The sequence below is a fragment of the Homo sapiens genome, chromosome 3, assembly GCF_000001405.40.
Source record: "Homo sapiens chromosome 3, GRCh38.p14 Primary Assembly".
Lineage (NCBI taxonomy): Eukaryota > Metazoa > Chordata > Mammalia > Primates > Hominidae > Homo > Homo sapiens.
Genome location: NC_000003.12, coordinates 144,740,107 through 144,812,195, shown reverse-complemented (window position 1 = coordinate 144,812,195; position 72,089 = coordinate 144,740,107).

The following is a 72,089-nucleotide window of genomic DNA, read 5'->3' as shown; positions in this document are numbered from 1 at the left end:
ACATAAAACAAACTTTACTTTCATTTGTTCTTTATATTTTTATTGAATTCATACTATGTACAAGGCACTAGATTATCTCTTATGAGCGATACAGAGAAAAATGAGACAGTTCTTCCTCGAAGGAATGAGAAATCTAGTACAGATATAAAATAGGAAGAGATACTGTAATTCAAGTGAGAAAGTGACAACTGGCATTAGAGATTTGCTGCAGCAGTGTTTCTAAAACTTTTTGCTTCAACTCACAGTAATAAATTCATCTTACACTGTGTGAATATATATAAAAAAAGTAACAGAACCAGATTTTACCTTTACTATATGTAATACACTTAAATATTTTCCATTCTATTATATCCTTTTTATGTTTAACATTGGATATTCACTCATTAAGCTACTTTCACAGCACAATAAAAATCAACATACAGTTAAAAAACACTGAGCTCTTTGGAGAATCACCTTCTTCAGTGAGATGGTATTTATGTCAAATGTTGAATAAAAGACTGTATAATAGGTATACATGTAAATTTGAGGAAAAGGTATCATTTCAGACAGAAGGAACTACATAAATAATAGTATTTAGAAAACATGAGAGGGATGAACAAATAAGACCAAGTAGTTCAGTTTGGCTGCTGTGGTAGACAGAAATTTTAAGATGATCTTCCAAGGTTCCTACATCTCGATATATACACTACATGTAATATGCAATCCTTGAGTGTGGCCGCACCTGTGAATATGCGAATATCATTTTGACAATTTTGTTACTTTCACTGGCAAAAAAGGATTTTTGTAGATGTAACTAAGTCTCTAATACATTGTGTTAGTCGAAAGGAAATTGTCTTGGGTAGGCCTGATCTAATCAGGTGACTTCTTAAAAGGGAGATTCAGAGATACCCTTTCTTGCTGGATATGCAGATTCAGGCTTTAAGAGCTCTATAGCTTCAGGGAAATGAATCCTGCTAACAACACGTGAGCTTGGAAGAGGACACTGAGCCACCCAGCAACATCTTGGGATTGCCGAGCATAGAACACAGCACAGCCCACCAGACTTCTGACCAACAGAAAGATGAGATTATAGATGTATATTGTCTTAATCATTGCTTGTTATGTTACCCAGTAATAGAAAACAGCTGTAGTACGGGTGCACAAAGAAAAGTAGTGTAAGGCATTTCTGCAAAGGTAACTGAAATTCCAATTATAAAGTGCCATGAGAGCTTGGAGAACTGTTATATTAATTATAATTTTTAAAATCTAACCTAATTTTTATAATAAGTTGATAAAGGAGGACATATAGTTAATACCATATGTGACTTTTTTACACCAGGATTTCTAATAACTTCTGTATTAGTACTAATTTTTTAGATTTTGATTATTAAAAAAGTTAGTATAGCAAAGTGTCTGTCTTTTTTTCAAAAGGCAAAAATTCATTCGTGTAAGTTTCTTCCACTAATAATTTACTGCTTTCTTTGACATAAGGACATGGCATTCATAATTCATCTTTTTCATGTAAATAATATTCACCAGTCCACCATAAGAATATGACATTTTGATAATTACTAAATAACTGAATTTGACAGTCTTGTACTATAAGAGCCCTCAGATTTGAGAAAGCCAGGGGGGCACTGGAATGGCCAAACAGTCACCTCCATGCATCCATTTTCTGGTCCCTTTATGCCCTAGTGACATATGCATCTTATTATTTTCTCTGTGTCCTATGATGTGGAATGCTTAGGAAACCCTGCCTTAGGGACTATTTTGCCTTTAGAAATACAATTATAGTTCCCATATCCCTCAGTGAACAGCTTAGAGCAGGTGGTATTTTCAGAGTTCTGTCAATCAGGAAACTAGTACACCAACTATGTGACTCATTCTTTCACTGTGTGCACTGAGCCAAAAGAGTTCCTAAAATGCAGAGAATGACTTTAAAAGCAAACGCTTCTCCAGGTATACTAATATGTTGCATCTCACTCTTTTGAGAAGATTTGCAGACTTCTTGATGATTTCTGCTTTAGCATGTAAATCTTATTAATTTAAAATAGATAATTTACCTCTGAACTACATAAAAAGAAATGATTACATAAGTATTCCACAACATTAGATGGTGTTAGAACCATAATTAAAATGCACAGATTTGGTTAGAATGCAACCAAATTACATTGTTCACAAGTGCAGTGAACTGAAATGTAACATTAGTTAAAACGCAAATACATAATTCTCCCCGTCACACACAATTATTCAGATTTTCTTACAATGAGAAATAGCACCATATAGGAAAAAAGGAAGCATATCTTAGGGTGTTTTTTTTTATTTCTCTGAGATCTGAAAAAGATGTCATTTTTATATTTGCCCCTCTTCAATGACACAGAACTAGCTTCAGTAGCTAGAGAAAGAAAGCAAAAGAATCAACCAAATGATGGTTCCTGCCATCATTTATAAAATTTATAGCATAAACACTCTGAACTTTTCAAATAGATTGTATTAGTGACTTAAGTACCTCCTTCAGAATACCTTCTTAAATTTGCTAATTTAGAACAGCAAAATTAAATCTCCCTTCTCTTTCTAAGTGTCATAGGGACACTTCCCCTTTGTTAACCACATGCAAGTTTTGCAATGGGTCAAGGATTCTATATATATAAATGAAATCCTATAATTTTTGCCTGTTGAGAAACTAGGGTTTGGGGGTTGCAAAGCATGTGAGATGGTGAGCATGCCCTTTTTCCCTTTATGCAACGCAATGCTCAGTAAATGGCTTAATACATTTTAAATTTTGAGTATGTGATCTTAATAGCATATATATTCCCATTGCCTATAATCATGTTTAAAGCATGGTCAATTTCAAATGAATTAATGTGATATAAAATATAAGATTAAAATTGTAGAAGACTTCCATAAAACCTTAAGGGGGCAAAGCTAGACGTAATTTGTGTAATTTTACAAATTCAATACAATTGAAAAGTTTTCAATACTCTTGTTTGATATGTTGAAAATATCAGCTATATAATATCTCTAATGTTGCTATTAATAGCATATCTTATGTGTCTTACTTACGAACAGCAATCTCAATCAGCCAAGAAAATATTTTGTTTACATTTTACTTTGTGGATCAAAATCCACTCCCTAATCCAAACCAGAGTAATGAAGTTTTTTTGGGGGGTGCAGAATTGTATACAAGACATTTCAGATTCTAAAACAGAAATTTTGTAACCATCTTTCACTGTTCCTTATTTTATTGTATGTATTCAATCTGTCACTAAGCCTTGTTGATTCTTTCTTTGAAATTTTTCTCAAATCTCTATTTTTACTTCATTTCTCCTGTTGAGCACCCTAACTCAAGCTGTTGTCTCCTAAATATCTGGATGACTGCAACAGTTCTTTAGCTGAATTGACTAGTAGGCTTCCTTGGTCATAGTCATGACTAATCTAAAATATTGCTTGTACCAACACGTAAGAACCAATGTGGCAAATCACATAATAATTTACATTGCCCATGATTGCAAATATCGAATTTATAATCCAGGTTTTCACAATCTCTATGCTATGAACACCTTACTTACTAAGTTCTTTATACCAGTACTCCTAAAAATGAACTCCAATCCTGTCAGGCTGAATTCTTTATAGCTATGATTCCTATATGTATATACCTATAAGGATGTTTTAAATAATCAGTGAAAGACTGCTGCTAATGAAATTAAAGCATTACAGTTTGAGATAGAACACAGGCTCAGATTATTAAATCAAACTCAAAAGAACAGATACATCTCTTAGTCCCAAACTTTACTAACACTTCAGATGATATAAATACTAGGAAGAAAGAGGTAAAGCACAGAGAAATCTGAAACTATCAACATAAACCGTGATATGTTTCCTCACCACATTAGGACTGACTTTTGCCCCTACGTAGAATGTGAGTTCAAAATGATACATTTGAAACATCACTTGCACAAAGGGAACTACTTCAGTCATGAAACATCTCTGTTTTACACTCCAATAAAAGTGTATCAAAGATATGATGTTTTCTATCAGGTCATGTCCCATAAATGCATAAATTCTAGATATATTTACTATGAGCAAGCTATGTAGCCCTGCCATATCTGTTAAATGTATTCTATAAATGAGAACTATTTATTATCCTTATTATACCAAATATAATCAGATATTTGACTTGGCCATTTTTTCTTTTACTTCCCGGGTATATTAATCCCCTGAACAGTAGGTTAGGTTGCAGTCAGCTGCTAAAACTTTGGGTTCCAATTTGCAAATTATTTTGCTGGATTGTTTAGCTCATCCTGATACTTCAGCACAGTCTTTTAGGTGGAAGAGAAAGAAGCAATGTTGAAGGATGAACACCTGGGAATTTTAAGTTTAAATTCAACCATTATGTCTATGTGCAAATCCTTTCACATAATCTACTGGATGTTTGTGGCCCTCAGGGAGAAAAAATAAAACACAACTGACAATTAATAGTTCTTTAAAAGTGTGCAGATTTTCATGTGTTCAGAAACTATGCATTTACTGAAATATATGAAATTCACAAACGTAAGGTAATGGGGACTGGTGAGGTATGAGATTCACTGGACAGTTAATGCTGTATCTATAAGCAGCCATTTTTTAAATGTTTAATTTATCTGCAGGCTGCCCAATACATTTAGGTATAATATTTTATTATCGAGTCAATAAATTAATTACCATTCCAACAAAAGAACACTTTTTTTCTTGACTATAGCCTTCATTAATTAAAAAATGATTTATCAGGGGAGGGGCCAAGATGGCCGAACAGAAGCAGCTCCAGTCTGCAGCTCCCAGCAAGACCAACACAGAAGGCAGGTGACTTCTGCGTTTCCAACTGAGGTACCCAATTCGTTTCACTGGGACTGGTTAGGCAGTAGACACGATCGACAGAGAGCGAACAGAAGCAGGGTGGGCCATCGTTTGACCCAGGAACTGCAAGGAGTTGGGGGACCTCTGTCCCCCAGCCAAGGGAAGTGATGAGGGATTGTGCTACCCACCCTGGGTACTATGCTTTTCCTATGGATTTTTGCAATCTGCAGATCAGGAGATTCCCTCATGAGCCTACATCAACAGGGTCCTGGGTTTTAAGCACGAAACTGGGCGGCTGATTGGGCAGGCACTGAGCTAGCTACAGGAGTTTTTTCCCAGCATTGCCTGGAACCCCAATTACACAGGAGAACAGTCCACTCACCTGGAAAGGGGGCTACAGCCAGGGAGCCAAGTGGTCGTTCAGCGGTTCCCACTCCCAAGGAGCCCAGCAAGCTAAGAATAACTGGCTTGACATTCTCATTGCCAGCACAGCAGTCTGGAATTGACCTGGGATGATCAAGCTTGGTGGGGGGAGAGGTATCTGCCATTACTGAGGCTTGAATAGGTGGTTTTCCCCTGACAGGACTAAGGAGACTAGCAGGTTTGGACTGAGCAGAATTCACCACAGCACAGCAAAACAGCTGGGGCCAGACTTCTTCTCTAGATTCCTCCTTACTGGGCAGGGCATCTGTGAAGGAAATGCAGCAGCCCCAGTCAGGGGATTACAGATAAAACTCCGATCTCCCTGAGACAGAGCACCTGGGGGGAGGAGCAGCTGCAAGTGCAGCTTCAGTGGACTTAATCGTTCCTGCCTGCCGACTCTGAAGAGAGCAGCTGATCCTGATGAGGGGGATTCTCCCAGCCCAGGGCAGTAGCTCTGCTAAGGGACAGACTGCCTCCTCAAATGGGTCCCTGACTGCCATGCCTCCTGACAGGGAAAGACATCCCAACAGGGGTCGACCGACCCCTCATACAGGAGAGGTCTGGCATCAGACCAGTGCCCCTCTGGGATGACCTTCCAGAGGAAGGAGCAGGCAGCAATCTTTTCTGATTCTGAAGCATCCACTGATGATACCCAGGCAAGAAGGATCTGGAGTGGACCTCCAGTAAACTGCAGCAGACCTGCAGAAGAGGGGCCTGACTGTTAGAAGAAAAACTAACAAACAGAAGGCAACAACACCACAACATCAATAAAAAAAGACCCCACACAAAAACCCCATCCAAACATCATCAGCTTCAAAAATCAAAGGTAGATAAATCCATGAAGATGAGGAAAAACCAGTGCAAAACCTCTGAAAATTCCAAAAACCAGAATGCCTCTTATCCCCCAAATGATCGCAACATCTCTCCAGCAAGAGTGCATAACCGCATGGAGAATGAGATTGACAGACTGACAGAAGTAGGCTTCAGAAGGTGGTTAATAACAAATTCCTCTGAACTAAAGGAGCATATTCTAACTCAATGCAAGGAAGGTAAGAACCTTGAGAAAAGGTTACAGGAACTGCTAATTAGAATAACCAGTTTAGAGAGGAGCATAAATGACCTGATGGAGCTGAAAAACACAGCAAGAGAACATTGTGAAGCATACACAGTATCAATGGCCAAATCAATCAAGCGGAAGAAAGGATACCAGAGATTGAAGACCACCTTGCTGAAATAAGGTGTGCAGACAAGATTTGAGAAAAAAGAATGGAAAAGAATGAAGAAAGCTTCCAAGAAACATGAGACTATGTGAAAAGACCAAACCTATGATTGATTGGTATACTTGAAAGTGATGAGAAGAATGGAACCAAGTTGAAAAACACACTTCAGGATATTATTAAGGAGAACTTCTTCAACCTAGCAAGACAGGCTAACATTCAATTTCAGGAGATACAGAGAACACCACTAGATATTCCACAAGAAGATAATCCCAAGACACATAATCATCAGATTCTCTAAGGTTGAAATAAAGGAAAATATGTTAAGGGCAGACAGAGATAAAGGTCAAGTGACCTACAAACAGAAGCCCATCAGACTAACAGAAGATCTCTTCTGCAGAAATCCTACAAGCCAGGAGAGAATGGGGGCCAATATTCAAGACTCGTAAAAAAAGAATTTTCAACCCAGAATTTCATATACAGCAAAACTAAGCTTCACAAGCAAAGGAGAAATAAAATCCTTTCCAGACAAGCAAATGCTGAGGGATTTTGTCACCACCAGGCCTGCCTTACAAGAGCTCCTGAAGGAAGCACTAAATATGGAAAGGAAAAACCAGTACCAGCCACTGCAAAAACACACCAAAATATAAAGACAAATGGCACTATGAAGAAACTGCATAAACTAATGTGCCAAATAACCAGCTAGCATCATGACGACAGTATCAAATTCACACATAACAATATTAAAGTTAAATGTAAATGGGCTAAATGCCCCAATTAAAAGAAACACACTGGAAAATTGGTTAAAGAGTCAAGACCCACCAATGTGCTGTATTCAGGAGACTCAACTCATGTGCAAAGACACACATACGCTCAAAATAAACAGATAGAGGAATATTTACCAAGCAAATGGAGAGGAAAACAAGCAGGGGTTGTAATCCTAGTTTCTGATAAAACAGACTTTAAAACAACAAAGATTAAAAAAAAAGACAAAGAAGGGCATTACAAAAAGGGTCAATGCAACAAGAAGAGGCAACTATCCTAAATATATATGCTCCTAATACAGGTGCTGTCAGAAAGGATCTCCCATTCAATAAATGATGCTGAGAAAACTGGCTAGCCATATGCAGAAAACTGAAACTGGATCCCTTCCTTACACCTTATACAAAAATTAACTCAGGATGGATTAAAGACTTAAATATAAAACCCCAAACTATAAAAACCCTAGAAGAAAACCTAGGCAATACCATTCAGGACATAGGCATGGGCAAAGACTTCACAACTAAAACACCAAAAGCAATTGCAACAAAAGCCAAAATTGACAGATGGGATCTAATTAAACTAAAGAGCTTCTCACAGCAAAAGAAACTGTCATCAGAGTGAACAGGCAATCTATAGAATGGGAGAAAATTTTTGCAATGTACCCGTCTGACAAAAGGCTAATATCAAGAATCTATAAGGAACGTAAATAAATTTACAAGAAGAAAACAAACAACCCCATCAAAAAGTGGGCAAAGGATATGAAGAGACGCTTCTCAAAAGAAGACATTTATACAGCCACCAAACATATATTTAAAAAGCTCATCATCACTAATCATTAGAGAAATGCAAATCAAAACCACAATGAGATACCATCTCACGCCAGTCAGAATGACAACTATTAAAATGTTAGGAAACAATAGATGCTGGCGAGGCTGTGGAGAAATAGGAATGCTTTTATACTGTTGGTGGAACTGTAAATTAGTTCAACCATTGTGGAAGACACTGTGGTGATTCCTCAAGGATATAGAACCAGAACCACCATTTGACCCAGCAATCCCATTACTGGGTATATACCCAAAGGGATTATAGATCATTCTACTATAAAGACACATGCACACCTATGTTTATTGCAGCACTATTTACAATAGCAAAGACTTGGAACCAAATCAAATGCCCATCAATGAAAGACAGGTTAAAGTAAATGTGGCACATATACATCATGGAATACTGTGCAGCCATAAAAAAGGGTGAGTTCATGTCCTTCGCAGTGACATGGATCAAACTGGAAACCATCATTCTCAGCAAAACAGAACCCAAACACCACATCTTCTCACTCATAATTGAGAGTTGAACAATGAGAACACATGGTCACAGGGAGGGGAACAGCACACATCAGTGCCTGTTGGAGGTGGGGGACAAGGTGAGGGAGAGCATTAGGACAAATACCTAATGCCTGTGGGGCTTAAAACCTGGATGATGAGTTGATAGGTGCAGCAAACTACCATGGTACATGTATACCTATGTAACAAACCTTTACATTCTGCACATGTATCCAGAACTTAAAGTAAAATAAAGAGAAAATAAAGACAAAGAAAGAAAAGAAAGAAAATGTTATCTAATAAAGATAAAATAATCACAAAAAATTTATCAGAGATTAATTAAAAATTTTTAATTTATATACTTATATTTATATAATTTATATACCCATAAAATTTTAAATTTATGTACATGATTTATATATAAAAATTAGTAAAGAGGAAGTTAAGGATGGGCACAGTGGCTCACACCTGTAATCCTAACACTTTGGAGGCCGAGGTGGGTGGATCACTTGAGCCCAGGAGTTCGAGACCAGCCCAGGCAACACAGCAAAACCTTGTCTCTACAAAAAAAAAAAAAAAAAAAATTACCCAGGCATAGTGGTACAAACCTGTGGTCCCAGTGACTTGGGAGGCTGAGGTGGGAGGATTGCTTGAGCTAAGAAGGTGAAGGTTACAGTGAGCCAAGACCACTCCACTGCACTCCAGCCTGAGTGACAGAGCCAGACCTGTCTCAAAATAATAACAATAATAATAATAGTAATAATAATAATGAAGAGGGAGCTAAGTTTCCAGAATAGATGCAGCCAGGAAGGGCTTTTCTCACTGAGAAACCAGATCATCAAGACTGGCACACTCCAAGCACATCGCTGGAAGGAAGGCATTGAGAGTGGATGGAGGGAGAATGCATGTCCTGGGCTGAAGGGGAAGAAAGCTGGGCACCCTGCATGGGGCTGCCATGCACTGTGAACTTTTCCTGGCTCTGAGCAGCTCTTGGGGCAGGGGTAAGCTAAATAGGTATGGAGTGCCCCACTCTCACAATGAACTTCCAGAATCCTAACTGCAAGAGACTCCATAACCCCTATGGACATTTGAGCTGGTGGGAAAATCTGCTTGCAGAGTGGGCAAGGACAAGGCTGCAGCCTGTGTGGACCCCAGAGGGCTTGGCATGAGAATAGCTGCAGCTGGGCATGGTTAGGAATGCCTATTTTCTACGGCTTGCCATGTTCCTCTAGGTGGCTTTGGTGTTTGTTGAATATCAGATCTGGACAGAACAAGGCTATCTTGCCCATGGGACAGGGACAGTTGGATATGAGAACCCCCTGTCTGCCAGCTTCTCCTGGGGTCCCTGCCTGGCTACATCTGCTTGCAGTGCAGCCTCAGATGCCCAACAGTAGTGTTTTCCAGAGGCCACTGCCATAGCTCTTTCACTCAAGACCCCATGTAGCTATCAGACACCTTGTGCTGACATTCCCCCCTGTGGCCTCCTCCCCACACCATTTCACTGGCAAATGCACATGCACACAGATTCCACTGCACTGCCATTGTCCTGCTGCCACCAGCATGTACATACATACCCCACTGTGCTGCCACCCAACCGCCACCAGTGTGCACATGTGAGAACAGACCCTGCTGCCTCTGTCACAAAGAAGCACTTTTGCCAGCATCTCCAGGGTGTTGTTGCCAGCAGACTGGGGACATTTCAGTTAAGTAGGTGCTTAACATAGAGGAGCCAGACAACAAAGCCCAAAGCCCTGAGCCTGGTTGCAGTCCCCCAGGGTTAGAGCATGCAGTTGAAGAGTGCTAAGCTGAGCCTTGGCCCCCTGAAATCATCCAGAAAGGAAATCGCTTGATGAAACCCAATTTATGTTACAGTGAAGTCCTCAAGGGCAAATTCTACCATATGTGTAAAGAACTGGTATCAGTCTTATTGAAATTACTCGAAAAAAATCAAGGTCACAGGATTCCTCCCTAACCCATTCTATGAAGCCAGCATCATTCTCACATCAAAACCTGACAGAAACACAACCCAAAAGAAAACTTCAGGCCAATGTCTCTGATGAAAATAGATAACAAAATATTAGCAAACTGAATCAAGCAGCACATCAAAAACTAATCTACCACGAACAAGTAGGCTTTGTACCTGGGATGCAAGATTGGTTCAACATATGCAAATCAATAAATGTGATTCATCACGTAAACAGAAATAAAAACAAAATACACATGGTTGTCTTAATAGAGGCAAAAAAAAGCTTTTGATAAAATTCAATATCCATTCATTGTAAAAACCTTCAACAAACTAGGCATCAAAGGAATATACCTCAAAATGATAATAGCCACCTATGAACCCCCAAGAGCAAACATTACAGTGAATTGGCGAAAGCTGGAAACATTCCCCTTGAGAGCTAGAACAAGACAAGGATTCCCACTCTTGCCACTCCTATTCAACATAGTTCTGGATGTCCTAGCCAGAGCAATCAGGCAAAAGAAAGAAATAAAAAGCATCCAAATAAGAGGAAAGAAAGTCAAAGTATCTCTCTTCACAGACTACATGATTCTATAACTAGAAAACCCCATTGTCTCTGCCTAAAGGCTCCTAGTTCTGATAAACAACTTCAGGGAAGTTTCAGGATACAAAACCAATGTACAAAAGTCAGTAGATAACATCTAAGCAGAGAGCCAAATCAATAATGCAATCCCATTGCAATAGCCACAAAAACAACAAAATAACTAGTAATACAGCTAACCAAATAGGTGAAAGATCTTTACAAAAAGAATTATAAAACACTGCTGAAATAAAAAAGAGATGACACAAATAACTGGAAAAACATTCCTTCCTCATGAGTAGGAAGAATCATTAATGTTAAAATGTTCATAGTTCCCAAAGCAATTTACAGATACAGTACTATTTCTATCAAACTACCAATGACATTTTTTAGAGAATTAGATATAATTATTCTATAAGTCATATGAAACAAAAAAAGTGAGAATAGCCAAAGCAATTCTAAGCAAAAAGAACAAAACTAGAAGCATCACACCAACCTACTTCAAAGTATACTACAGGTCTACAATAACCAAAACAGCATGGTACTGGTATGAATCCAGGCAGACAATTAGAACAGGTTACAGAGCCCAGAAATAAGGCCAGACACCTACAACAATTTGATCTTTGACAATTCAACAACAAGCATGGAGAAAGGACTCCCTGTTCAATAAATGGTGCTGGGATAACTGGTTAGCCATATCTAGTAGATTGAAACATACAATAATCAACTCAAGGTGGATTAAAAACTTAACTGTGAAACCTAAAGCTATAAAAACTCTGGAAGAAAACCTGGGGAATACATTCTGAACATAGGGCCTGGCAAATGTTTCACAATAAAAACTCAAAAAAAGTTGCAACAAAAACAAATTGACAAATGGAACTTAATTAAACTAAAGAGCTTCTGCACAGCAAAATAAATGATCAACAGTATAAACAGACAACCTACAGAAGGAGGGAAAACTTTTACAAACTATGCATTTGACAAAGGTCTAATATCCAAAATTGATAAGGAGCTTAAACCAATCAACAAGCAAAAAATAACCCCAATAAAAAAATGGCCAAAGGACATCATAAGACACTTTTCTTATGCCAACAAGCATAATAAAAATGCATAGCCTCACAAGTTATTTGACAAATGCAAATCAAAACCACAATCAGATATCATCTCACACCAGTCAGAATGACTACTATTAAAAAGTAAAAAAATATATATATATATGCACACACACATATATATGTGTGTATATATACATTATGTATTTGTATATATACATATATATGTGTATAATATATATACACACATACATATATATTGGGGTTATTTTTTGCTTGTTGATTGGTTTAAGCTCCGTATCAATTTTGGATATTAGACCTTTGTCAAATGCATAGTTTGTAAAAGTTTGAATGGTAGCTCTGTTCCAAGATTTTTTTTGAGAAATCTCCAGAGTGCTTTCCACAGTGGCTTCACTGATTTACATTACTACCAACATACATATATATATATATATATATATATATATATATATATATATATATATATATATATATATATATATATATATATATATATATATATATATATATATATATATATATATATATATATATATATATATATATATATATATATATATATATATATATATATATATATATATATATATATATATATATATATATATATATATATATATATATATATATATATATATATATATATATATATATATATATATATATATATATATATATATATATATATATATATATATATATATATATATATATATATATATATATATATATATATATATATATATATATATATATATATATATATATATATATATATATATATATATATATATATATATATATATATATATATATATATATATATATATATATATATATATATATATATATATATATATATATATATATATATATATATATATATATATATATATATATATATATATATATATATATATATATATATATATATATATATATATATATATATATATATATATATATATATATATATATATATATATATATATATATATATATATATATATATATATATGTTTATACACACATTATATATATACACATATGTGTGTATATCTATATCTATATCTATATATATCAGACGCTGGCGAGATTGTGAAGAATAGGGAACTCTTATACACTGCTGGTAGTAATGTAAATCAGTGCAGCCACTGTGGAAAGCACTCTGGAGATTTCTCAAAAAAAATCTTGGAACAGAGCTACCATTCAACCCAGCAACCACATTACTGGGTATCTACCCAAAGGAATATAAGCAGTTCTACAATAAATACACATGCATGTATATGTTCATTGAAGCACTGTTCACAAAAGGGAAGACAGGGAATCAACCTAGGTACCCATCAATCATGTAATGTATAAAGAAAATGTGGTACATATACACCATGGAATATCGTGCAGCCATAAGAAAGAATAAAATGTCTTTTGCAGCAGCAGCAGTGCAGCTGGAGGCCATTACTCTACATAAATTAATGGAGGAACAGCAAGCCAAATATGGCTTGTTCTTACTTTACAACTGGGAGCTCAACTTTGAGCACACATGGACACAAAGAAAGGAGCAAGAACAGTAGACACCATGGCCTACTTGAGGTTGGAGGGTAGGAGGAAGGTGAGGATCAAAAAACAACTTATTAGGTACTATGCTCAATACCTGGGTAACTGATCTGGTTTGACTATGTTCCCACTCAAATTTCATCTTGAATTGTATCTCCCATAATCCCCACATGTGTCATGGGAGGGACCCGGCTGGAGATAATTGAATCATGGGGGTGGGTTTTTCCTGTGCTGTTCTTATGATAGTGAATAAGTCTCACAAGATCTGATGGTTTTATAAAGAGCAATTCCCCTGCACATCTGCACATGCTCTCTTGCCTGCCACCATGTAAGATGTACCTTTGTTCCTCCTTTACCTTCCACCATGACTGTGAGGCCACCCTAGCCACGTGGAACTGTGAGTCCATTAAACCTCTTTCCTTTATAAACTACCTAGTCTCAGATATGTCTTTATTAGCGGCGTGAAAATGAACTAATGCAGTAACAAAATAATTTGTACACCAAACACCTGCAACATGTAATTTACCTGTGTAAGAAACCTGTATGTGTATTTCCTGAACCTAAAAAAAATAAAAGTTGGAAGGAAAATAAAATAAAATAATGGAAGGAAGGAAGGAAGCAAGCAAGCAAGCAAGGAAGGAAGGAAAACTTTTGTAAGGATTTTGTGAAAAGAGGATCATCGTATTTTCTTCATACATTGGGATCAAAAATTGTTGAATTGTTGATTATTTAACTCTTTCTGTACCTCTGCAGCCTATGCTATAATTAAAGCTTTTGAGCTGAAAAGGTAAGATTTTTGTATTAAAATAACAGGGGTCACTATGAAAAAAATGTTGATGTAAAAAATCAACTATACATTAAAAAGGAGCTCTAGAAAAATTAAGAGATTAAATTCAAATAGTCAACCTTTTCAATCAAATCAATAGAGAAATCTAACTCGAAAATTCTATTTATAAAACATCCTGTTTTCCATGTTCTGAAATATACCATCCTTGCATTGTTTTCATTCTCAGCCTTATTGGCACAGCCCAACTTATACTTCTTTACTTTAGGTTTCTTCAGTTGACCTCCAAATATATTTATTCTTTCTTCAAGATTGTCACACGAAAATAACAATCAGTTATAAAATTGTTATATCATCAGACAAATCTTTAGAAGTTTAATTTAAACTCTGCTATAGATCTGAGTAAAATCCATTAATTAAGGTACTCCTTAAACTTCAAGAAGATGAATAGAAAATTATTATAGAATTCAGGATTTTATTAGATGCGTAGTGTCCTGGACTATAAGACCTTAACCAAGTGGATCATTTAATAAATAGCACTTTTAAGGACAGAGTTTTGATGAGAGAGAGAAAAAATATTTAAAATTATTGGGGTAGAAGAGAGAAGATTTTGAACCATCTAGCTAGTTATATATATTTTTAAAAATCATTGAGAAGGGAATAATAGGTATTGCACAAGACTAAAAATTGTAAAGAAAAATAAAATGAGAAATTGACTATAAAAACTTTCAAAGAGTATTACCTTGTGTTCTAGTGTGGATTGAATGGCTGGAGTAAAGGAAACCTTAGACTCTTTTCAGAAATAAGGAACCAAAATAATAAAATCAAAATATAGACTACCGTGTCCACTTGAAAATGTAGCTGAATATTTTTAAAGAAGGCTTAGAAAGTAAGCAAGCTAAAAATAAAAAAACCTGGCACACTGGATAAAACAATTGGTTTCTAAAATAAAAACAAGAACTAAAAGTCATCTATTCTGTAACAATTGAAAGCTTATGAATAAGAACCTATGGAGACACTGCAAACAGAGGCCCATTGGAGGAAGCAAATGCTCCATGTTACATAAGAAACAAAACAATAACTATACACAATCTGCCCATTTATGTTGCTGTGAGGGCAATATTAACACTGAAAAGTTCCCTATTTTTCTTTTAAACTTCCAAGAGGTATTATTTATACGTACAGAATAGCAAAAATCCGGCTTCCTTGTTGACACTGCCATAGATCAGCAGATTTTCAGAATAATTTTTAAAGTGACTTTAATAAAAGGAAATAAGGCAAGTTAACTGGTATTGAGATTGAAAGGGGAAAAAGCAATTTTCTGGAAAATAGAAATATCTAATAGAATATGAAAGACATCATAAAGGAAAATTTCCAGGTAGAGAGTTATTGTGGAATACCTGACAGGGAAATGAACTGTTTGCCTTGGTTAACTAGAACCACTCAAATAAATGGAATTTTCAACACACTAAATCTTTACTCAAGTGCAACCTTTTACTCTATTTTGGAATTAATATCAGAAAGATACTTCTTTCATCCTGTGATATTACCCCAAAAATATAACAGGTAGGGTCTACTTTGCAAATACATCTTCTCAGTTATATACGATAGAATAATTATTTTTTAAAGGTTCTGGAAGTATTCTTAAACATAATCAGATTATTGTTGGTCTTGACATTAATACACATATACTATATATGATTTTAAAAGTAAACAAACAAAAATCCTGAGGAATCATCCATGTTCTTAGAATTCTTAAGGGAAAGGGACTCTATAGATACAAAGATAATATGTGGTGAAGTATGCATAAGAATCCAGATTGATTCTTCCAAGATTATCATAATCTTTTAATAAGTACACAAAAGATTAGGCTATTTTCTAGAGTTATTAACAGCATGAAACACATCAATGACCAGTGACATATCATAGCCCGTCTCTTGATCTAGTAAGCTAGATTTATTCTTCTTGCCTCAGATAAATTTTAATGTTGGTAAAATTAACCACAGAATGTTCAATAATTATAGTAGATAATCATTAAATCTGTTAGTACCATTCTTAGTAAAATACCTATTGTTAACTGAAACCACTCAGTATGTTTTACCTTGTTGCCTGATTATGAAAAATTGTTACTTCCTCTTCCTTATGTTATCATCCACAGGTATTACACTCTCAATCTATCATCTCTATTATTTTTAACCAAAGAAAGAGTACTTCACAATTATGTTTCTAAAACTTAAGAAGTATCAATGCACAGAATCTGATATTTTAGACTCTCTATTAACAAATTCTAAACCAATTCTTTTTGTTTTTATGTTTCACCTAATAAGTGAAAGGAGACAATGGTAGTTTGAGGATGCAATAACTTATTTTTTTCTTACTTCACAGAACAGAGTAATATTTTATAAAATCTGATCTTCAGCAGAAATTGATTGCTCCAGAAATCAAAATTGTGGCCTTTATTAAAGCATGTCAAATCACTAAAAATAAAAGTGTAGATATTTACACTGATTGTATGTTTCGGGAATAATTATCACCTTATGCTTTAATGCTACAAAATGTATCATTGTAAGAAAGGTAGAGAACCACAGTAAAAGGGATAGTATGGTATCTAGAGAAAATGCTCTAGCATCATGCTAAACAAATATCTATGACTAACGTTAAGCTATGTAAAAGAAAGTTAAAACCATAAAGAAGATCAAGGTTCTCACTTTATAGGCATAATTAGTGGCCTCGATTCTGTAAAATATTTTAAATAATCAAGTTGATAGCTTCATGAGAATAAGATGTGACAAATCCAGAATGGGTGTCTAGTAGCCAGACACAACCTCAGATTATCACTTGACTAAAAAATCCTCTATGAAATAATCTATAAGAATTGGCACAAATTGGTCATAGTATTAAGTACTGACTAGGGAATTCTTTTAGAATAGTAAAGAATGTTGTCATTTTATGCTACAACTTTACTAATGTAAAAACTGTAATGATGTGCACAGAATGGAACCATATCCTAAAGAACACTTTGAGCATCTACAAATGGAGTTTATACAACTACTTCCATCTATGAGTTAGAAAACATTTCTATTAATATATATTTATGAATGGATGAAACATTATATGGTCAAAAACCACAACACTTACAGTGCCAAAAAATGCTTTAGATATCAAAGCATTTATCAAAGATACTTACATATATATATATTACACTGTGGATACAGTATACTCTATATATACTATATATAATATATACTATACAGATACTATATATAATATATACTATATAGATACTATATATAACATATACTATATATACACTATATATAATATATGCTATATATACACTATATATAATATGTACTATATATGCTATAATATATACTATATATACTTATATATACTATATATATACTATATAATTATACATGAATCATGCAATGCCTTCTTTCTTGCTCAAGAATTTACTCTTATTACTATCAAACCCTGAAAAAATACAAGAAATGTTATCAGAAATGAAAATATGTACTATTTTATACCCTTAATAGTTGTTTTATTATACACAGAACCTCCAGAAAATGAAGGTCAACAGAACTTGCCTATTGACCCAAGATCCTTGGAACAAGTTTATAACTTCTTTAAGTAGACAGTTTCTACCTAAGACCAAAGGGACACCTGGAATTACTGATTTTCACACTCACTTTTGTTACTCTGGTCATGTATTTTCTCCTTACGTGTGGAGTGGGTGTATGTTTGTGTATAATTTACCTATATTTGAGATTTGCTAAGTAAAATCATCACTCTAAATCTATAATTCAGCTCTCCCAAAGTGTGCCTAAGACAAACAATTTAAATAATTATTGAATGTGTTTTGTAGGCCTAATAGACTATTCCAAGTGTATAGCTTCTCACCACCCTCAGTTTACTAAGTCTTTTAAAGAGAGTCCAAAGTGACAAAACTCTTCCTGGAATAATAAATATTAAGTAATCAGTGGAAACACTATTGAGAATAGTGCTGTTATCTACAGGAATTGGAAAACATCAGACAATTTTTTAAATGTGCCTTAATTTCTGTAACATGGTTGATAATTCATAACTTTGGTCCCATAATCAAATTTCAATTTTTTAGATGAATAACAAATAGCCTTATATTTTTCTTTTGCCCAATCATGGGAAATCTGCAAAATCAGCAACACTTGGTGTTGTACATGGTTTAACACTAAAGGTAACATTGAACAATCTACATCTAAGTTAAAAGAAATGCCAACCTGATTATTTAAGGTAGACTTAAGAAGCTAATAGGACTTGTTTCTTTGTTATACTTGAGTAATCTCAGATCATATTTTCATCAAGGCATCCAGTTCAGTTTTATATTTCTTTTGTTTTACAATATCCAATGGAAAGTAGTTGTCCAACGTCCATATGTAAAATTTTAAATACATCTGTACATCATCTATTGTTTATACAAATAATGCATTGAATAATGAAAAGACAAAATAGGATGAAATTAAACTGATCAATGTGATTAAGCTATTCAATTTTTATTCATAAAAGTAAAGCATACAATTAGTTCTTTATAACAACAGCAAACTCATCTTCAAAGAAAATTAACAACAATGGTTGAAATTTACATAATATTTGGTGGTTTCTCTTAAAACATGAAACTAGGAGGGGTGACATAAAAATAAATTCCTATATTTCTGGGAGAACTGATTATTTTGTAGCCATGATAGTAAGTAGCCAATAAAACCAGTTAGATACCTATTTAACCAATCAATTACAGCTCTGTAGTTACAGAAATATCAAAATTCGGTATGATTCTCTCACCAATGACAAATTTTTCTCAGTGAACACGCTTGGGAAGCCAACAAATCAGTAAGAGCATCTCATTTTTTTAAAAAAATCCACCAATCAGGAGTAGATTCACACCAAAGACTGGACTCCTAGTGCCAACGTATTAGCCACTGTCTCATCTAAGTAAGTACACTTCTACAGCTGACTTTAGTTAACTCATGCTTCTGAAAATCTATGAATCTCTGAATGTAAATCACCTCAAAAGTCATTTGGGTTACTTTACTAAACTTTGTAGAGGTAAGTTTTTTTCTCTCTCTTTTTTTTTTCTTTTTAAGAGGGAAAAGTGGCAATCATATTTGAATCAAAGCCAGTTGGATCTAGGTAGTAACTGTAAAAGAAAGATTACAATTGGGAAAGATAAGAGACAAGGAGGGGGAATTAAGAAGCTGTAGTAATAAACTGTGTGAAAGTTTACTAGAGTTTGAAGTAAAGCAGTAGAAAAGATAGAGAAGATGTGGTGCACTTTAAAAATAAGATGACAATTTGAATTGATGAATAACTTTGAGAGTTTCTTTTATTCAGATTGTATCAACAAAGCCCTAGATGGGTAAAAAATACATGAATACTGTTTCATATTTTCTGAGACCAGAACCAATTTAGGGGTATTAATGATCACTTCTTCTATAAAAAATTACTAGCCATTTCTTATTAACCGCTTATAAAAATATTTCTTCCAGGAGTGGCACTTAAACCAAATTGTGGACTTAGATTGAAAAGAGTGTCAAACTTTGGTATCAAATGAGAATGCAGAAGGTTGAAAAAATATCCATTAAAATATAACTCTACTGGTTCTATATTTTTAGGCTAAAATAATAAAATGATTTCTCATTCGTATTGTGCTTTGTATATTCATTTTTCACTTACCTTATGGTCAAATTGTAGACCGTGGGCTAAGGGAAATTCTAGAAATTCTAAAGACAGTGAAATTTGTTTTGTTGTTTCTTTTGTTTTTTCCACCTTCTATTTTTTGCTGTGTTGTAAGATTGCCATCTGATTAATTGCATACATTAGCACCAACACAGCATCTGGTTATCAGTGAAAACTTGCATTCACAATTTCCATGATGAAGGTACAAGAAATGAAATAACTCACCCTGAATAGCAAAGATTTCAACAGCCTTGCCAAGCGTGGAATTCAATCTCTTTAAAAAATTTTAATCCCTATCTTGATAACAAAAATCTCAGCTCCTACCAAGGTTCCCAAAGTAACTTAAAATGTCTGATGTTCACAGACTAGGTGGCTGGCATGATCCATGGAGAGGAAGAAAGAGCAGCGTGGTCCAGTGGCCCACCTGAGAAAGCTACACAGGGAAGCGGAGCCCCCACCCCACAGCCAAGAGCTGCGGTGAGTGAGCATGCTACCCAGCTGGGGAAACCGTGCTTTTCCCATGGAACTGTGCAACCCATGGATTGGAAATTCCCACTTCTGAACCCACGCCACTGGGGCCTAGGGTCCCAACCCCGGAGCTGTGCAGATTCTCAACAGCCTCTCAGCTAGAATCTGCTTAAGCCTTCAGAGTTCCTGCGGGGAGGGTCGACCAACACCACAGCAGTGGCTGCCTGCTGTCGAAGCAGTTTGAACTCCTTGTGGAAGAGGCAGCAGCCAGCACTGGAAGGCATAACTGCCTAACCCGCTAAGTTTCCTGGGCCGGGGAAGGGCAGCATCCCTTTCTATAGCTCCAGGCCATGCTTTTCCCCTCCTGGAGCGAGGGAGGCTGGACAGCTTGGTCTCAAGAAGTGTCCCCGACAGCCCAACATACCGGCTCTGGCAGACTGTGGCCAGAGTGCCTCTTCAGGCCTGACACTGACCCAACCTTCTCCAGTGGGTAGGGCCTCCCTGAAGGAACCCCAACAACTCCAGCCAGAGGTTCAGGGACAGAAAGAACCCTGATCTCCTGGGCCTGAGACCTTAGGGGGAGGTGTGGCTGCAGTCTCTGTGGAACAGCAGAATTAGCCTTTCCTCCTGGTAGTTCTGAGGAATCAGAGCAGCCCAGGCAAGAGGTTTCTTCACAGCAAAGCACATCCCCTCCACCAAGGAACAGTTAAAGTGCCTCATTAAATGGTTCCTGTTCCCCTGTGCCACCCAACTGGGTGAGACCCTCCAACAGGGGTTGTCAGACACCTTATACAGGAGTGATCCTACTGGCATCAGTTTAGTGACCCTCAAGGTCAGAGATCCCAGAAGAAGGACCAAGCACCCATATTTGCTGTTCCCCAGCATCCTTGAGTGACATCTCCAGGTGTGGGAGTGAACCAGATGATTAGGGCCTGAAGTAGACCCACAGCAAACCACAGCAGCCCTACAGAAGAGGAACCTGACCATTGAAAGAAAAACATACAATCAGAAGGCAACAACAACAGCATCAAAAACAAAATATGTCCCCACAAAAAACCCCATCCAAGGGTCAACAGCCTCAAAGATCAAAACTAGACAAACTCATGAAAATGAGAAATAATCAGTGAAAAAAGTGCTGAAAACCCAAAAGGTCAGAGTGCCTCTTCTCCAAATGATTGCAATGCCTCTCCACCAGGGGTGCAGAACTAGATGAAAGATGAGATGGATGAGTTGACATGAATAGGCTTCAGGAGATGGATAATAAAGAACTCCACTGAGCTAAAGGAGCATGTTCTAACCCAATGCAAAGAAGCTAAGAACATTGATATAAGATTAGAGGAGGTGATAACTAGAATAACCAGTTTAGAGAGGAGCATAAATTACCTGATGGAGCTGAAAAACACAGCACGTGAACTTTGTGAAGCATACACAAGTATCAATAGCTGAATCAACCAAGTAGAAGAAAGGATATCAGAGATTGAGGACAACCTTGCTGAAATAAAGCATGCAGACAAGATTAGACAAAAAAAAAAAAAAAAAAAAAGAATGAAAGGGAAGGAACAAAGCCTCCAAGAAATATGGGAGTACATAAAAAGACCCAGCCTACGATTGAATAGTGTACCTGAAAGTGATGGGAAGAATGAAAACAAGTTGGAAAATACACTTCAGGATGTTAACCAGGATAACTTTCCCAATCTAGCAAGACAGACTAACATGCAAATTCAGGAAATAGAGAACACCACTAAGATACCCCACAAGCAGATCAACCCTAAGACACATAATCATTAGATTATCCAAGGTCAAAATGAAGGAAAAAAATATTAAAGGCAGCCAGACAGAAAGGCCAGGTCACCTACAAAGGGAATTCCATCAGACTAACAGTGGACCTTTCAGCAGAAATCCTACAAGCCAGAAGAGACTGGGGGCCAATATTCAACATTCTTAAAGAAAATAATTTTCAACCCAGAATTTCATATGCAGCCAAACTAAGTTTCATAAGCGAAGGAGAAATAAAATCCTTTCCAGAGAAGCAAATGCTGAGGGATTTCTTCACCACCAGGCCTGCCTTGAATGACCTTCTGAAGGAAGCACTAAATGTGGAAAGGAGAAGCCAGTAACAGTCACTGAAAAAACACAAAAATATAAAGACCAATGACACTATGAAGAAATTGCATCAATGCTGGCATCATAATGACAGGATCAAATTCACACATAATGATACTACCCTTAGGTGTAAATGGGCTAAATGTCCCAATTAAAAGACACAGACTGGCAAAATGGATAAAGAGTCAAGATCCATCAGTGTGCTGTATTTGGGAGACCCATCTCACATGCAAAGACACACATAGGCTCAAAACAAAGGGATGGAGGAAAACTGACCAAGCAAAGGAAATGGAAAGCAAAAACAAAACAAAACAAAACAACAAACAAACAAAAAAAGCAGGATGTGCAATCCTAGTCTCTGATAAAACAGATTTTAACCCAACAAAGATCAAAAAAGCCAATGAAGGGCATTACATAATGGTAATGGGATCAATTCAATGAGAAGAGCTAACTATTCTAAATATATATGCGCCCAATACAGGAGCACCCAGATTCATAAAACAATTTCTTAGAGACCTACAAAGAGACTTAGATTCCCACACAATAATAGTGGGAGACTTTACCACCCCACTGTCAATATTAGACAGATCAACAAGACAGAAAATTAACAAGTAGAGTCAAGATTTGAATTCAGCTCTGGATCAAGTGTACCTAATAGACATCTATGGAACTCTCCACCCTAAATCAACAGAATATACATTTTTCTCAGTGCCACATGGCACTTATTCTAAAAATCATTCACATAATTGGAAGTAAAACACTCCTCAGCAAATGCAAAAGAATGGAAATCATAACAAACAGTCTCTCAGACCACAGTGCAATCAAATTAGAACTCAAGATTAAGAAACTCACTTAAAACCACACAATTGCATGTAAACTGAAAAATCTTCTCCTGAATGACTCCTGGGTAAATAATGAAATTAAGGCAGAAATCAAGTTCCTTGAAACCAAAGAGAGCAAAGAGACAACATAGCGGAATCTCTGGGACACAGCTAAAGCAGTGTTAAGTGGGAAGTTTATGGCACTAAATGCCCACATGAGGAAGCAGGAAAGATCTAAAATCAACACCCTAACAACACAATTAAAAGAGCTAGAGAAACAAGAGCAGACCAATCCAAAAGCTAGCAGAAGACAAAAAATAACTAAGATCAGAGCAGAATTGAAGGAGATAGAGACATGAAAAACCTTCTAAAAAATCATTGAATCCAGGAGCTGATTCTTTGAAAAAATCAACACAATAGCTGGCTAGCTATACTAATAAAGAAGAAAATAGAAAAGAATCAAATAGACACAATGAAAAATGATAATGAGGGTATCATCACTGACCCCACAGAAATGCAAACTACCATCAGAAAATACTATAAACACCTCCACGTAAATAAACTAGAAAATGTAGAAGAAATGGATAAACCATGGACACATACATCCTCCCAAGACTAAACCAGGAAGAAGTCAAATCCCTGAATAGAGCAAGAACAAGTTCTGAAACTGAGGCAGGAATTAATAGCCTACCAAATAAAAAAGCCCAGGACCAGACAGATTCACAACTGAAGTATACCAAAGGTACAAAGAGGACCTCGTACCATTCCTGATGAAACTATTCCAAATAATCGAAAAGGAGGGACTCCTCCTTCACTCCTTTTATGAAGCCAGCATCATCTTGATACCAAAACCTGGCAGAGACACAACAAAAAAAAGAATACTTCAGGCCAATATCCCTGATAACATTGATGTAAAAATTATCAATAAAATACTGGCAAACCAAATCCAGAAGCACATCAAAAAGTTTATCCACCACGATCAAGTCAGCTTTATCCCTGGGAAACAAGACTAGTAAAATATATACAAATCAATAAACATAATCTGTCACATAAATAGAACCAAAGACAAAACCACATAATTATCTCAATAGACACAGAAAAGACCTTTGATAAAATTCAACATTGCTTCATGTTAAAAACTCTAAATAAACTAGGCATTCATAGAAATTATCTCAAAATAATAAGAGCTATTTTTGACAAACCCACAGCCAATATCATATTGAATGGGCAAAAGCTGGAAGCATTCCCTTTGAAAACCAGCACAAGACAAGGATACCCTCTCTCACCACTCCTATTCAACATAATATTGAAAGTTCTGCCCAGGGCAATCGGTCAAGGAAAATAAAGGATATTCAAATAGGAAGAGAGGAAGTCCAATTGTCTGGGTTTGCAGATGACATAATTATATATTTAGAAAACCCCATCATCTCAGCCCTAAAACTGCTTAAGCTAATAAGCAACTTGGGCAAAGTCCCAGGATACAAAATCAATGTGCAAAAATCACAAGGATTCCTTTACACCAAGGACAGACACTCAGAGAGCCAAATTATGAATGAACTCCCATTCACAATTGCTACAAAGAGAATAAAATACCTAGAAATACAGTTTACAAGGGATGTGAAGGACCTCTTCAAGGAGAACTACAAACCACTGCTCAAGGAAATAGGACACAAATGAGTGGAAAAACATCCCATCCTCATGGATAGGAAGAATCAATATCGTGAAAATGGCCATATTGCCCAGAGTAATTTATAGATTCAATGCTATTCCCATCAAACTACCATTGACATTCTTCACAGAATTAGAAAAAAAACTACTTTAAATTTCATATGGAATTAAAGAAGACCCCATATAGCCAAGACAATCCTAAGCAAAAAGAACAAAGCTGGAGTCATCATGCTACCTGACTTCAAACTATACTACAAGGCTACAGTAAACAAAACAGTATGGTACTGCTTCCAAAACAGACATATAGAGCAATGGAACAGAACAGAGACCTCAGAAATAACATCACAAATCTACAACCACCTGATCTTCGGCAAACCTGACAAAAACAAGAAATGTGGGAAGGATTCCCTATTTAATAAATGGTGCTGGGAAAACTGTCTAGCCATAGGCAGAAAACAGAAACTGGACTCATTCCTTATACCTTATACAAAAATTCACTCAAGATGGATTGAAGGCTTATATGTAAAACCCAAAACCATTACAACCCTAGAAGAAAACCTAGGCAATACCATTGGATGGAGGCATGGGCAAAGACTTCATGACAAAAACGCAAAAAGCAATTGCAACAAAAGCCAAAATTGACAAATTGTATCTAATAAAACTAAAGAGCTCCTGCACAGCAAAAGAAACTAGCAACCAAGTGAACAGGCAACCTACAGAACGGGAGAAAATTTTTGCAATCTACCCATCTGACAAAGGTCTATCTACAAGGAACTTAAACAAATTTACAAGAAAAAAACAAGACCATCAAAAAGTGGGCAAAGGATATGAACGGACACTTCTCAAAAGAAGACATTTATGCGGCCAACAAACATATGAAAAAACGCTCAACATCACTGATCATTAGAGAAATGAAAATCCAAACCACAATGAGATATCATCTCACACCAGTCAGAATGGCGATTATTAAAAAGTCAAGAAATAATAGATGCTGGTGAGGCTGTGGAGAAATAGGAATGCTTTTACACTGTCGGTGGGAGTGTAAATTATTTCAACCATTGTGGTAGACAGTGTGGTGATTCCTCAAGGACCTAGAACTAGACATACCATTTGACCCAGCAATCCTATTACTGGGTATATACCCAAAGGAATACAAATCATTCTACAACAAAGGCACATGCACATGTATGTTTATTGGAGCACTATTTACAATAGCAAAGTCAAGGAACCAACCCAAATGCCCATCAATGATAGACTAGATAAAGAAAATGTAGTACATATACACCATGGAATACTATGCAGCCATAAAATATTCATGTCCTTTGCAGGGTCATGGATGATGCTAGAAGCCATCATCCTCAGCAGAGTAACACAGGAACAGGAAACCAAATACCACATGTTCTCACTCATAAGTGGGAGTTGAACAGTGAGAACACATGGACACAGGGAAGAGAACAACACACCCCGGGGCTTGTTTGGGGGTGGAGGACAAGGGGAAGGAACATAGAGGATGGGTCAATAGGTGCAGCAAACCACCATAGCACACATATTCCTATGTAACAAACCTGCATGTTCTGTACATGTATCCTGGAACTTAAAGTAAAATAAAATTTTTAAAAAAATATTTAATGTTCTACATATGAAACATAAATACCATACTGTAAGATTTAATTATTTTAATTACGATGGATTATTTAAAGAAAGCAATAATGTAAAATAATTTAGAAGATAATGCCACTTTAAATAGCTGATGAAAAAGAAGTGTCAGATGTACAATACCTATTTGGATTTTTTCTTTATTAAATAAAACCAATTCTCTATGTTCTCAATGATAGAATAGCTGTCATAAAAATAAAATAAGCACATCTGTGAAAGTCGGTGTGTTAAGCTCAAGCTCAGCATAATATAAACGCAAATCAGATGTGACTCTCAATTTAGGGAACTGATAGTCTAGTCAGAGACACAATGACATGCAAAATTCACCCTTGTACAAAAGGATAAGTGCTGTATTAAAGCTATAAAAATGCCATCAACTGAGGGAAATGGATTATTTTTTTTTCTGATTTATTCATGCTTACCTTTGCTTGGTTTGTGACTACGTTTTCTGAATCATTACTTCTCAATGCTGACTGCATAGTACAATCACTTGTGGACGATTTTTTTAAAAAGGTATATGCCCCCAATGAGAATTATAAGTCAGTTGTAAGGAATCAGCATAGGTATTTTTAAAAACTTTCCAAGTGGTTCTACCATGCAGCCAAGATTAAAACCATTGAAATGCTTACATTTATCAAGCACCAAACTGAGCGAATACATAGCAAATAACAGAGTAATAATACCAACATACGGTTTCATTTTAATATAATAATGAAGATAAAGAAATTGGTATGATCATTACTGAACAATAAAACCAAGTATTGCAAAGTATATGAAAGTGGTTAACCCTGTTTTTTATATAACCCTGTTTTTTATACAATAACATGTCTAAAGATAATGTTATTTCTAAAGGTAAAGATATTCCCTGATACAACATGTCTAAAGATAAAGATATTTCCTGATATTACTATCAGGATATTTCATTTTTCATTTGCCATAAATTTTGAGTTGACTATTTGGGGCTATTCAAAATTTGTATTAAGAATTGCACTAAAAACTAATTCAGCATGGTATGTCTGCAAGGCAGTCTAAACAAAGAGATTAAAATATAGGTGTCTGCTGGCAAGGGCTCTTCAAGGTCCATCTGTTGTTTATATCCAGGAGTCGAAGATGCACAGATTACCCTGCACTAACTGTACTCTTCCCCAAATGATTCTTCACTTACTTTTTACTTAGGCTAAACCTTTCCTCCACTAAATCCTTACCTCCATACCTTCTTCCCTTCCATCCTAGAAGTCAAGGCCCATCATGAGAAAAATCCCTTTATTCATAAACATTCATAAAAATCCCTTTATTCATTGAACATCCTTTCCTCCAATTTAAACTCTAGCATAAACCTGATTCTCATCAAATGACAGTGTTTCCTCTGAAATCACTCTCAAGAAGTGCCCATTAGTTTTTAATACTCCCTCTTCACTAGGCCTGTAGTGGGAGTGTTGTTCTTCTTTCAGTTGCTTCCTTCTCTCTTAAAAAAACCTTACAACTTTAAAGTGACTACAGCCTATCCTTGTTGCAGTCATCGAGTGATTCTTTTGGTCATTTCTCATTCCTTGAAGCCTCACTGATTCTATCTCTCCAATTCTATCTCTCTGCCATAAGTATTTATAATTTCATATCTATATAGATGATATTTTTTAATAATCCAGACTCTCCTTTATTATCTTTTCCCTCCTCCTACTTCAGCTAACCTTATACACAGTTACACTTTAGACCTTGTCATTATCAATAGCCATATACACACCTTAATCTTATTTTCAATTTTCATACTCTCTAACCAACACCTACTGTAGTTCCACGAAGCACTTTCTTATGCCATACCATAATTCCAACATTTTTTCCCACTAGAATTGAAAGTCCATTGTTCTTTCACAAGTTTCTTCTTGACTGGATTAAATTACATGTACTATCATTATCAATCTTTTCATATTTCATATAGTCTTAATTGTCTTTCCTTTTGGTCATTTTATGGTACTTATCTAGAAAAATAATTATTTTGTTTAAATTCAACTTTCTGCCTACAACTGGGCAAGTAATGGCTGAAGAAAACCATGTAACCTTACTAACTGGTTCCACCAAACGATGATTATCAATCAGAAGTGAAACCATAATGATGTTTCTATACATTTCTCAAATACATTTCGTCTCCCATAATTTAGATAACTACTATATCTTCTCATTTCTCATCAAGCCTCCAATTCCTCTCCACTTTCTCAGTCTCAGCTATTGATCCCTTTTCTAAAAACTACAAAACAAGTGCATCCAAAAGTTTCCATCACATCTTCTTATTTGTCTACACAAATACCAATTAGTTTTGCTTTCCCTTCTGATAAAATAAATAAACTCTCCGTATTTCCACTTAAAACCAATAATTCCTGCATTCGGTCATGCAATCTCTTGCAAGCTCAAATGTCTCAGCAATTGCTTTTCTATTCTAAGCAATCATTTTCCCCTCATTCATAATTCTTCTCAAAATACTCTAACACTTCCTTAGTAAAAAACATTTCCCTTGATCCTATAGCCCCTCAAGCTATCACCATATTTATTTACTCCCATTCACAAAAAAAGTTTTTGAATGATTTTTATATGCTCACATCTCCAATTTTTCTCCCCTAGTTTTCTCTTGAATGTACCTATGATTGAATGTAAGATTTTTATGCTCACTACTCCACTGAAACAATTGTCAGCATAAATCTCATCTAGCAATCAACTCTCCATCCTCATATTGCCTGATCTATAGTGCCTGTGATGGCTCAAATGTGATGGATATTTATTTTTATTCTCATAAATACTAAACTATATGTTTATGATGAGAAGCTAACTCTCTTTCCTGCGATGATGGAAGGCCACAAACTTAATCTGATGGCTCCACCTTCTTGAGCGTATGGCTTTCAGGGTCACTACAATTATTCATCTCAAATCAGTAAATTGGGGAAAAAGCACGATGATCAAACCTGGGAGATTTTTACAGGCTAGGGTTGGACATGAAATGGCTCATTTTATGTCACATTTTATTGGTTTTAACTCAGTCACATGGCCATGTCTGATGGGATAGAAAACTGAGAAATGTAGTCTTTGTCGCCAGGCAAAGAAGAAATCTACTTTGTTACAGAGTGAAACAGTCTGAAACAAAAGTCTCCAAGGCCTTACATGATCTACTTCACCCTCAATTATCTGACCTAATTTTCTACCATTCTCCCTTTTGGACTCTCAACTCTGCCACACTGGCCTCCTTTTTTCCTTAAACAGTCTGAATATATGTGTTTCATGCAATTAGGCTTGATGCTTCCTCTACCTTGACTATCCATTTCCTGTAGAGCCACATGCCACTCTCCCTCAGGTCTCTCTGCACATTGCTTAGATGTCACCTAGTCAACAAGGCCTTTTCTAATTCTCTGTTTAATATAAAATAGAAATGACAACCACTAGTACTCCCTATTATGTCTTATTATGTTTTATTCTTCTCTATAGAACTCCTATCTACTTATATATTTATTGTTTGTTCTGTTTCCTCCTGCCTCATGCACAGATGCTTAAACATATAGTAACCATTTACTAATTTTTTATTAAAATTATGAATAAAATAATGAATTAATAAATGTGTCTATTACCTGATTATGCCAACCTCAATACTTTTGTGTCTATCTCAATATTCCAGTTACTGCAAAAATCAAGATGTATCTTCAAATGGGATTTGCCTGCATATATTTATTGATCAAACTGAGAGCTTCTATTCAGTTGCTCCTACAGCAGGGAGAAGGTAAGAAGAATAGCTAAATTGTGAATCAGGCCAAAATGGCTTAGGGTTGAGGAGAGGTCAATAGATTTGCGATTAAGCATAGTAAATGTATGACTGTAGGATCAGGTCTTCATTTTAAATTAGAGCGTGCCACACAGTTTTGAGTCTATGATACATTTTGGCTGATTTCAAAGCCTATTTTCTAAAGCAAACAACCCTAGGTAATCCAAAACACGCACACAAAGCCCTCTAATATGTGATGTTTGTGTCCGTGTGTGAAAGAGTAAGCGTATTGTGGTAAGAAGGTGGATTTGTATTCTTCTAATGGTTTGTCAAATGTACACTGAAATGAAGAACTTTTTAAATCATGCAAATATATTATAATACAAATTCACATTATTTATGTCACATAGCAAAATTAATATATTGAAGGGAACATACATTTTTCAGCTCTCATTTAATTACAGATTAGTAAGTGACATTAGAGTACCAGCAAATTATGGTTTCTAACATTTAATGTAATCTGGGAGAATTCACTTCTAAAACATTACTTCTCACAATTTATATTTCCTTGCAATTGCATCTGTTCACCTGATTCCCTTATTTCTCAAACTCTCAACTTCTAGTACTTCTACTGTTATGGTAATATGTAATAATAACTGAATAATATTCCCTATTTGTCTTCACTGACAGAACCCATAAAAACATGTACAGGTACAACCTCTCATGATCTTGACCCAAAATAAGCTGTTTGAAGAGCTCTTAGCAAATTGTTTTATGTGTATTGTTAGATTTTAAATGTTTCATGTTTTACTTTATTGGTTTATTTGTTATCTCTTTATTCTTGATTGAAAATGCTTCTTAAGCAGTTGCATATGTATATGATTTGCTTGGGAAGATATAAACAAATTCTTGAAGGATCTTTATCAACTACTTTTTATTTAGTCATCAAACATTTCAAAAACTGTGACAAGGTAGTGAGAAGTCATTGAAATTTTTTTTTTTTTTTGGGACGGAGTCTCGCTCTGTCGCCCAGGCTGGAGTGCAGTGGCTCGATCTCGGCTCACTGCAAGCTCTGCCTCCCGGGTTCATGCCATTCTCCTGCCTTAGCCTCCCGAGTAGCTGGGACTACAGGCGCCCACCACCACGCCCAGCTAATTTTTTGTGTTTTTAGTAGAGACGGGGTTTCACCGTGTTAGCCAGGATGGTCTCGATCTCCTGACTTCGTGATCCGCCCGCCTTGGCCTCCCAAAGTGCTGGAATTACAGGCATGAGCCACCATGCCCAGCCGAGAAGTCATTGAAAATTTTTAAGAAAGAAGGTTCCATTTGCAGACTTGTGTTTTGGATATTTTTTTTCTTTCTGAATAAGGGTAACTGCAGGGAAGAAAGTTGAGAGGCAATTAAAACATTGTGAGTGGGGCACTGAAATAATCTAGGTTAAAAAGAATACATGAGTTTCCCAGACTATTTTCATTGCAATGGAAATTAAGAAGTGGATGAAATCATAAGCTACATAGTAGTACAGAAGAAATACTTGGTGATTAATTGGAGAAGGAAGGAAAGAAAAAATCAAGTGAGTTGTATAGTCAAGCAGAATGTTGCTCAGATCTCAGCTCTGTCATATGCTAGCTCTTTGGATTATGGAAAAGTACTTGATCTAAGTCTCAGGCTCCCCGGTCATAAAAAGAAGTTAAATACACATTAGATAAAGAAATGTATAGAAAATAAATGCCTACTACTGTATCTGGCATACAATAAATGGGATAGACTGAGGGACTCTTCAGTAGTGTTCAGTGCTCTTTTGTGTGAGGTCATAGCCCTCTGCTCCACTTTGGTCAAAGAAATGTAGGCATAAGTGATACACAACTTCAGGACGGAAGTTATGTGTCCATACATCTTGACTTTGCTCTATTTTCTCCTTTTCCAGAATGATTGGCAACATTTCACACAGAGGAAGCTCTGTTAGTCTATAATCTAGATTAAGGAAACATATAAGAACAATAGCTAACCCATGAAAAAAAAATGTAGAGTAAGTGTGACATCAGTTTTTGTTTTTAAAAGTAATTCAGATTTTCAGGTTATCAATTATTAAAGCTTAACCCAGCCCATCCTGAGACAGTATGAGGTGAATTATTAGTAAATATTTTTGTGTATTAGACGAATGGAAGTGTTTCACGAATCAGGAAGTGATCTAGAAATCAGATGAGAAGGTTACTCTTTTAAAAAAGGGATACTAGGCCAGGTGCGGTGGCTCACGCCTGGAATCCCAGCACTTCGGGAGGCCAAGGCAGGTGGATCATCTGAGGTTGGGAGTTTGAGACCAGCCTGGCCAACGTGGCAAAACCCCGTCTCTACTAAAAATACAAAAATCAGCTGCGTGTGGTAGTGGGTGCCTATAATCCCAGCTACTCGGGAGGCTGAGGCAGGAGAATTGCTTGAACCCAGGATGCAGAGGTTGCAGTGAACCAAGATTGCACCACTGCATTCCAGCCTGGGAGACAGAGCGAGATTCTGTCTAAAAAAAAAAAAAAGGATACTAAAAGTAAATAGATAAAAATGGGTGTATTTCCCCAAATCCCACATACACCATGTAGGATTTGCTTAGCAAACAAAACATGCAACTAAATCCTTCCATCAGATTAAACACTACACTGCATGCTATGATAAAGTTAATTGGGTTGAAAGCTATGGTAATCAGCTATGTTCCTTGTAAATTCGAACAGATTGATAAAAAAGATACCAATGACATTTCCAGAGTTAAGAAAGAGTTTTATGATGAAGAAGAAGGAAAAGTAGCCTCAGGGCTCTCTAAAGCCACAGTTCAGATGCCTTTTATCTGGGTTGCAAGGGATGTGACTCTATTCTAACTGCTCCTAGTTATGGTCGCTTTTTGTTCCAAAGTTTAAATTTCTGAAAGATTATCTGATGGTTCCAGCTAATATAGAAGGCTAGAGCTTAGCCCAAGCGAGAGTCCTCATTTACATTTTGATTCATTCCCAGAGAGAAAAATTGCTGGGAGCAGAACTGCAGTTCTCCATTTCCTCAGCAGGGAATGGCACATGCAGGCCACATGCCATAGAAAAATCGGGTAAATATATATCTGAAAGCACTGGTACCAAAATCTACTAAAATCATATTCCACTCTCAGAACTACTCAAAATATGTCTATGCTGTTCATCTCAGGCACAGTTTGCCCAAAGGCACAGAAAGAAAAGAAGTATTTTTCCTTATTTGTCTAAAAGTTACTTTATTTTCTATTACTCAACTGACCTTTTTCCTGGATTTGACATTGGAAACATTCCTTATCTTCAAGGAAAATGCTACCCACTCACATAAAAAGCATTGAAGTCTTGTGGTCCATGCGATAAAGATAATCAGATTAGTTGACCATATGTTTCCAAGAGTATGGATTATTAAGTCTCAACACCCCGTGTCCCACAGCAACAATCAAGTCCAAGCAGTGCTGTTCCAAGCTCAGGACAGTTGTTTTCCATTCTTTATATTGGCAAGAGATGAAAAGATACTCTAGCTTGCACAAAATCTCTATTACTACATGGTCTCCACTCTTAATCTCCTGTAACCAAATGCTTAGATGAGCATTCACAGCCACATATATAAAGAGGAAAACATAATTTTCAAGTTAAAAATGGTCTAAATCCATATGTGGAAGAGGAAAAGGGTTTTTCTATGCTTATGGTGCATAATTCTATTAAGGAAACAACAAATTCATATTCATACAGGTGAAGGCACCATAGTTTAATCTGAAGCAACTACATTTGCATTATATCTATGACTCAAATCTTGAATGAAGACTTCCATCAAATAGTGGCATTTTTGTCTTATATGGTCACATTAAATACATTATATAATGCTAAGAGTGGTTTGCCCTAAATGTAAAATACATAGCTTTCTTCTATATATTTACATATAGCTATGTATTTTATGTTTATAAGCCTGACTCCAAGAGGCAGAAAGTGCTCATTTCTTTCAAAATGCCCATTTTAAGTCCCAGTTTTCACTGAGCACCCCATTATATTTATTAAAAGATTCAGTTCATTTTCCAAAATTAAGAGCCATTGATAGAATCCATGCTACCCACCAGAGATATTCTCACTCATAAATCAAAAATTGTTTTTCGTGGTTGTATGTGTGAATCCCATTTTCCTTTTCGGCGTCCCCTCAATGAGGGCCCTTTATTTTGTTTGTTTCCTTAATATATTAATAGTTAGAAAGTCCCATTCAGTCTACTTTGCATATTTCTCAAATCAGTCTTTTTTCATTCCTGATGTCACTAGTCCAGATCATAGCTTTGTTATATTTTTTTAACAAATTATTATACTGGCCTCCTAACTAGCCTCCTTCATGACAATTTTTTAGTAGCCCGACCTATCTCTACACTGCTGCTTGAGTTATCTATGTAAAAGCAGTTGAGATCATGTCAAGTCCATGTCCTCCATACCCATTTTACAGAAGGATTTTCAGAGCCTTCACTATAGATGTAAAAGTGCCTGTTTGGTCCCAGTCAAGGTACACTGTGGATGAGTGAAGCAGCTTAGCGTCAGACAAGAGGCGGGGATAGAGACAAAGAGCGCTGAGGATCATGGACCAAAATTGCAACCATTCAAATATTTTAAAAACATTATTTGGCTTACATTAAGCAGCTATACAGACTAAGTACAGGCCATGGACCTTAAGTTTGCAATCTCTGGACTGAGAAAATATTGTTACATTTCTTTTTTCTAGCTTCTGTTGTTACCACATATTTATCACCAGGTCAGGCTTTCATGGGCCTGCTTTCTATTCGCTCTAAGTTTGACTGCCTTCATGCATTGACTCACAAAGGTTCTGCAGCCAAGAATGACCTCTTCATCCCTCTATCTCTACAGCAATCTTCTCTTCCTTTTAGATTGAGCTCAAATAAAACTCTGTCTCTGAAACTTATGATTTCAGAATTAGAATTCATTCTATATTAATGATCAGGGTTTTTTTTTCCTTTTTTTATCCTTTACTTTTTGCCCTCAATTCAATTATTTGTATTTATTTTCATTTTTTAATGTAGTCCATTTTCTCTCTACAGATAGATTGTTCCTGGCTCTCAGGTAATATATTTCATGATTTCATGTAACTCTCACTCTTTGAATATAGCAGGCCCTAAGTAAACGTTTCTGAAAGTAAATTTGTGAAAGAGAAGCCTTAAGGTGGATTAAATGCATAGCTTTTCTTTTCAAAGGAATTTGGACTTTGCAAGAGTCTGCTTATTAGCTGGATGAAACTGATCCATTATCAAAATATCCTGAGTCTCAATTTGTTCAGCTATTAAATGAAGATAATAAGGCAGCCCTCACCAAGCTGATATAAAGATTTGTCATAATCTATTACATGTAAATCTCTTGGCATGTAATATGTGGCTTTTATTACTATTATTGACCTATGCCTATGTAAAATCACTTTTCTTCTAGAGTTTTAAGTTTTGTCTCTTCAGAACTCTTCTTGATTGGATGGCTCATATCGAGTTCTTACTAATTTGACATAAATTAAGCTACTGCTGTATCAAAAATTCTTCAAATGAAGCACTCTAAGAATGGAGCATTGTATATTATTGGAAGGCTGTCTAACATTGACTATACTTGGATGAAAACCAACAGTAAAAAGAAAACAATTCCCAGCTGTGTAATAGCTAAAGATTTATGTGATAAGCCAGGGAATATTTTATGAACTTTCACTTATTTTATAATTTAAGATACTTACAGTAGCAAAAAAATTCAGCTGAGCCTGGTTTTAGTAATTAAGAAGACTTAGTAGTCTAGTGGCAGGCTAAGCTCTAAGCATGCTTTGATCAGGCACCAGATTCATTTCTTGGCAGTTTTATATGTTTTGCTATTTTCTGTTTATCAGCTTTCTATTCAAGCTGGCTTCTCTTAAGAAAGCAAAGAGCTTAAGACAGTTTTATTTTTTTATCTACAACATGGATTTTAAAAAATAAGATGAAAGCACCACCCACCACCACCACCACTATTGAATGAAGTTCCTGGGCTTTATTCTGATTGGGTCAACATAGGTGATAAGCCCATCTCCTGAACCAATCAATGAGGTTGTCTATTATCTGATTGGCTTAGGTGAACCAGTGTCAGCCCAGCAACTGGATTTGGGTCAATTATCAAAATAAATGGCTCCTACACAATGCAATGAGTAAAATGGAGGATTCTGGAGACACAATCACCACATCATAAATGTGTGTGTGTGTATGTTTCAAAACTGTCATTTAATTTTATATTAATTATCTGAGTATGGTTTAGTTGTAACTGTGAAGCAGGTTCACTGTGCAAGGGTTACCAACCTGTCTGGATCCAGTGAGACTCATTACTAAGTCGCTGAAAATGTAGTAAAATATGGTGATGGGGCGGCATGCACGGTCATCACCATGTGACTCATGTAGTTGCATGTAGTTTGGTTCAGTGGACACAACATCTGTATTTGATCTCATTCAAAAGATGGCATTCACTGGCCAGATGGTGGCACCAGTCCAAACGACCAAGTCTGCTTTTAGTTTTGTAGAGCCGTTAGTAAACCATTCTGTGTCATCAACAATTATAATTCTTTGTGCCTTCATGAAACCTACTGGTCTCTTGGGGGTCCCAGTCAGGCCCCATTGTGAATGTACCATTTCCATTTAATAATTGAGCTCTGTTGAGCCTATCCAATTTTATTGATGGGGTTGTGATTAGAAGTACAGGTGGTGCTCCAGCCATCAGATCGTCTCTACCAGTGCCCAAATAATCAAGGAGTCGCCATTTAAAAGAGATATATCTGGTAGCTGCCTCAGGCAACTGTATCGTCAAAACTCAGAGGCTGGCACACCCAAGTGGCAATTTTTTGTTACTATAGTCTCCAACCAGCATCCGTGGAGGTTGCAGACACCTGTAATTCTATCAGGTTAGCATACTCTAAAGGCTTTTAAGGCAGTGCCTGGGCCACAGCTTTTTCAATGGCCTTCAAGACTTGCTGCCTCAAAGCACTCTATTCAAAGTCAGCAGCTTTGCTAGTCATTTTGTCTCAGGAGATCAAAAAAATTATCTTTTTAGAAATTCATAATTCTAGTTTTTATAGATGTACTTTTAAAATTATTTTATTTATCGGCTGGGCGCGGTGGCTCACACCTATAATCCCAGCACTTTGGGAGGCTGAGATGAGCGGATCACTTGAGGTCAGGAGTTCGAGACCAGCCTGGCCAACGTGGTGAAACCCCATCTCTACTAAAAATACAGAAAATTAGCCAGGCATGGTGGCAGGCACCTGTAATCACAGCTACTCGGGAGGCTGAGGCAGGAGAATTGCTTGAACGCAAGAGGCGGAGGTTGCAGTGAGCCTAGATTGCGCCATTGCACTCCAGCCTAGGCAAGAAGAGCCAAACTCTGTCTCAAAAAAAAAAAATAAAATTGTTTTATTTATCTGAATTGTTTCTTAAGTGTTTTGTGCTTCTAAATTAATAGCTATTATGGACTTTACAATTAATAACTCATTGGAGAAACAAGCACTTACCTGCCATTTATCAAACAAAAGTGTAACAAATTTTACTTTTCTGAATACCAACATGCTAAAAAAACAGACTCAAGTAATTGGTTCCTAAAGTCTTTTTACTGAAAATTGCTAATTTCATCAAAGTCAACTTGGAATGCTTGGGGAAAAAAGAATGAGATGTCTTCTCATCATATTAATATATTTAAACAGTGAAAAATCTAAGATTCAGGTACTTAACAATTTAATGAATCAGAATATTAGGAACCAGAAATATCTTCTTATTTATTTAAAGAAGTGGTGCCCTTTAAGTAAATAAGTGGTTGCTTATTTACAATTTTTTTTTTCTTTATTCATGCTCTGCACATTTTTGACAGAATATAAGTAGATCAATGTCGGTTTTAAACATAATGTTATGGGCTGTAACACAGCACATATTTCCACAGTGGCGTTATAATGATAGATAAGTGAGAATTAAGCAACTTGGCACCACCGCTTGCCTACAACATTAAACCATGATTCCAGTCAATCTCTGAATGTTTTGACACCGTCAGAAATATTGTAAATTATTGTCACTTATGATGAATATCCTGGTTCTATTCTTTTTTTCCAGTGAGTTACAGAGACTACCTGACTTTGACTATGTGGACTTCAGAAGTTAATCTCTGCTGGCATCTTTTCCAAAAAAAGATTACCACCATCAATTCCAATGTGATATATATTTGTATAAAGAAGATAGTTCCAACTGCAAGGAAGAACACCAAAACACTGAGTATGGAGAAGAGTGGGAGAATCATTGTCCCCTGTTCAGAGCATGAAAGACTGCCCACGGTCTGACAGGAGACCGTGTTGTTCTTCAAACGTAATTAAAGATTCTTTGAATATGTTTTCTCCTGCTCAAGTAATAACTTGTGATTTTAGTGCTGAATTGCCTTAAGGAATATATTGTTTCCAAACTTTCCAAATTCATGAATGTTAATTAAACTAACACTCTAAGGCCATTTTAAATCAAGCCTCTCTTGAAATAAGATTAAAGTCTTAGATATTTCAGTAGTTATATAAATCAGGGTATATTTAAAATTTTATTTGATCATCTGAAATTTAATAAAAATAAATGTTTTGTGAGATAGTTGATGAATGGGGAGAAATCTGACCATTCAAGTCAGCTACAAAATATCTTCATATTCTTTCAGATGAAAAAAGAAGTCCCAGAAGCCTAATTATTGACATGATATCAATTCATTAAGGTATATATTGACAGGTCTTCTCTAGAGAAAAAGACTTAGCAGGATTGATGAAGCATGTTGACACTGAAGAGAGAGATTTGGAAATAAATAAATCCACTGTGCTTTATACAAAAGCTCTTTGCTCATCTATTTTTAGCAGAAATCTTGGGAAGGTATTGTGTGTCTGTGTGCGTGCATGTACATGCATGTGTGCATGCAATTATCAAAAGACTATTCTTGGAATCTTTTGTCCAAGATAGACTGACTAAATAATCATTCATTCTACCACTCTGAACTATTTACATGACTGTTTTTCGTAAACCCAAAGTAAAATAATACAGTGATATGACATTCCATGGGAGGCAAAGTAGGCCATTAACTGCTGCTCTGGCAATTTCTGTTTAACAAGCTCCATTCGCATTATGTTTCTTATTTCTCTCTAATGAATAAAACAAACCACAACATTTCTTTCTACTTGTACTAATTTCAACAGAGTGTACAAAGTCCATACACAGTTCCATGAATACGTGAAATTAGCAAAATTTGGGGCTTACTTAGTATTAGCCAGAAGGGGAATAATTATTGATTTATTTATTGTTGGTCATTCATTCTATGCACAGTTATTGTGAACTTATTTTGTGTCCATATGTCCTAAATGTGTAGGAAATAAACTGGCTAACAGCAAAACCTTCACTTCTAAGTGGGGAATGAAGAGAATATGCTTAAAAATGCTGCACAGGAAGCGTTAGAGGCCCAGAAATTTATGCACAGGGAAAAATAAGTTTTCAAGCAGTGTTCAAACTGGGCAGCCTCTTTTTCTGAAAGCTAGAATTATATACAGTGAAAAAAAATGTTTTTATTCAGTGTAGAAACAGGAAATAGTTTTGCTATCACAAGGTGCAGATTTGTACTCTCACTTTATACCACTAACTTCACTCTTATTACAACAGCATTTTTCTCTTTCTCTTCTCTGCTCCCCTGTCATCACCACCCCTGCAGTGTGGCTCAGTGAAGTACAGACACAGAGAGAATGTAGCCAAAATGAACAGTGAAAGCTGAGCTCAGAAGAAACAGAGAGGGCATTTCTTAGGTCACAGGAAACACATTTTTTGGAACATGTATCCGAGAAAAATGAAGCTTCTTAAATTCCAGTATCTCATATATTGGAGTCATTAAGGATGAGAAAAAAAAGAGACAAAAATAGTGCTGAACAATCTCCACTTAACTAAATTCAGATGTGTGAGTAATTACGCATCAAAATAGCATTCTTTGCAATTTCTGGAGAAAACAATACAAGGAAACCACCATTTGACACACATGGGCATGAAGGATGGAAGGGTTTGGACTTTTTAAACAATTTTATAAGAGACACCATCAGGAAAGAAGTAAAAATGAAAGAGGAAGGATATTACAGAACCTTGAAGAATGTACTCCCTTCTTGCATGCCCCCCACTTCTTGGAGAAAGAGGGAAAAAATAGTGGAGGAGAAAGAACAGGGCAGTCAATAAAGTAGGAAATCAACCAGGATGATGCTATGTCTCTGACACCAAAAGAAGGCAGTTTTGATAAGGAGAGGACAATAAAGTCAGATGCAAAAGAAGGTTCAAGTACATTGAGATCTAAATAACCTCAAGGTCTAGGACTAGGCACAGAGGTCAGCTTAGAAACAATTAGATAAGTGGTAGGTCTTAGAGGGTGAATGATTAATTCAGCCACAGATTGACTAATGAATTTTCATCACAAGTACCCAAAGGAGACTTTTTCTCATAGAATATCATGTCCCTTTTAGGACAGCAGGGGTCACTAACATACACTGGTCATTCATCCTGGACAAGTAGACCCTATGAATGTTCATGATGCAGACATATTCAGATACTGCTACGACTCTGATATTTCTATAATTCTTTAATCATAATTTGAATAATGAAACATATTTGGTTTTCACAAGATGAATGATTTAGTCATTTAGTGTCTCCTAAATTTATTTATCAGAAACCACAAAAAATTGTCAAAGACAGTATATACCCTTCTTAAGTACTGCTAAGTGCTGATTAATGTGGATTGCATTACCAAGCCATTTGATCATAAGTTATGCTGCATTATATGATCCAGATCCATCCTTTTACATACCATAGCTATCTAAATATAGTACATTGCACCAGTGGGCAAACAATGATGTGAATCAAGATCAAATAGGTAATGCCTTCTCTTCATTGTCTTGGGCTACCTTTTAGATGTGCTATAATAACAAGCAGACTCTAGGCATCTGATAGACAGGACAGCTGGGCAGGCGAGTTAGCAATTCTGGCACTATCATATTGCAGGTGCAGGAATAAAATTCTCAAATACTTGAGAACAGTTGCCTATGGGCCAGCTATGAACTTGACCTCATTTCAGATAACAGCTTTTCCTTTTCACCCACAGCACAGCTGAAGTTTAGAATAGAATTTATTTAGCTCAACTTTCAAAAAGAAATTGATTCAGAGCCTACTTTCCTAAGACTCCTTTGAAGAGAAAATGCCATGAGTGTTTTTTCTTGGTGTTTAAAAGGTTTATGAAGAACAAATTATCTAGATAGTTCTTTAGTGAGTGAGAATAAAGTCCATGCTTTTGTTCCTAATATAGCCCTTGTATATTTCAGATACTTTATGTGCTTCATGGAAATTTTTGTTTGGGAATTTTTAAAATTTTGATAAGATGTAGCCCTTGCATTAATGAATGATTTTATGTCTTTGATTATACCACTCACATTTTAATAGAAGTGTATTTTGTCCTGATGGTATTTTCTACTCAGGGAATGATTACATTGAATAATTTTACCTCGAGGTAATACAAAATTTTATTGAGTGGTTACCTTTCCAAAATTAGAAATAAAATAATAAAACATTAACTATATATTTGAGAAACCTGAATAAATTGTCACTTAACTCTGAAGAATAGAAGTTCCTTAAAAATATTTTACCCCAAAGTAGGGCAAATGAGTATTCAATGATTATTAAACCAAAGACTTTACATAATTTACAGAATAAAAATAGTCAGACTAGTATGAGCTACTCAGTCCAGTTCCTGATTAAACTGTATTAAATGGGGATGGCAATAGGAAAACTGATGGCTTTTAAAACACGCCATGACTACCATGACACTGTGGAATGAAAGTAATGTTCCATTAACAGGCATTTTCACTATCCTGTATCTTGTCTTTCCCAACCCTTAGTAAAGTACACAAAGAACACTGACTATTTTAGATAAGAGAGCCCTCAACATCTTACTTTTTATTTCTAATTGGCATAACATCCCTTCTTTATGCACTTGCTAAAACCTATGTCTATATACATACACAGTGAGCCCATCTTACTTGACACCCCCACAAAACACACTTGTACCTTGTATCACTACACATGAATGTCTCATACTGGGTCTAATCATGTTCAAAGTATAAGTCTTTAAGTTAGGAAAAATTAATCCAGCAAATATTTTTAGTCCCAAACTTGTGCAAAGAACTGGGCAAGGATTTGTTTATGTCACTAAGGAATAACTAAGCATAATCCTTGCTTTTAAAGAGATGTTCAGCCAAAAAGAATGTGACACGGGTGCAGGTTATATATCAAGTACAAACTGTTTAAAGAAGGAATGGGATGGGGTTAGGGAAGATCACGATTCTGAGATGTCATAATAAAGAATTTCCATGTGACTTGGCTCTGAGTGGCTGGATAGTACTGCCAGACAGGAGTTGACATCGAGGTGAAGGGATAATCATTTCAAGGACAGAAAACAATATGATCAAAACTATGAAATTAGAAAAGAGTAGGAAACCAATATGTATAAAAATAGGGGAGCATTTGTGATTGGGAGTCTCTACTTCTGATATTTTTCTCTGCATCCTATTCATTCTTCAAAACTTTGCTTATAAATACCTCCTCAAAGAAAGACACCACCAAGCCAGACAAATATTTCTATCATATTTCTGTTGTACATGGTATCATATTACAGTCTACCTGAGAACATATTTTATTAAGTAATTAAGTTGCAAATATCAAAAGGACAAAGGTTGTTACTTAAATCATCCCTTTTCACCCATAGCACATGAACCTATAATCAGTATCATGAACCTATAATCCAGTGCATGGTACTTTGCAAATATTTGTTGAACAAATAAATCATTGAATGCTCAAATAGTTAATATTAGGATGCATTTTCATGTGCACCCTCCCATTTAGTTTTAGCATTTTTTGAGAGGTGTAAGATAGGTTTTGTATGTCATATTCAATCTTTTGGAAAACACTTTGTTCAAAATAAGTCTCTGCTCTCAAAGATAAAACAATTATTCTACATCCAAACAAAATGGCTTGTATAAGCATGGTTGTTCATAGTTTCGTGTATCAATGAAAAAAAAAACACTGACCTTCATATTGGAAATTTTACTTCTAAATCACAATGCTCCATATTGAGGCCATGTTAGAGTTTTCTTATGCATCTATTCTGCATCTGAAATTCTGAATGTCGAAACACCTCTTTTACTCAATACCACCTATAAGACTATAATAACAGTAACTGATGTCAAGAGTAACAAAAGTGAGGACACAATGTCTTGAAAATATATGTGTACTTAGAATTGTATGTAAAAGTGCTAACAGCAAATTTCTTCTTTGCCTAGCTGTATACAACCCTTTCTTTCTCAAGTCTAAACATAGTTAAATTTTCTATAATGTCAATGCCTTTTACTCTTAACTGCAAGGATTAGGGACATTGTTTCTCCTTAGAGTTAGAGCGACTCAAACCTCACTGATGACTCAACCCCCTAAATTTTACTTATTTTTTTGCCTTTTTTAATCTTGCCCATTTTGCTTTAATTTTTAATTATATAAGATAGTTTACTAATGTACCCTAATATTGAAGTATTTAACCAATATGGAAATAGTAAATTTTCTTTTTAATAACTACTTTATTCCAATTTAGTCTCTTCTATAGATATTAATACAAACATTAATGTATTTTTTCTGTGTATCAACCCAGATTTAAAAAAAATGTTTTACATGTCTACATAGTACCCATAGAAAATACGTTTATGTGTGTTACTGTGTTTTTCACTGATGATGTCACACTGTAGATGTCAATCCACCTTTGATTGTTTTTTATTTAACATCTTAGAGCTCTTCATATCAGTACACAAAGATCTATCATTTTTCTTTTTATACCTGCTTAGTACTCCACAGTGTGGCTATGCCATACTTGGCATACCATTCCTGTATAATAGATATTCCCATTATTTTGATGAATGATTGATTAAATTATATGTTCACATGCCAGATTATCATTTGAAATCTTTACTTATTTATAATCCCACTTGACAGTATATGAAAATATATTTACCTTCCACCTAACCCACATTTGATCTGATGCATCTTTTTAACATTTTCTAATGTTATCACCTGACATATTGTTTTTTAAATTTTTGTTTTCCTGATTACTAGTAAATTCAAGAATCTTTACATATTGTATATTCTTTTTATATAGTCTTAAGTTTTACACCTTTGTTTACATTGCCAGTTTTTCTATATTTTTTTATTTCTTATAAATCAACAGCAGTATTTTATACATTCAGATATTAATTTTTTCTTGTAAGTATTACAACTATCTTCTCACATACTTCTATGTCCTTTGATATTTATGGAGTATTTTATCCTATCATTTTCAAAAATGATGCAATGAAAATAATATTTTTTCATTTTGCATTGGTATTTCATATTTAAGAAGGCTCTAAAAGTCCTGAGGCCTACTCCCAGTTCTGTAGTCTTAATGATTTTTTAAATGTTTAGGATTTATTCAGTTTGAAATTTATTTTTTAAAATATGTTCAATTAATGATCTAATCTCATTTTTCTTAAAAGATAATTTACTACAAATGACCTTATAATTAAGTGTCTTCAGTGTAGAAAGTTGATATGAAATATCCCTCATTGTAGCAATTTGGTTTTTGCCTTGAGTTCTATTTTGGATGATAGTTAACTGTTGTCTATTCCACACACACACACACACACACACACACACACACACAGACACTCTCTCTCTCACAATCCCTCTCCTTTCCCTTCCCAAACTTCCTATGTAAAAAATTTTTGTTGTGTTTAACATGTCTTTGGAAACAACAGTGATGGTTTTCACTGTTCTAGGAAGCTAACAATAGGTTGTCATTCTAATATTCATCTGCTCAGACTTAGTCTTTCATTTTATACTATGTGTTATACTAATAAGCAGATTAAGTTTTCCAAATTTTAACACAAAACTTAGACCCACATTTTCTCTCTATCCTAGAGTTACCTCCCCAAAATAAGATGAGAATATTGGTGCTCGTTTACCTGTATTCTCCTTCTTCTCAAATGTTCTAAACCGCGCTCAGCTCCAGAAACCACCTTATTATTTAGATCTTCTGGTATTTTACTTTAAGATTGCTATTAAATTTCAATTTGTTAATATAATAAATAAAAGTATGCTTTAGAATAGTTATTTTTAAATGAAACTTAAGAGGGTTTATACAGAATTACTTCTTCTATACTTATACCACACAGGGAACTGGTTTTGTTTTTTCATTTTGTTAAAATATGTCCTTTAGAAAAAGTGAGGGGTAACATTTTTTCTCAGAAATTTTGCTATGTTTCATCTAGTATTAACAATGAGATGTATGATGTCAATCTAATTTTCATATATATATCTCATATCTTATGATATATATATGAGATATATATATATTATATATATATATATATATATACACATAAAACATTCACTCCTAAACCCTTCCAATAGGGTAAGGATTGAATAAATAAATAAATATATATATATATATATATATATTCTCATCTTATTTTGGAGAGGTAACTCTAGGATAGAGAGAAAATGTGTGTCTAAGTTTTGTGTTAAAATTTTGGAAAACTTAACCTGCTTATTAGTATAACACATAGTATAAAATGAAAGACTAAGTCTGAGCAGATGAATATTAGAAAGACAACCTATTGTTAGCTTCCTAGAACAGAACCCCTTCACTGGAAGGGGTTAGAAGGGAATGTTTAATACTTAATACTCTAAAATTTGCTCCAATCTATGTCCAGAGGTGAACCTCTTTTAAATTTATTCTATTCAGTGCTTTGTAGACCCTTTCAATCTAAGAATGTTGGCTTTTTCTCAGAGTTTAAGAGGTTGTTATTATTATTTTTTAATGTTTCCCTCTTCATTCTTTTGGTTATTTTAAGTACCTTCTCTTTGAGAAATAATGATTCCTATCTATTATTCTGTGATTTAAATTTCCTTTCATTTTTCTCATCTCAACTCACTATTTCAGCTTACTAATTTGTTCCTAAGCTCTTTCTTTTACAAATCCTTTGAGCTTTTAAAACCAGGCTGCATAATGTTTTATCATGCTTCATGTTTGCCTCATTCCAGCAGGTTGGTATATTTTAGTGACTAGCTTCTCCAAGCGTGTCACACCCTGCTGTCAATAACTAAATCATTACACTACTGAATTCTGTTGCACAAACTTGAATTTTTTTATTGCACTACCCTGTTTTCCTATGAGAACAGCATATACAGAGTCTAAAAGGAAAGCGAGACAATCATGTTCACATTACATGAATTATATCTCATATTCAAATTTTAATCCCATTCAGCTCAATGATGACCCTTTGATAAATCTAGATGGTTGAGCGAATTTTTCAGAGATGTGCGGAAAGAGAGTGTGTGAAAAAAGTGTCATGAAATTCAAAATGCAGGTGACAGCAAGTGACAGAAATTGGAAAGAATATTTGATTGTACTTGAGCTAATGGTGATATTGATTTCATGCTCCGATAGACCCTAAAGAACAAGGCAGTGTAATGGTATTTTATTTCCATTTAACATTATAGGTATCATACAAGTCAAGGTACTTTTGCTTTTAATGCTTTATTTTAAAGAAAGGTGAATTAAAGATTCAGAAAAAAATCACACACATAAATCATTTTTGTTTGAAGTGCATGATTGCTTCTCCAAAGAAGTGCTATATAAATTCACTATCATTATTACTAAAAATACTTCATAAAATAACTTCCCAATCAACTTGATGTAAATTTAAAAAGTGAATATGGACAATGATAAAGATATGTTGGCATAAAATAACGATATTATTATAAAGCCTAGATATTGTGGAGCTCTTTACATTAACAGAAGTATGAACAAAATACTTATTTAGGCTCCCATGCTCTGGGCACTGCAGGTGAGTAAGGAGGGAAAGTCTAGTGTCTACAGAAAGAGACAGACATTATTCAGATAATCACACCAAATAAAAAAGACACACAAAATGAGACTGAGAAGAGTGTTACAAAGGAAGGGACCACTGCATATGACAGTTTTTAACTAGAGAACCTAAACACACTGGAGCACCACAGCAAGCTTTCCTATGAAAATGTATTTGAGCCAGTATTGAGGGAATTCATAAAAAATAGTCAGCGTGGGAGAGGTTGGTGAGAATGCACAAGACAAAGTGCAGCATGTATAAGCTCCCTGTGGCAGAAGAAAATGAAAGCAAACCTGAGACACCGAAACAGCAATAGAAAGTGGCACAAGGAGACTGGGAGCCAGGCAAGTGTTCTGTACTCTAAGTACTTTAGACTTTTTTCTAAAAACAAGGGGAAATCAATTAAGTAATTTCAATAAATTTGGTGGGGGCATGGCAGTGTCAGAAATGTGTCCTGAGACGGAGTTACACTCTGAAGAGCAGATCTAAAAGGAGCCAGAGTGGACTCTAGGAGATTTAACCAGGGGATGGTTGCAATAGTCTAGATGGGAGAAAATAGTAGCTTGAACTAGGGTGCTAGTGGCAGAGAAGTAGACAAACAAGGCATGTATTGAACACATAAATGTTTAGAATTTGATGATAAATAAGTATGTGAGGAGAGAGAAGCCAGTAGCCAGCGCTGATGAAAATTCCTAAGCTTTGGACTTGTATGCCCAGATGGAATATGGTGAAACTTATCAAGACATGACATGTCAGATTAAAAGAAAGGAATGATACTGGATTATTGCCTTTTTATTTACTTCGTTTTAGGAGAAAGCTATTTGTAATATCAGTTTACTCTTAGGCATATCAAATTTAATATGAGATATAAATATTCAAGGGTATTTGAAGTTTGGGATATATATATATATACACACACACACACACACACACACACACACACACACACACACACACGAGGCTCCGAAGAAAGAGACCTGGTCTGGTTATATACATTGATGAGTTGAATTATTATTTTTTTTTAAATTTTATTATTATTAGATAAGTTGAATTATTATATGGATGATAAATAATAATATAGAGAAAGATGAAATCACCTCAGAGGAGAGAACAAAATGAGAAGAATGAAAGAAAGAGCCCCAGGAAATTCCATTTATTGCCTAGATTGAAGATAATGACTCTTTTGAGACTGAGATCATTGACTTATGAAGCAGAGGAAAAATAGGAAAAGTATGGTGTCATGGATGGTAATGAAAGAGAGTGTTTCGTGAAGGAAGAAATAAAATCAAATGCTGGTAAGAGGTCAAATTTCAGAAGATGATTTTAAAATACTCTATCAATATACAGACATAAAGATTATTATTCTCCTTAGCATGTGCTGTTTTGATAAAATGCTGAAGGCATATATAAAAAATTGAGTAAAGAATATTTTGATTAATACTCCAAACACACTTAATAGCAAATTTTATTTCCTCCCATTTGATTGTTGCAGAACAAAGATTTAAAGTTATATCTTGATCAGGTTTCTACATCTAGTTTCTAAATCATTTTTTGAATCCAGTCTTTCATTCAATGTGTTCCACATACAAACTTCCTACACAAGTAATAAAGATGGATTTTAAAAATTTGAAAAAAAAGCAAACACAATGGGGAAAACTGCTCATATTTCTGTGTTGACTGTGTGTCACAGAGGACTGACCCACAGTCAATGTAGAAATATGATTAATTTTTTTACCTCCTTCTCTATACATCTTTTATATTGTTTCTTCACCTGGTTACTTCTGAATGGAACTAAGTTCTACCATTCTTCTACTGGTAATTAGACAAAGGAAAACCAACTCTTTCAACAGCAATCTCCAAGTTTCCTGAAGAAGGAAGAATATTGAAGAGAGCAATTGAGACACTTGCTTACTGGGAGAATTATTAGTGACAACAACAAAATGAAATCAAGCTAATAATCTTTTAAGAGGAGGAAATAGTTACCTGAATAACAAATAAACGTACAAAAAGTATAACCCTCCTTTTGAGAAGTCCTCAGCTAACTTAGCATTTTTTTCATGTTTTGTAGTTCACCAAATTCCAGGCAGTTTCCCTGCTGAAAAGAGCATTTACGCAGACCTCAGCTATGTTAGGTACATTCTGCCTATCACAATTAATATAGATAATAATAGAAATATGTAAGAATTACTTGTATCTTTTTACAGCCCCATAACAAATATGTGCTTATGAGGCATAGTATTTGCTGAATAAGCAAACTTCCAACATATACACCAATAATGCTATTATAGAAAAAATCTGTATGCTGCATTTCAGTTAAAATATCTTGTGGATAAATGGTGTTTCATATTGGACAAACTATTATCATATACATTTTAATGAGTAACATTCATCCAGCAATTTGTGATGGGCTTTCACACTGTCCAATTTAAGCTTTATAACATCTGTATGTAGTCAGTATTAGTATCCCTATTTTGTCAATAAAGAAATTGCAACTTGAAATTGTTAAATGATTTGCTGCTTTAACTCAGCTAGCTAGTAAAAAATCAGAGCTGTAACATGACTAGAATACAAATTTGGAGAAATTTTCATATGCAATAACTGCCTGGAGAACTCTTGGTTATCTTAATTATTTCATCATATTTGGTTTATTTTTTCAACATTTTTCAAGATTTAGTTAAATGAGAGTAGATTTTTCATTTTTCTTATGCAATTCCCCAAATAACCAAGGGAATTCACATATTTATTGTGATATGCTACCAAATCCACTTTACGCAACAGATATTGCTAATTTTATAATCACCATATACTTAACACATCACTGTCATAGCTCAGGATCCAGGTTGTAAATTTCGTCTCAGGGAAATTATACATATGTACTGATAGAAAATAAACATACTGGAAAGCATCCAATATTTTTAAAATTCAAAATAAATACAGTCCTGGTTTTAACTGATATTTGCAGTTAACAGATAATATATAACCATAAAACTCAAAGATTATACAGTTGTAGAGGAATAATTTAATTCGAATATAAATGATTTTTTAAATGAAATGCTTGATAAGAAGTAAGGACCAGAAAGATAAGAATAAATGTACATCATTGAATGGGGTTTCAAAGACAAACATGTTACAATTTCACAATGTGGAGAAACAACTTTTAAGAGCATATTTAATCAAACGAGCACCAAAAAGATAAGAACAAATGTACATCATTGAATGGGTTTTCAAAGACTAAAATGTCATTACAATTTCACAATGTGGAGAAACAACTTTTAAGAGCATACATAATTAAATTCTGGTTTCTATGAAGTTTCTGAGGTTCATTGCAGTAATTGGGATAAATATATTGTTTCAACCTGTGATAAACACCGTAAGATTGTAACAACTGTCTTGGTAGAGATTCTCTTCCTTGCTGTCTAGCATGAAGTAAGTAGTCATGTTGTAAGTAAGTAGTCAGTAAGTCCATGTGGCAAGCTAGTGAAGGTGGCCTCTGATGAACAACCAGTCAGAAACTGAGAGCAGCCTCTGGCTGACAGCCAAGAAAGAGCTGAGGCCTCACTCTCATAGCCAATAAGGAATTGAATTCCACAACAACCATATAAGTTTGGAAGCAGTTGATCATTGAGATAAGACTGTGGCCACACTGGTACCTCGACTGCTGCTTTCAGAGGAGACCCTGAAGCAGGGAACACACCAAAGCCATGCCCAGACTCCTGAGCTAAAGAAACTGCAAGATCACAAACATATGTTGTTTTAAGCCACTAAGTTTGTGGTAATTTCTTATATATTAACAGATAATTAATAGTAATAGATAATAAACAAAGATGAGTATTTAGAAGATAATATTATAATGGTGTGAGTGGAAGAAAAGCATTGAGGTCCTTAGGAGCTCCTTTCAGATCTGCAGTGTTGGGCAATAAGTGCATCTTATCTCCTCTACTTTAGAATTTACAGTTGAGGAAGTCACATACATTTCATATAGGCAATGGACAATTGAATTGTCAATCTGATTTCTGAGTAAGTTTGGATATTTGAGATGAGTATCAATATGTTTCACTTAGGATTAAATGTCGTTGCATATACAAAACATACCAACTGACTTTGCTCCAACACAAAGACTAATACTTGTAGAAACAAATCCAGATACACACACTTAAGGACTGGTTCCTGGCCTTCGTTGTAAGCAGCCACCACTTAAAACATCCCCTCACAGTCAAAGATGACTGCGTAAGCTCAAGGCAGCAAACAAGTGGCAGAAATAAGAGGAGGAGGAGAATTAGTGGAAGTCACAGACAGTACTTTTTCCTACATTTAATAGGGCAAAAGTTACCTACATAACTACAACTAGCTTCCAGAAAGCCATAGAAATCTATTATCTTAATAGGCTTCGTTTTTATCCTAAATAATATTATAGTCTTCTTACTATGAAAAAAAAAGGAGGCTGGGCTGTAAGGAGTCAATTAGTGATCTTAACCACATTACTTAATTTTTAAAATTATTAAATCTTGAACAATGCTTAAAAATTAGGTATAAAATTAGGTCACATAGATAAGCGTTCCCGAATTGTATTTACAGTTATCTAACCCTAGCCTGAATTACTGATAAAGCAAGATAAGTAGTAAGTGGCAACATTTAATTTATGATAATTGTATTATAATAATTCATAACCATACTCAAATTTCTGCTTTTAAGCTGTTAGACATGCAAAAACACTGTTATAATGCCAAATGAAATCAATACCAACTACTCAAGATTTATAGATGTGTTGCAGATAACTTGGTATGAGAAAAGGTGGATTATACTTTCAAAATATAAACATGACTTTAATGTGACAAATTTTAAATGAATTAGGAATAACTGAGTCTATTATTTCACTATTCTTTCTATTTTTGAACTTGACTTTCAGCAACAAAAACGGGGAAAACAGTAGAACGTAACTGATAAAAATGCAGTTAGATAGGAATGTTTTTCCAGGAGAATAAATTCAAATTATTGAATAAATAACCCTTCATTAAATATTTTATGTATCTCTAAAAGGTATTCTGTTACATTCATTTTAGATGTCAATGGTCTTAAAATGTAAATATCTTTATATAGAGCCATTCTATTTACAGTTATTTATTTTATTGGGTACAAAGTATGGCATTTTATCATTGTAGCATGCATATATAGCATAAAAATGTCAACAAGGTAGATGTTCAGCTATAGAAAATTAATAACTACTTTCAGGTGTAGGTATATAATAAACTTTATTCAGACTTTAAAGATGAGGTGGAAAAATAATTGTTTTTTTCAACATTTATTATTAGTTTAAATGTATTTATCAAGTACTTCTGCTATAGAATATTTTCAGGAAAATCTCCCATAATGAAACTTAAAACACTCAATGTCTAACATTTAAATATAACAGCCTACAAGCCTCTAAGTGGAGCTGCTAATGTGTGATCACTTCTCCAACATGTGCCGCTCCGATACACTGTGAAAGAAATAGTCACTGGTGAAGAGTTAGTAGTAAATACAAAAATCTCTCATTAAATATAAATCGCTTATTTATGTAACTGTAGTAAGTCCAATGATGAAAAATATTACAGTATAAAAGGGTTTAACAAGGAAACTAATTTATTTTGAGGCTAACATTTCAGCTGAGACCTGAAGTAGTAGTAAATCTTGCCAGTCAAAATTTAGAAGGAAGAATAGTCCAGGCTAAGGAAACACCATGTGGAAAGGCCTGAGTCATGGAGCCAGAGCATTTGGTTACCAGGGTGTGAGCTCTGGGATCCCAGTTCTATAAAATTATACAGATAAACATTTGAGAAGATAATAGCATCCCGAGTCGTAGGCTTATTAACTTTTGTTCATATTAAATGTGTCTTCACTTTATTTACACAGGTATTTGGCTTGCATTTCAATGAATCTATATTGCTTTAGTAATGATAAAAAGCACTTTCAGGATGTTAAGAAAAGGCATTCAACATTTACATGGAGTATATGTAGCCCTTATATGCTCTCATGGCTTTATGCTTCCTTCCAGAATAACATTTATCAACCATGTTAAGATGAACGCTGCAGTCATGTGTTACCAAGAGGAGACTGTGAGGTCCTTGAGGACAGGAACCATGTACTCACCTGTAGAACTGCCATACTCACTGTAACTCACACCATCCTTTTTTGTACTTGTCCCTGGGCTCATATTTCCAAGGTTGAATCCCAGATCTATGATTTACTAGCTGCGTGTCTTTGCATAGATTACACAATCTCTATAAGGCCTTGTTTCCTCCTATATAAAATGGAGATAATATTGTGTCCGGAATCGGTGGGTTCTTGGTCTCACTGACTTCAAGAATGAAGCCACGGACCCTCACGGTGAGTGTTACAGTTCTTAAAAGTGGTGTGTCCAAAGTTTGTTCTTTCTAATGTTTGGACGTGTTCGGACTGTCTTCCTTCTGGTGGGTTCCTGGTCTTGCTGGGTTCAGGAGTGAAGCTGCAGACCTCCGCCATGAGCGTTACACCTCTTAAGGCAGCACATCTGGAGTTGTTCATTCCCGGTGGGTTCATGGTCTTGCTGGCCTCAAGAGTGAAGCTGCGGACCTTCTCAGTGAGTGTTACAGCTCATAAAGGCAGAGCACACCCAGAGTGAACAGCAGCAATATTTATCACAATGAGCGAAAGAACAAAACCTCCACAGCATGGAACAGGACCCCAGCCCTTTTGCCGCTCCTGGCTGGGGGAGCCTGCATTTATTCCCTTATCTGACCCCACCCCCATCCTGCTGATTGGTCCATTTTACAGAGAGCTGACTGGCCCATTTTACAGAGAGCTGATTGGCCCATTTTGACAGGGTGCTGATTGGTGCATTTATGAACCTTGAGCTAGACACAAAAGTTCTCCAAGTCGCCACTAGATTAGCTAGACACAGAGCACTGATTGGTGTGTTTACAAACCTTTAGCTAGACACAGAGTGCTGATTGGTGCATTTACAATCCTCTAGCTAGACATAAAAGTTCTCCGAGTCCCCACCAGATTCCCGAGATACAGAGTGCTGATTGGTGCATTTACAACCCTCTAGCTAGACATAAAAATTCTCCAAGTCCCCTCCAGATTAGCTAGACACAGAGTGCTGACTGGTACACATATAATCCTCCAGCTAGACATAAAAGTTCTTGGAGTCCCCACCCAACTCAGGAGCCCAGCTGGCTTCAGCTAATGGATCCCGAGCCAGGGCTGCAGGCGGAGTTGCCTGCCAGTCCCTGGCCCGCACCTGCACTCCTCAGACCTTGGGCGGTCGATGGGACCAGGTGCCATGGAGCAGGGGGCAGTGCCCATCAGGGAGGCTCAGGCTGCGTGGGAGCCCAAGGTGGGTGGGGGGCCAGGGGGTGGGAGGGGCTCGGGCATGGCAGGCTGCAGGTCCCAATCCCTGCCCCGCGGGGAGGTGGCTGAGGCCCTGCGAGAATTCAAGCACAGAGTGGGCGGCCAGCAGCACTGGGGGACTGGCACACCCTCCACAGCTGCTGGCCTGGGTGCTAAGCCCCTCACTGCCCAGGGCCAGCGGCGCCGGCCAGCTGCTCCAAGTGCAGGGCCCAGCCCACGCCCGCTCAGAACTCACGCTGGCCTGCGAGGGCCACGAGCAGCCCAGGTTCCCGCCCGCGCCTCTCCCTCCACACCTCCTTGCGAGCAGAGGGAGCCGGTTCCCACCTTGGCCAGCCCAGAGAGGGGCTCCCACAGTGCAGCAGCGGGATGAAGGGCTCCTCAAGCTCTGCCAGAATGGACGCCATGGCCTGAGGAGGTGTGGAGAGCGAGCAAGGGCTGCTAGCACCTTGTCACCTCTCAATACTAAAACGTATAGTGCAGATACATTATGAGGGTTAAATAAGATGAGGCAAATAAAGTGCTTCGTAGAATGACTGACACATATTAAATGGTCAATAAGTATTTTCAACCATCACAACTGGTCACCATCATCAATCTACAGTTTAAAAAATTCTCAACAGCCTCTAAAAGGATACACAGAATTTCTACTACTATTGCTACTAAGCCACTAAAGTTTTATGGTCATAATTCTTCTATTAGATTTCTGTATTTGTTTACAAAGATGAGCACATATTCTCCACCAAGGAACTTCAAATTTAGTAGATTATAATCATTCTAGAATTGTTACAGCATAGAGAAATTGGGCTAGGAAAGAGGAGATAATAAAGGGGGTAATAAAGAGTGGTATGAAGAAAAGAAAACATTCTATGCATCAAATTCTGTACTCTCTACCTTACTTAGCTTTTATTTATTTATTTAAATTATAAACACTGTGTTTGGAAAACGTAAAAATTTCAAATATATAAATAAGAAAATTCAAATTATCTTTACTTGCAAGTCAAGTTTCTCTCAGTATTTCAGTATACTCCATTCCAATCTTTTGTTGAATAAAAGAATGAGAGCACAAGTGAAAGATAAGTTTGGTAGAAATTTTATAGAACCTCAATCTCTCTTCAGAATCCCTATTTATAAAAAGAAAAATTAGAGATAATACTAAATACTATTTGAGAATTAATTATTAATTAGTACTTTAAAAACATAAAATGTAACAAAAATTTACACAATCTGAATGGTGGATAATTAACAAGAAAACACATTTCAGTGGAAAACAAAATTACTACAAATTATGCTTCACTAGTTATTAAAAATTTAAATGTTATAAATTTGACTCTTGCGAAAGATATATTTTAATGTTTCTGAGTTGGCAAATGCCTGTTGTTACTGGTGATATAGAGAGTAAACAGTAAACATATGTTGATTGGATGAGTGAGCAAATGATGGGAATGTAAATTAGCAGTAAATTTTAGAAAGAAAATTTGGCAATAACTTTCAAGAACTGAGCATTCTTCAGACCGCTGGACCCAGCAATTTACTATTTTATTTACATTTTAATTTAGGAATGATGCACACACAAGCACACACAGAAAATCACATCTATTATAAATGTGCAAATCACTGAATTATCATTGAACACACTTGTGTAACTACTTCCCAGGTCAAGAAATGAAACATTATGAACATCTTGGAATCCTTATTCATGCTCTTTACAGTCACAGCCTGATCACTTTTCCCAAGTGTAAACATCATTCTTAACACCAATGGCCAAAAAAGAATCTCAGATGGTCACAGAGTTAGTAAGTGCTAGAAGCTAAAATTTAAATCTAGTTTTGTCTATGGCTGAAATTCATGTTCTTTCCATGATGTCATCCTCCTTTATGTGTGTTGGGGGCTCTTTAATGTGCAAAACTGTGTCATAACAGAATATATAAAACATGCTTGATATTGTAAGCAAATAATTGGTATCTGGAATTGGATTTTTGATATTGTTCAGTGAATGAATACATGGATGACAAGTCAATACATATTATTGAGCATCTCCTAATCAGACATGAGTTCAGACGCAGTATATAAAATGGTGAAGGAAAGAGGCAAGCCATCACCCTCAGAAAACTTGCATTTTGCTAGGCACAGGAAGAAAATGAACACATGGTAAATAAAAAGTAACATCAGTGTTTGCTGAAAGTCTGTAAAGGAAATAAACATGGTTATGTGATGGGAAGTAATGAGGAGAATCAGTGGAGAAAAGGGTGGTAAATAGGCTACTCCAGCGAAGGTGCTAAGTCAGACAAAGCCTCTGTGTTTTCTTTTACAGAACAGAGCTGTGCACCTGGAGCCTAGCAAGGAAAAAACAGAAGCTGCAGGAGGCTCAGGGCGAATGGAACTGGCCATGCAAAGACTTACAACACTTGGAGAGATGCCTGGGTTTAATTCTATGGTTTTGTTTAGCAATGCATACTCTGATATTTGCCTATAGAAGATCACTGTTACTGCTGTGTAAAGAACGGACCATAGCCAATTGAGAATGGAAACAAGAAACCCAGGGAGGAGGATGTTACAGTGGCCTAGGCAAAACATGCAGTGGCTAGAACTGAGAAGTTATAGCTGAGAAGTGGTCCTAGAGGTGGCAAGTTCAGTGTTGAAGATAGGGCTAACAGCCTGGCTGATGGGTTGGGAGGAATTAAGGATGCTTTCAGGGGTCTGGGCTAGAGCAAGTGTATGTGTCCCTCTGTGGGCAACATTGTCATCTAGGGTTTACATGATCATGGGAAATGCTGTAAAAGATAAAAGCTACAATCTTCAAATAAATGCTATATTTCTACTCTATATACATTAGGCAGTCATTGAGCTTTTTCTGTGGACAGCTTGACTCATATCATATGAATGCTGATGTGCATTTTTAAGTGAAAGAGTTTAAAAACAGCACGGGGAATGCCTCACAGGTGTGAATGCCACTCAATGTTTGTGTGTGAAAAAGAGATGTTGTAAAGACTGTGTGTTTGGGAGCAAGGCAAGGTTGCTAGAAGCAGCTGGCCTAGAAATATCAAACAGTGATTTCAGGGATTTGGAAGTTTGGGCCTAACTCGAAAACAGTTTTTTGGATGAAATTATTTATGAATTTGATTTGAAATATAGTTTGCAGTGAAGCAAAAGCATAATTCAGTTTCATCACAGTATTATGACTAATGTTTGAGGTCTTATTCTAAAGTTAAGAATAAACAACAGGTGCTGGAGAGGATGTGGAGAAATAGAAACACTTTTACACTGTTGGTGGGACTGTAAACTAGCTCAACCATTGTGGAAGACAGTGTGGCGATTCCTCAAGGATCTAGAACTAGAAATACCATTTGACCCAGCCATCCCATTACTGGGTATACACCCAAAGGATTATAAGTCATGCTGTTATAAAGACACATGCACATGTATGTTTATTGCGGCACTATTCACAATAGCAAAGACTTGGAACCAACCCAAATGTCCATCAATGATAGACTGGATTAAGAAAATGTGGCACATATACACCATGGAATACTATGCAGCCATAAAAAAGGATGAGTTCATGTCCTTTGTAGGGACATGGATGAAGCTGGAAACCATCATTCTCAGCAAACTATCGCAAGGACCAAAAACCAAACACTGCATGTTCTCACTCATAGGTGGGAATTGAACAATGAGAACACTTGGACACAGGAAGGGGAACATCACACACAGGGGCCTGTTGTGGGGTTAGGGGAGGGGGCAGGGATAGCATTAGGAGATATACCTGTTTAAATGATGAGTTAATGGGTGCAGCACACCAACATGGCACATGTATACATATGTAACAAACCTGCATGTTGTGCACATGTACCTTAGAACTTAAAGTATAATAAAAAAAAGAATAATAGTTATGGTCTAGAATCTAAACTATAGTTTGATGAAAGCTTTCATTTATATAAAAATTGAGGATTGAGATTGTAGACTGCCTTTTGTGATTATTCTAAGTTTTCTCAAGATGTTGCCATTTCAAAAGGTCTTTGAAAACAGCATGAACAGGAAAGTAGCTTTAGTACCCCAGTACCTGAGACAGTCAAAGATCAGGGTATTATTAAAACTGAAATAAATGTTGAGGAAGTAGATAAAACCTAAAGTTTATTTTCAGTAGTAGTCAGATCTGAAACCAAATGGTAATATTTGCTAGAAAATAATTCAAACAAAGGATTTATCGGGAAACAACCTAATAACAAATTTGATTCAATTTAAAATTGATATAGAAACATAAACCATAAGAACTATCTTAAACATAATTTAGTCCAAGACAAATATGGAGGCATATAAGATTCTATTTTTCAGAATAAGTTACTAATCTTTCTGAAAGTAAATAGTTGCAGCAGGTATTCTCTTAGACTACTTGAGTCCCTCTTTATCTGTTTTCCCAAGACATGAAAATTATTCTGACTTTATCAATCCAGCAAAACAATCAGTTTTTCTTAAATTTTTCAAACTTTTCACTAAGTCAAATTGACCCTTTAGTTCACTAAAACATTCACTCTTTCTTGCCCTGAGAAAGTCACAGAGGCAACACCAACCAAATTTAGCCAAAGATAGTATCTCAAATAACTGACAAGTCTTTGCCCCTCCTCATCTAATAACCCCACCGGAATTAATAACAAAACAAAATAAAAAAACAAGCAAAAGTAACTAAATTGCAAATGCTATTGTATTGCAGAAAACATGAGTATCCTGCAAAAAGTCAAATAGAAATCCTTTTAAAATGACTAATAATAGTAATTTAAGAAAAAGTGTAAGAGGACCTGAACAAAGTTCCTAAGAATGTTGATTTTCTTCTGCTAGTTTTGAGGTTAAGCCTCATCTGTCTAATGTGACAGAGAATGGCTAGTAATTATCACAAACCTTACAGTGCTGGAGCTAAAAGCCAATTTAATTAGCATTTTTATCTGCCCATTTGGACCTTTATTATTCTAGGAAAAGATTTGAAACAGCAGTGAATTCTAGAAGCTTGAAAAGAAATGCTTTTATTCATTCTGCATATCAGTAAATTGTTCTTCTAGCTTTTGGTTTTTATCTTCTAAATGTATATCCAACATCCAACATAGTAATTTATTCAAAAGAAAGATTTCTTTTTGTTTGGTTGGTTTTCATTTTTTTTTTTTTAATACAGAAGACCAGGTAAAATAAAACCATATAAAAACCTAGAATTCGCTTTAGGCAAATGTCAAGAATTAGCTTAATAGAGAAACAAAGAAGAATTTGGCCTGAAATATAGGTCATGGATTCTAAGTAGAATCTTTCGTGATGTTATTTCAGATGGGACAAAAAAGCATCATCTAGTGGATTTCTTTCCATATAACCACAGTTCCATCAGTGGCTGTCCATAATCAGCACCAAGGAATTGCTTCTCTGGATTATTTTCAAATAAAACGACTTCTATTTTCTCTACCAATACCCTCTCTCTGATTTTACTCACTCCTTTGGGCCAGCTACCATCTCCATATAAAAGGCTGTTAATATGCAATCTTAGGTTTAGTGTTTCACACATTACCAATTCTATAGACACAACTGCCTAAAAGACTTAAATACAAAATTTTACTAAAACTCAACTTGTATTATTTTGAACTCATTTCCCCAAAGTCAATTTCTTTATCATCTACCTCATTCTGGCAGATCACCATTTTTTTTGCAACCTAAGCTTGATATAGAAATGTCATCTTTCTTTTCTTTTTAAAAAATATTTAAAAGTGTTTATTTTCCATTACAATGGACTGAATGGTTGCCCCACCTCCAAGTTCACAAGCTGATAGTCTGAAGCCCAAGGTCATCATATTAGGAGGTGGGGCCTTTGGAAGGTGATTAAGAGATGAGGTGCTTAGTGCACTTAGGAAAGACGCCTCGGAGAGATTCATCACCCTTCTTTAAAATTTCAGTGAGAAAAAGCGTTTCCATCAGGCCATGAATGTGCTAGTGTGTCCGGAATTGGTGGGTTCTTGGTCTCGCTAACTTCAAGAACGAAGTCACGGACCCTGGCGGTGAGTGTTACAGCTCTTAAGGTGGTGCATCTGGAGTTTGTTCCTTCTGCTGTTCGGATGTGTTCAGAGTTTCTTCCTTCTGGTGGGTTCGTGGTCCCGCTGGCTCAGGAATGAAGCCGCGGACCTTTGTGGTGAGTGTTACAGCTCTTAAGGCAGCGCGTCTGGAGTTGTTTGTTCCTCCCCATGGGCTCATGGTCTCGCTGGCTTCAGGAGTGAAGCTGCAGACTTTCGCGGTGAGTGTTACAGCTCATAAAAGCAATGTGGACCCGAAGAGTGAACAGTAGCAAGATTTATTGCAAAGAGCAAAACAACCTTCCACACTGTGGAAGGGAACCCGAGCGGGTTGCCACTGCAGGCTCCAGCAGCCTGCTTTTATTCTCTTATCTGGCCCCACCCACGTCCTGCTGATTGGTAGAGCCAAGTGGTCTGTTTTGGCAGGTCGCTGATTGGTGCGTTTACAATCCCTGAGCTAGACACAAAGGTTCTCCACCTCCCCACCAGATTGGTTAGATACAGAGTATCCACACAAAGGTTCTCCAAGGCCCCACCAGAGTAGCTAGATACAGAGTGTCAATTGGTGCATTCACAAACCCTGAGCTAGACACAGGGTGCTGATTGGTGTGTTTACAAACCTTGAGCTAGATACAGAGTGCCAATTGGTGTATTTACAATCCCTGAGCTAGACATAAAGGTTCTCCAAGACCCCACCAGAGTAGCTAGATACAGAGTGTCAATTGGTGCATTCACAAACCCTGAGCTAGACACAGGGTGCTGATTGGTGTATTTACAAACCTTGAGGTAGATACAGAGTGCCGATTGGTGTATTTACAATCTCTGAGCTAGACACAAAGGTTCTCCACATCCCCACCAGACTCAGGAGCCCAGCTGGCTTCACCCAGTGGATCCCGCACCAGGGCTGCAGGTGGAGCTGCCTGCCAGTCCCGCGCCATGCGCCCGCACTCCTCAGCCCTTGGGTGGTCAATGGGACTGGGTGCCCTGGAGCAGGGGGCGGTGCTTGTCGGGGAGGCTCAGGCGGCACAGGAGCCCCCGGGGTGGGGGAGCTCAGGCATGGTGGCTGCAGGTCCCAAGCCCTGCCCCGCGGGAAGGCAGCTAAGACCCGGTGAGAAATAGAGAGCAGCGCCAGTGGGCTGGCACTGCTGGGGGACCCAGTACAACCTCCGCAGCCGCTGGCCCGGGTGCTAAGTCCCTCATTGCCCGGGGCCGACAGGGCCGGCCTGCTGCTCCCAGTGCGGGGCCCGCCAAGCCCACGCCCACCCGGAACTCCAGCTGGCCCGCAAGCGCCGCACGCAGCCCCGGTTCCCGCTGGCGCCTCTCCCTCCACACCTCCCTGCAAGCTGAGGGAGTGGGCTCCGGCCTTGGCCAGCCCAGAAGGGGCCTCCCACAGTGCAGCGGTGGGCTGAAGGGCTCCTGAAGTGCCGCCAAAGTGGGAGCCCAGGCAGAGGAAGCACCGAGAGCGAGCGAGGGCTGTGAGGACTGCCAACACGCTGTCACCTCTCACTAGCACCGTGATCTAGGACTTGCCTGCCTTCAGAAGGGTGAGATATACATTTCTGTTGTTTATAAGCCACTCATTCTGTGATATCCTTTTAACAGAAGCATGAATAAACAAACTCACCAATCTTCTAGGAAAGGTATTTATCCCCTTTTTTGAAAATCATCTTTACCATTCCATGCTTGAACCATGCGGTTCCAACCACAGGCTTCTGTTCCCTCAGCCTATGTGAGTTGAGTGCACTGAGTAGGGAAACATTTAGAGCTGCTCAGGTAGTTGCCAAACGGTGCAATACTCATCATTCTACTATCTTCTACATTCTTATCAAATAAATTATGGAAGACAAAGAAAATAAAGTCATTTGGTGACTGCTTGACACAAAAAGTAGGAGGGATAATCCATCTACTAAATGACAAGAGACAATGACCATGGAGTCAGCATTCAGAAAAAAATGAAATGATACACAATCTGAAAAGGCGTAATTTCAAAATGCAGATTTAAAAGGCTAATTGCATAAATATGGAACAAATTCGCTTAATACAAATCTGGAGTAGTACTCCTTTATAGCTTAAAATGCTAATATATACAACCTGAGCGGAATGTTCATATCAAGAGTGTTAGTGGTCCCATTAAGTTATGAATTAATTAGTTCACTCTGGAGAATTCCTGGAGCAACACTGTCCTTTTGAAGAATGTCTACAAATAAATGGCATCCAAAAGAAGATAATTTGAATGCTCAGAGATTGGCAAGAGGGTATCATAGAGATTGGTCAAGTTAATTAGGCATGCTTATTCTGGAACCTAAAGATAATATGGAAAAGGCCTGTCAGATAGTTTTTTAATATTTTGAAAGGGTGGCCATCTTTACATGGAGGTTAAAAACAGGGGTGGATATTATAGGATAACCTATTTTACCTCATTATTAGGCAGGTATTCCTAATATTTAAACCTTTCGAACATGAAATGGGCTGCTTTACCTTGAATAAGCTTTTTGAAAAGGAAGTTTGAGGCTGACAATTACATATCAGAAATGCTATAGATATGGGTCTTGAAATAATCTTGTTTCTAAGGTCCCTATACATTCATGAGATTTTCTGATGCATGAGCAGGAATCATTCTAATCTTCTCCATTATTCTACTTTTAATTAATCTGTAGCTGGAACATCTATTATTCTGAGTCCATAATTAGCACAATTATTTCAATAATGTTATTTGCCATGGAGATTTTTTTTCAGTATAGGAAAGTATAGAAAGCAGAACCTTTGTATTTGTGCTTCACAGAGATGATAGTGTTGATTATGAAATCTCCATGCAATTTCATTTAATAGTTAGGGCACTACAAAATGGGTGCTAAACCCAAACATGTACCTCTTCATTTCTCCCTTGATGTTCAATTCTGTAAGAGCAAGTTGAGGGCTTCACTACTCTACCTCTAAAATATTCTCACTCATCTACTAAAATAAAATTGCTTTAAAACCTAGTATCTATGAAGCACAGCCAAAATTATAAAGAACAGCACATTCTGTATTACATTTCTTTGGTCTTTAGAGCAAGAATATATTTTAAAATCTTTCTACCTCTTAGCTTTCAGTTTGCTGCAAAATGTCACCAATGTTGATAAGGCCAGCTGCTGCTTGCAAAATTGCTTCTCCCTTTGCACTAAAGAACAACAGTGTAAAAGGTTATCTTATCTAAACCATTTCATGGCCAGTAGGGTTATAAAAGCAATACAACTTTTAATGGATTTTAAATATTTATATGGATATGGTATAGGGCTTTTTAAAAAGCTATTCATAGTGAGTGTCTGTAGCTACATGTCATTTTGTAAATATCCAGTGACTGAATCTATAAGAAGACTGAGATTTTTTTGCTTTTTCTTTAATGTTGAGTATCCGTAGTACATCAAAACTATATACAAGTCCACAAAGATTCTACTGTTTAGTTTTTTTTTATTTCTAGAAAAAAGATTTTTAAATACATGCATACACATACATACACATAGCCATGATGTCTTAATCTGGTCTCTATTATAGAAGTTAAGCTATTGTTGGATTCAGTTATAATTTTTATATTCATTAAGTATGTATATTATGAACACTTTCTGTAATGAAAATAAATAGAGGTTCTCTAGAGCCTGCTGTAACAAGGGAGACAGCCCTATCACTTGCATTTGACAGAGACTCAAGGCAGTCAGTGTAATGGGAAAGCTTCATGGTAAATAGAAAGAAAGTCTTCAGTTAAAGCCTGATTAGAGGTTGTTGACAAGAAGCTGGGAGCAGGCTAACTTAAACCGGGACATTCTATGTGATTGGTTTGGGGAAAATATTTGGCTTTCTCTAGTTGATCCTTAGAAGCCAGGATACAAAATAGGCAAGCTGGCAGGCATTGAACAAATGCTAACTGTTTTGGGCTGATTTATGCAGAGACGATATTTCAATTTCCGGTTCTGGTTGCTGCAAAGGTCGTGTATCAAAAAGGGTTCTGTTTTCATATATGACCTGGCCATTGTCCATTTGTACAATAAGCCTCTCAATATTATATCTAAAATAATAAAACTGTCTTAGTCAATATTATTTTGCCTACTAGGCACCCTAAAAATATATCTCTATATTGTTGGGAGACAATTCTCTATGGATTTTTCTGTGTATCTTTTGCTCCAGACTACTTTTCAAGGATTTTTGTATAGGGAATAGCTTTGGGAGATAGAGACAGTGTCTCCTTCTTGAGAAAAATGCAGATGTGTTTACTGTACAGTATAACAAAGATAACGTGTCCCTCTAGGGAAAAGCTTGGGCAGACGCTTTATGAAACATTCCAGTAGCTTAAGCTTAAGTTTGTATCAGCTATGATGCAAATGACTGTGTATGCAATGTCCATCTGGGTTATTCCATATTCCCTTCTCAGACTTAGAGGCAAAGGAAGCTAAAGCAACAGGGAGCATACACTATTTTGTTGTTCTGTATAAAAAGTCCTTTGTCTCAGACCCAGGAATGTCATGTTTTCTACCAACATCCATGAAACTGTGACAGGTAATTCAGCTTAAATATAGGGTAAAATACTAGATCATTCAGCTCTTGACAAGTACTACATATTAATGCCTAAATAATCAATTATATAAGTGAACACTGTTTCTCCCTCTGATTTAGAAATATAACCAGGATTACAAAATGAATGCAGAAAAATGTAAAAGACACCTTGGAAAAAGCTCATGCAAATTAGTTTAGATTGTTTTCAGTAAATGGAAATTAATTGTGTGCTTAAGGACAGGTGGGCTAATAAAGTAAGGGTTCTGTTTTTGTTTGTCAGAACATAGACATGATACTGTTCCCCAGGTGGTTAATGTTTTAATAAGGTCAATCATCAAAACTGTGTAAGAATAAAAAAGATTGCAGAAAGTGCTCAGATTTAATTTGTGTTTAATACTTATACTTCATCTTTCTACAACTCTCATAAAATTAATTGCAGCAAGGTACCAAACTTCTTTACTTTATGATAAAATATAAGTGTACCTGGCAAATCTAAATCATATACTTATAAACTACCAACCTTTTAATCTCAATGAAAATAGATTAACTAGAAGAAATGTATATGCTTAAAGTATATCTAAATAATTACCCATGGATTGAAAAAACAGATATATTTTTCAAAATTTGCTTTATTAAGATAGCTTTTAAGTCTCTGAAATACAGTTGGAACCCTTATGAGTACACAGCACTTTGCAGAGTGCTATTATGTGAAATAATGCATCCTTCTGTAAGTCAGGTTCAGGTTATTATTTATAGAGGTGCTTATTAGTCTAATATTTTGTGGTCTGAGAATTTTAAATAAATTATTCTAGTTTTTTTCCATAATAAAGCATGGGACTACATATATTACATACTTTTGAAAGGATGACTCGGGGCTGGAATTAGAATAATCAGCTTCAAGAATTTACCAAGTGACAATAAGCCACAGAGGCAAGGACATTTCTAAATCTGCCAGAGCACTACATTTGCCTTTTAAGAATAGAGGCCAATACATTTTAATCTTCAAGGCAAGCTACTTTGGAAATAAAAACTAGATATATGAGAAAAGAATGAATTACCTTGAAAGTGGTCATTGCATAGCATTTTTTTCTTTTTTAGAGAGTGAAATATGTTATCTGTGCAATAGGGATTATAATTTTTACCTTCAGGAATTGGGAATAATTTCAGACACATCTAACCTACTGAAAGTATAATGGACAACAATTACATATCCAAAGGGGAGGTTTCTAAATATATTGGGATCTAAATATCTCGGCATCTAAATATCTCCTCTATCTAACTAAGGGGAGATGGGTGTGACCCTAAAACTCTATCATATTCATATTTAAATGCATGAATTAATAATTGTGCTGTTGATGGCATTTTTGATTCAGTTTAATGGAATCTAGAATGAGCAACTAAAAAAGATGGAAAATGAAATTTCTGATGTCGCTCACAGGATAATTATAATGGCTTGACCTAAAATACCAATTGCAGTTATTCATCATGAATACTTTTAACATAAATTTGTATGAGTTATCCATACCCCATAATTTGATGAAATACTTTGGGCACATCCAGCTGTCCTTGTTCTATTGTATGCTCATATCACTACCTTCAGATTTGTTTTTTAGTCTCCTGAATGGCAGAGTGAACAACTCTTTGTAGACCCACTTCTTAAGCAAGGTAACCTAATAATATGTCATTTTGGTCTATTATATTACTATGAGTTCATCTTCCAGAATCTGAAAAAAATCTACAAAAATGTTATAAATATTTTTCTCAACCTGAAAAAAGTGAGGACCAGATCCATGGTGATCCCACATAATTCCTGCTGGGAGATGCTGGCTGAACCAGCTCATATGTTCCTGGTTGCTGACTTAATGGGCTTTCAGATGAAGATTTTTATAGAAAACAGTCAATACTTTATTTTGACACACCGAAGAGGAAGTGGTGGTTATGAAAAAAATACTAGCTAAAAACATATTCCCTCTATCTGAGTAGGAGTGACTGTAAACCCAAAACAAGCATGTTTAAAGGAGATTAATAACTTTCAAATTGAACTCCAGCTCCTATTTAAAGAGGCAACGTCACTGACAAATTCAAATAAGAAAGAAAAGGACTGGCTTAGAAGCGAATTCAATAACGCAGTAGTATGCAATATAGAGAGAGGCCACATCCTGAAGAAACTCTCCAAGAGGTGAAAAGTCCTAGATCATCATTCAACTCCAGACAAAGATTGGAGGAAAGACACTGCCGTGTGGCTGAGTTCATGGCTGTTCAATCACTGTTGTATACACAGAAACATGGCCTGATGGCAGATTCCCTACCACTTCATTAAAGCAAATGGTTACCTTGAGGTGGCAATCCAAGTCTCAAGACTTTTATTGTTTTGCAAACTTACATTTTAGTGTATTTTTTGTTTTCCAGTTCTTTAAACTAAAATGTGAAGTTCATTTTAAATCACACTTGCTCTGGAAGGTCTACATCATCATAACAGGCAGTAAAAAGTCTGATATAGAACCTAGATGCTATAGGGCAACAGGTACTTGAAGGCAGATCCAGTATCTTAATATTTGTCAAGTAAGCAGGTAGGACATAGTCTAAAGCATGAAATTCAGACAAGACTTTGATATCTTCAGAGAATTTTAGCAAGGGTTATGTGAGAATGTCATCAGACAGGTAAAAAATTAAAGTAGAATCTGGAAGAAGGAAATGTTGGACGGTTGGGAAATGGTTGCCATTAAAAAATCTGTTGCAGTTAATTATTAGGATAAATGTCACTGGAGCCCAGGTCCTATAATTCTAGCCTCCTGAGGGACTGGCAACAGCCATGTAGTATCCTCAACTTAAAAGAACTAAAATTACAGGTAGATTCAAGACAAGGTTCATGCTCAAACACTGTTTATGAAACCCAGCCAAACCTTCCATTATTTGTTTCTACTTGTGGCCAGAAAAAAGGAATAAAACATGGTCATATCTGTTCATATATCTGCTGCCTCATAACTTATTACTTCATTTTTCTGTTTGTTGACTACACTGGCTGCCTCTCAACCTCTTCCTTTCTACTCAGAGTGTAGTTTCTCTTATCTACAAGGAAGGACCCATGCATTTATAAATTCCAGTTTGATTTCCAATCATTTTAGCTTCTCAAGTGACCACTTTGTATTTGGCCACCTGTTCTTTTTGTGTGCTGCCTGACTCACACTCTAGATTCATTAGTTTAGCCTTGTGATGTGTAATATAACACATCAACATAGCCCTTCTTCTTTTTAGAGAAAACTTACTTTATTTGCTCTTCTGGATTACAAAGTAACCAGGGCTTATCTTGACGCAACTCCTGCTCACTGACAAATGAGTTCCTGTATAGTACATATGACAGACACTAGGTTTCTAGACTTTGAATAGAAGCCTAAATATAAATGAGTTAGTTACCATGGCATATGTAAACAAATTTCACTGGCTCATAATCCCCATTGGTTTAACCTCATGATTCTGAATGCCTTGTATTTTCTGTTCTCTGTATATTTTTCTGGGAGGCTCTCAAATGATGACTTTAGGGTACTCAACTCGTAAGGGTACCTACACTCATGCATAAGGTATTGAAGCTCTTCCCAAATAGTTCACTGAACTGGTCATGTTGGGCATATCCATTATACTGCGCCATTCTGCTATGGGTATGATCACTTGCTTTGTTCAGTTGTTCTACATTTTATGGTGAGTATAGCAGCTGTTCCACAAGTTTCCAGATATTCAAATAAGAATTTGGGAGGCAAAACACGAAACTGTAGTTTATAATAAAACAGATAATGTATTTCCCCCCTTAGGTTACAGAATTCTCAACAGGTTCTAAAGCAGGAGTTGCCATGTTCCAAAAGGGAGCAACACAGTTCTTCGTTGCTTGTTTGCTGTTTTCATTTGTTATTTTTAACAGCCTGTTCCTTTCCTGCTACTTGAAGGACTAGCCTGAGAACAAATTCAGTTTATAGGTGCTGTGCTATGTCCAGCATTCCCAGTCCTCTCAGGATAACAAGAATTAGTTAGAAAGACTAAGTGTTCTGACTCCAAACTGTAGAATGTGCTCAATCAGGCAAATCCACACATTTGCTACTCATGCTCTGAATGTCTTAACTGGTGGCTTGAGAAAGCAGGTACCCAATTTCTGGAATTTGGGTTGCACTGTAACAGAGAAAGATTTCCATGTTGGTAGGCTAATGATTCGAGTAAATTAGCAGATATTTCTTATATGTATCATACTAAGGAGGTCCTCAGACATAGCTATACACCAGAATCACCCACATAATTAAACAGTGGAACAGATTTATCTGGGAGCCAGAGTCTTGTGTGGCCAACATAAAGGGTCATATATGTCGGTCCTCATATATGTCACTGAAGTGACCTATAGAAAAGAGTCTATTTGATCACTGATGACATTTCTTGATCTTTCCAGTTATGAATATTTATTATTGTCCAAATTTACTTTCAGTAAATACATTCTAAATGCAAGACAATTTTTTCTTGTTGTTTTGAAAGACTGTAAGTCTGCATTAGGCCAAATTCAAGGAATTTATAGACTTGTTGGGGGCAAAATAATGCTTTATGTATACACAAGCAAATGGACCCCAAGCAAGGCCTGTGTTCAGGTCAAGGGTGAGGATTTAGATTAATATGGATTGAGGCCATTAGGGAAATAGGAGGTAAAATATTAGTTGGGTGTTTGTTTATTCGCAACTCAGAATTTGAAAACTTGTCAAAGCTGCTTCAAAGAAACAATTTCAATACCTTTTTTTGTTTTTTTAGACAGAGTCTCACTCTGTCACCAGGCTGGAGTGCAGTGGCGTTATCTCGGCTCACTGCAACCTCCGCCTCCCGGGTTCAAATGAATCTCCTGCCTCAGCCTCCCAAGTAGCTGGGAATACAGTCACTCAACACCATGCCCAGCTAATTTTTGTATTTTTAGTAGAGACGGGGTTTCTCCATGTTGGCCAGGATGGTCTCAATCTCTTGACCTCCTAATCTGCCTGCCTCGGCCTCCAAAAGTGCTGGGATTACAGACGTGAGACACCACGCCCAGCCTCAATAACTTTAAATGGAAAATTTATGCCATCGTCCACTGTATGTCATTATCCTGCAGACATACTAGTTTCATGGTGGTCATCACTGGGCTTTAGTCAAAATGTTAATATTATTACCTTCCTATGGAATAAACATCATTTACTTTTTATCCTAAAGAAATGAAACAAGTTGTTTTTGTGTATTTCATGGAAGAATAAAATCAAAGGTTAATTTGTGGGCAAAGGTTATTATAAATATATCTAAAAATTAGTATGATTACTGCACAAGTAACATTACTTTGCAACACATATTATATAATTTACCATCATAAAATAACTATTAAAATCCCATTATAATTTTGCATCCTGACCTAATGTTTTACATACAGTTTAAACTTTTTAATATAAATTGAGAAATAGGTGTCATTTTTATCACAATTTTACAATTAAAGATATCTCTTTTTAGGGAATCCTCCCTAACTCATTTTATGAGGCCAGCATCATCCTGATACCAAAGCCTGGCAGAGACACAACCAAACAAGAGAATTTTAGACCAATATCCTTGATGAACATTGATGCAAAAAACCTCAATAAAATACTGGCAGACCGAATCCAGCAGCACATCAAAAAGCTTATCCACCATGATCAAGTGGGCTTCATCCCTGGGATGCAAGGCTGGTTCAATATACGCAAATCAATAAATGTAATCCAGCATATAAACAGAACCAAAGACAAAAACCACATGATTATCTCAATAGATGCAGAAAGGGCCTTTGACAAAATTCAACAACCCTTCATGCTAAAAACTCTCAATAAAGTAGGTATTGATGGGATGTATCTCAAAATAATAAGAGCTATCTATGACAGACCCACAGCCAATATCATAGTGAATGGGCAAAAACTGGAAGCATTCCCTTTGGAAACTGGCACAAGGCAGGGATGCCCTCTCTCACCACTCCTATTCAACATAGTGTTGGAAGTTCTGGCCAGGGCAATCAGGCAGGAGAAGGAAATAAAGGGTATTCAATTAGGAAAAGAGGAAGTCAAATTGTCCCTGTTTGCAGATGACATGATTGTATATCTAGAAAATCCCATTGTCTCAGCCCAAAATCTGCTTAAGCTGATAAGCAACTTCAGCAAAGTCTCAGGATACAAAATCAATGTACAAAAATGACAAGCATTCTTATACACCAACAGCAGACAAACAGAGAGCCAAATCATGAGTGAACTCCCATTCACAATTGCTTCAAAGAGAAAAAAATACCTAGGAATCCTACTTACAAGGGATGCATGAAGGACCTCTTCAAGGAGAACTACAAACCACTGCTCAAGGAAATAAAAGAGGATACAAACAAATGGAAGAACATTCCATGCTCATGGGTAGGAAGAATCAATATCGTGAAAATGGCCATACTGCCCAAGGTAATTTATAGATTCAATGCCATCCCCATCAAGCTAACAGTGACTTT